A 68,869-nucleotide genomic window follows, 5' to 3' on the forward strand; every position below is an offset into this window, starting at 1 on the left:
CGGTTGCACCCGATTCAAGAGCCGAATGGCTCACAGGGCTCTACCTAATAAATTAAACATGAACTTGGCCTCCTCGCCACGCCGGTGTCGGTCTTCCGGGATGGGAGGGGTAGGGAGGGGGGATGTTCACCTACAACTTCAACCACGCCAGATGCTCCAATAGATGACACTGCACGGAAAAGAATCAAAGAATAGATTCGCTGACTGACCGCTGCGATTGTGTCGCGTGACATTTAATGGGAATCGCAAGGGGGGTGGAGCCAATCACGGTACACGTGTAGGGGGCGTGGTCTACTCGCTGTGTGGGCGGGGTTTAAACAAAGAGGGCGTGGTTTGGGCATTTAGGCACGCCTCCCTTCATTTTTTGTCCCCGACAGGAATATCAGAGCTTCGGGAGAGTTAAGAGTTTTCTTCTTGGTTCTTTCGGTAAAGTCACGTAGAAGGGAAGTAATAAAACACAAAAAATTAAATATTTTATTACTTCCCTTCTACGTGACTTTACCGAAAGAACCAAGAAGATGAATCCCTGTAGTCACGAAAGCTTTAAATCGAAAGTTAAGAGTTAATTGAAACAAGCGGGTTTAGGCAGGTGTCCATTGCGCTGTGATCCGTGATGTTTTTGTGCTGCTGCGGTGTGAACCTGAATCGTTTTTTTGTTAATAAAATACTTTTGGGGGGGGGAAACAACACGGGGGGGGGCTGTCGAATTAGATTTTCATTGAATGGCGTGGCCTGTGGCTACGTGGGCGTGGCTTGTGGCTACGTGGGCGTGGCCTGTGGCTACGTGGGCGTGGCATGTGGCTACGTGGGCGTGGTTTGTGGGGACGTGGCATGTGGCGACGTTGGCTTGGTCTGTTGCTACGTGGGCGTGGCTTGTGGCAACGTAGGCGTGGCCTGTGGCTACATGGGCGTGGTCTGTGGCTACGTGGGTGTGGCCTGTGGCTATGTGGGCGTGGCTTGTGGGGACGTGAACGTAGACGTGGTAATCGTGGGCGTGGTCTGCGGGGGTTTGAGGGGGGCGTGGCTCTGTGGGTTTAATTCGCCGTGGGCGTGCGAGGTGACGTCACCGCCAGCTGATCGGCGCCTGACGTCACCGCGTTTAGGTTGTTGTTGGGCAGCAAGATCTTCCCTTGGTTCGCTCTCACCTTTTGTGTCGCCTCTCACTTCACTTTCCCCCGCGCGTCTTTGTCTCTCTCTCTGCTTCACTGCCCTGTTCTCGCTCCCCTCCTCCTCCTCGCTCTCGTCTCGCCCGCTCGGATTAACGCGTCCCGCGATGTCGTCGCCGAGTCCCGGCAAGAGACGGATGGACACAGATGTGGTGAAGCTGTATCCATCCCAGTGATGGCATGCGAACCAGGGAGACTGCCTGTGTGTTTGTGTGTACCTGTGTGTGATTGTCTTTGTGTGTGCGAGGTAGTATGTGTGTCTGTGTAAGTTGTGTGTGCCCGTGTATTTGTGGTTGTGTATTTGTGAGTGGTTATGTGTGTATGCCTGTGTGGTTTTATATTTGTGTGCCTGTGTAGTTGTATATTTGTGTGTTTCTTCGTGGTTGTGTATGTTTGTGTCTGTGAGTGTGGTTTTGTGTGTTTTCAGTTGCCAGTATATGCGTCGGTGTGTGCCTTCGTGTGTATGACTTCTACACAGAATGTACAGCGCACCTTGGTATTTGTTGTGTACGTGTGACTTTGTGATTGTGTGCCTTTGTGTATGTGTGTAAGTGGGTTTGTGTCTGCGTGTGTGTATTTGTGTGTGTGTGGATAAGTGCGTGTCTTGTGTTTCTATTTATGTGCAAGTGTCTCTTGTGTGTGGATATAAATGGCTGACTGCCCTACGACCTCGGCGAGCCGAGTTCGATTCCCTGCCATCGATAAAGTGCTGAGCGATAACCTCGTCCGTCCTGGGCCTCCCTTAGGTCGACTCATCCTTCATACACAGTACATAACATGTATTGTGTAAATAACAGCAACGACACTGGGGAGACAAAGGCGGCCGGTTGTGGTGATGTACACATACACCACCCGAAACCGGCCTTAATAGGTGCTCGCTAACTAAATGTATCTTGACATGCTATGTAGACTGTACTGTAGTATTATCCGCGTCCGTCTTTGTCTCTAGAACTATGTCTGAGTCTGTCATGGCGCCCAGAGAATTACAAATTTTATTTCCCGGGCCGAGGCCTGGCTCCGCAGGCTTTTCCCGTCTTTCCTAGGTCACTTGGCCGCTGACAGCCCGGCCGGACTCGACCGGGTCGGGGGTTGCGATGCCTCGCCCTTCCGGGCCCACAGGTTCCGACGCGTTTGCTGGTTACTCGTGTGTGTTTATAACGACGTGGACGTGTGTACATTAAGGGTGAAGTATGGTGTAAGATGTAAATATGTTTGTGTGTGTGGGGGGTGGGAGGGGTAACATTTTTGGTTAGGGATTACGTAATGAGATTCGGGCTTGTTAAATTGTCAAGTAAGTAATGGTGTTCGAGCTTTGCGTGCCATCACTTGACCATCACTTTACCATCGCTTCACCATCACCGAGTGTCAATAACAGCAGCATCTCAACACTACCATCACGTTGTGTCAAACACTTCCATCAGCACCATCAAAACCGTCAATAACTGTCACCAACCATCATCGTGATCACCGTCAAACCATCGGACTTGCACAAACATCACTTTCACAATATCGCCACTATCTCCGAGTGTCAATACCATCATCGGCAGGGTCTCGACATCACCATCACTCTTGTGTCGACCTTCATCACACCACGGGACCTACAGACATCACCAGTACTTATCCCATCACTGTCATCGTTACGGCTTCACCATTTTAACGTTTATCATCAACATCATCCTCAAGCTACCGGCCTTAAACACCATCGTTACTGTTTCGCCATCACCGTCATCACTTCACCATCGCACGATCGTGCCTGTTGGTCATCATCATCACCAACGGGGCGATAAAAAAACATCACCACCAGCAGCATTATACCATCAACATTACCATCGCAACATCACCATCACGGCATCACACTGCCTCGACACGGCCATCATCAATCATCATCACCATACGGTGGACATCAATCATTTGGTGATATCACATTTAGACCATCGTCGTCATCATCACCATCGTAGTGGGTGTAGCTGTGGCATCAAAATGAACAACAACAACCACCACACGAACAACGCCGCTTGTAATCGCACCCACGGTAGCAACTGGAACAACAACATGTAGCAACACAACAATATAACATAACAGAAAAGAACACATTGTCTAGAGACGACCGTAAGAACACGGTGATAATAGACTCAATCATCCCGACAACAACACGAGCAACAACTACACAGAACAGCGGAATAGAGACGGCAACAACACAGACAACTTAAACAACAATGGCAGTATCAAACAACAACAACAGTAACATGTACAACAACAGAGAGAGAACACGGGCAACACAGAACAGAATATGGACAATAGCACAAACAACAACAGCAACACAGACAACAAGACCAATGCGGACCACACAACAGGGCACTAACAACCATCGAGAGAATGGCGTAAACAACAATCTGATAACGCAACTAAGACAGCAACATAGACAGACACGGTCAATAGCAAGGCAACAACAGAGACACCAATACAGGCAACAGACAAACAGTTGACAACCAGAGGGACAGCCGCACAGATGGCCACACAACCACATCACTATCAACACGAATGTCTCGCTGAGTTGTACAGAGTCATGGCTGTCGTGCCCTCTGTATGACCACAACCACAACACATTCGCAATAAGGACAGAAACCACCATGGGCGACGGCTAAAACGACACGGACATAAATCCCCATCGATAGCCACAACAACCACATAGGCAGCATCACAAGAAACTCGGCACCAACACAACAACAATACATAACCCACCAGGACAAGAACCCCATAGACAACAACATAGCAACGCAAATAACAGACAACCAAACAGACATAGACACAGACATCTTTACAAGCAACAACCAAATATACAACATCATGTGTAACAACACACATACATTCACATAACAACGTATGCAGCTATATCACACAGAACAACATTACCCAAACCATGCACACGCAGTCATTATAAGTGCCGAGCCAAGGCTGGGTGTTAGGTTCACGGGACAGGACCAGGCCCCTTGGCTTCTTGGCTCAAGCAGCAAACTCTTAACAGAGTGCGGAGGATATGGGGACACGAGACAGACACACACACGCGGATACCACACCAAACACACGGATTCCACACACAGATACCACACCGCACACAGACAAATACAGAGACACCATGGGGACCTAGGGAAACTACACACACCACACTATACCACACGGCAGACACTGCACTGCAGATACCACAATACACACAGATACCGCTCCACACACTGCATGATAAGAGAAACCACGGTGACCCAGAAAGACGACACGGTTGGCTACGTACGGTGCGAAAGAAGTTATACATACAGAGACCACACCACACGGCAGCACCCCCACACGACTCACACTGCCCCATTCACATCACATAGACACCAGACACTGTACCGCACCACTGCACCACAGAAATCATATACACCAACACGTGGCGGCCACCGCAGACCCCACACCACACACCCCACACTACAACCGCACCACAGATAATGCCCTAGTTAGACACACCGCACCACACACACCGCAGCGTTCACCACACATTACACAGCAACATATACCGCATATATCGGTTACCACATAGAGACACGATATCACACACCACCCACAACTGTCACCAAACACACAGGCACCACACCACAAACATCACACACACACATACAGACACCGCACACACACATACAGACACCGCACACACAGCACAGACACACGGTGCGACCGAGTGAGGTTAGGCGACACAGCCCTCCCTCTGTCTCGCTCAAATTTGCTTTGTCAGCAAAACGCGGAGCGTGGAGCCCTGGGGGGCAGGGAGTGTGGGGGGGGGGGTTGAATGGGGGGGGGGACTTATCGGGTACAGTGTGTACAGTGCCTGGCTTCACTGGCACAGTGTGTACAGTACACGTGCTATGTGGTGTTGCCCTTTGAGCTTTTATCCCGTGACCCCAACAAGTGTAACCTTTGTCCTGTGACTCGCAAACCCTGAATCCTTATGACATTGGGCCTCCAGTGAACTCTGAACCATTGCTCTCGTGTGACCTGATGACCCTTGACCATGAAACCCATCACAGCATTGAGAGCAAACACGAGGTCACCATCCTGGGAGGACTCAACGAGTTCGTGGTGAAGTTCTATGGCCCGGCCGGCAGTAAGTGATCACCGCATGCCACACTGCACACCAAAGACAAAGATCCCCTGTATAACCTGCACAGACTGTTGGGGCAAGGGCTGTTGGTGAGCACTTGTGAAGGCCGGCGCTGCACACGAGGGGGTGGGTGGCCAACACCACACCCGACCGCCTTGTCTCTCCAGTGGTGATGTTTGCACATCACACCAGGTACTCATTTTAGGCTCAGTCGACCTCAGGGAGGCCCAGAACCGATTCGGATAATCGTCATTGGTGTTAGCCGTGAGCGGGAATCAAACTCGGGTCGCCGGGTTTAATAATCAAACTCGGGTCCGCCGGGTTTAATAATGGTGATTCGAAAATATATGGTTAATCTAAATTGTCTTATGGTTGTTATTGTTGACTTGCACCACATTGGGATTTTTGCACACAGCGTTTTAATACGGTTTTTTTTAGTATTTGCTGGTTTATTCCAGGATGTTTCAGTTACGCGTCGTCGCTTTCAGATGTTCTGTGTTCACATTTTGTTTGTTGCGGTTGCACCCGACTTAAGAGCCGCATGGCTCACAGGGCAATACCAAATAAATGAAACTTGAATAGCGCAGCGCGATAACCGATACATTGCACACCACACACTGCGCACCACACACACACACCACAAACGGACATAGGCATGACACACAAAACATAAATATGCACTGCTTAACTCCAAAGACAACATGGCACATACACGGTACAGCCATTGCCACCCAACCCTACAGACATCACACCACTTATCACACGTTAATTGCATACAACACAAAAGCACCACACTTGAGACACCACAGCAACCACACCAGACAACACCACAGGCATCGCCACAGGTAGTGAGGGTCGTGGTGAGTATTGTGCGATTGTTATCGTGGCTCACCCTTTCCTCTCTCTCTCCCCCTCCTCCCGTCTCGCCCAGCGCCGTATGAGAATGGGGTGTGGAAGGTGCGGGTCGACCTGCCGGAGAAATATCCCTTCAAGTCTCCCTCCATAGGCACGGCAACGCACAGACACACGCACAGACACACGCACAGACACGCACAGACACACGCACAGACACACGCACAGACACACGCACAGACACACGCACAGACACACGCACAGACACACGCACAGACACACGCACAGACACACGCACAGACACACGCACAGACACACGCACAGACACACGCACAGACACACGCACAGACACACGCACAGACACACGCACAGACACACGCACAGACACACGCACAGACACACGCACAGACACACGCACAGACACACGCACAGACACACGCACAGACACACGCACAGACACACGCACAGACACACGCACAGACACTACAACAACAACAGCTGTCCTTCGCCAACAAGTGGTGGTGACATCACCACAGCGCCTGTGCCAGGCTACGTGCACTTTGAGGCTATCGCGTGAAGTGTGGAAGGCTCGCTGCTGGCAGGTCACGGGACAGATCCAGGCGTTGTGGGTTGACTGATGTGCCAGACTAGGTGCAGGAGGTTTACAGGACACCCAGGTGCTACCGATTGACTGAGATGATTGACATGCACAGTCTGTGCTCCCCACCGCACCACTTAACTGCGTTTTAGCTGCCTGGCACTCCACTTGTTATTGCGAGGGTTGCTCCTGCACCCTCTAACTGCCCAGTAGCGTACTTGACAAGCCTCCTCCTCCTCACTCATACACATGTATATCGTGTACGTGCTCCTTGCACTCGTAACAGTTTCCTTCCCTCCCCTCTCGTTCACAGGATTTATGAACAAGATTTTCCACCCGAACATCGACGAAGCGTGCGTTACTGCCCACAGCGCACCGCAGCTCCCCTCCCTCCCTCTCCATCTATCTCTCACCCTACCTGCCCCCCCATCCCTCTACCTCTCCATCTATCTCTCACCCTACCTGCCCCCCCATCCCTCTACCTCTCCATATATCTCTCACCCTACCTGCCCACCCATCCCTCTACCTCTCCATCTATCTCTCACCCTACCTGCCCCCCCCATCCTTCTACCTCTCCATCTATCTCTCACCCTACCTGCCCCCCCATCCCTCTACCTCTCCATATATCTCTCACCATACCTGCCCCCCATCCCTCTTCCTCTCTATCTTCCCCCCCCCCCACTTTCTACATCTCCCACCCCATCTCGTGTCTGCTGCTGCGTCTCCACCATGTCATGCGTCTCGTTTGTGTCGCACAGCTCAGGGACCGTGTGTCTGGACGTGATCAACCAGACGTGGACGGCGCTGTACGGTAAGGGTCTTCCCACACGCCCCCCCCCCCACCAGCTCATTATCGTCACCCCGGGTTTGTGACCCATGACCTCACGTGACCTCACACATGACCTTAGAAGGGGGTTGGGGGAACCTGCGCCCCTTGGGCGGGGTATGGCCCCAAGGCTTCATTTTCACACGGCCTGCGGCCACATGAGGCCTACCACTCTGAAAAGGCCCACAAGCCACCTGTATCCACCACTACAAGCGTCTTCACTGGTAACGTTGCGTGTCTTGTTGCCATGCTCAGTCGCTGTAGGATGGCCCCGAGTAATAGTCGTTTATTTCTAGATTTGAAGCTTTCGTGACTGCAAGGATTCATATTCTTAGGTTTTTTTCGGTAAAGTCACCGAAGCTTGTGTTGCCTCCGAAACGTCGTGATTTTTATTTTATTTTACTTTTATTAATTTTAATTTGTATTTTTTTACCTACGTGACTTTACCGAAAAAACCTAAGAATATAATAGTCGTTTGTCGATGAGTTGATCTCATGGACCTATCGCCCCCGCCATCGTTCTGTGACCCGAATCGCCTTCTGACCTCTTTGCCCTTCTCATTCCATTGACCCGTGACCCCACAGACCTGTCGAATATCTTTGAGTCGTTCCTGCCACAGCTGCTCGCCTACCCCAACCCGATCGACCCGCTCAATGGCGACGCCGCCGCCATGTACCTGCACAAGCCCGAGGAGTACAAGCAGAAGATCCGAGGTGCACTGCTGTCCCTTTTCCTATGCTTCCCTGTGCTATTTCCCAACATGTTGCAGTGTCCGTTCACGTGCTTCTCTGCGCTGCCTCTTGCTTCCTTGCGCCACCCTGCACGTCGTTGTGGTTGGGGCTGACGCCAAATCCCAACGCTTCCCCGTTGCTTCCTTCACAGAGTACATCCAGAAGTACGCGACAGAGGAAGCGCTTCGGGAGCAGGAGGGAGCGGCGGCCGACTCGTCGTCCGAGAGCTCCATGTCCGACTTCTCCGAGGATGAGACGCAAGACATGGAGCTATAGCCGCACTGGCACCGCACCGGCACTAGCACGACACTAACGCGACATCGACAAAACATGGGCACTTGCACTAATTTCGAACCGATATTAGTGCTGACTCCACACTTCACCAACAAGGCATTGACACGGCACTAGCACCGCACTGACACAGCCCTGAAGTACACCGATCTTCAATTAGCACTGCACAGGCACTGCAGTGATACCACACTGGCAGCACGCTGATGCCAACACTGCAACTATGCTGATGCTACACGAAGACTGCATTGACACCACAATGGCCACGGTAGTGACACCATACCAGTATAGCACTGGCACGGAACGTGGCACACTTATCTGATACAGTATAGTACATACATTTAGGGCTCTCGCTTGGCACGGTATCGCGTAACACACGCGCCCAGTGATGGTAACACACCCACGCAGAGCTGCTAACACCGGCGCAGCGCTCTTAACATTCTCATACAGCACGCGCATAACGCACTCGGTGCGCCCGCACTCATAGTGCGCGCACACTCGCCCATCGGTCACTAGCGGCCGGAGCTAAACGGCGCAGTTTGTAGCAAGCTGCTGTTGCGCGGTGTTAACAGAGGCTCTAACGCTGTGTAAATAAAGTCGCAATCTACGCTGCAACTCAGAGCAACTTTGTTGCAGCAGCCCGTGACAGTTTCCGCCACTGCACGAGAAATAAGCGATTTGATTGGATAGACGCGGGTCACGCGGTCGTCATTGTGACCTGCTGGCTATTTCCAACATGGCGGATTTTTAATGCATTTTTAATGCATGTGCAGAGTTTGATAAGAAAACTACATTAATCTGTATTTAGTAAGATAATGAATACACTTACCAGTACTATTTTTATTAATATTTTATAATTTTCATATTATTTACATTTCCGAAATGCCTGGATAGGTTATTTTATTCGTAGGCCACGCAGGCACCTTTCCTTGCCTAAATCCTGTACTGGGCTTTCTGGGCCAATTCGCCCAGGTGATAGGGGAGGGCGGGCGTCATGCCTAGACCTCCACTACACACAAGGGTGGGCTCCAGTTGTGTTTAATGGCTGGATAGCACGCAACCTTGTTGCACAAGAGAAGCAACGAAAAGTTTCAGTGTTGAATGTGAGATGTTGTGCAACAGTTGAACAGCAACCAAGTTTTGTGTAATAAAATTGCGCCATTTAGCTTCAGCTTAATGCTACGTGCTCACATAGGACTATACGGTTCGCATGAACACAAAAGCACGCATATAGACAAACACAACGCAAATGCACAAGATGGACAAACAACACTAACACAGCAAACACATACAGAGTCACATACAGGGTCACATACACATGGACACACAGGCACATATAAATGTATGTAGGCACACACGGGCAAGTACGTGCGCGCATGTGTGCAAATGAACACGGACACAAGTGTGCAAACGCGCGCACAGACGTGTGCGCAGCAATGCATACAGGCACAGATGCTTACGGGCATATTTATGCTCACACATGCACACACATTCAGGCATTCATACAGGCGCATAGACACACGTGCTCACGTGTACACACCCACTTTTCCCTGACCCTGCTGTACACACTCTTATCCCTTCCACTGCTGCCCCCCACCCTGTCCAGGCTCCCCCCACCCCACACCCCAAGATATATTTAACACGTTAACGTTATTGTTACCGACGCGCTTTCATTATTTTGTTTTTTTAGAAAAAGGAAAAAATAAAACCACCAGTTTTTCGTTTTGGTTGTTTATCATCAACATTATTATTACCATTACTGTGTTATTAATATTATACTCTTACAAACTCCTACTATTATCGTTATCATCATCATCGTCGTCATTATATCATTGATCGCAAATTTGTTAGGCTCTTGTCGGCTCCTGCCAACTGCCCTCTCGCGCACTCTCTCTCCCTGCCGCCTGCACGTGTAGACGGGTCGGCAGGTCGGCAGACAGGCGGGTAGGGCAGGTAGAGACGGACAGACAGGTAGACAGGTAAGATACACAGACAGGTAGACTCACAGGTAGACGGACAGACAGAGTTGTCATCTGCCTGTCGTTGTACAGCCGGGCGAGGCAGCCCTTTACCCGTGAGTCATCAGCTGGGTTCGTCTTGCGTTTAAAAACAAAAAGCTTTGGAGATCGTGCAATGGCTGTTGCAGAATTGCTGCGCTTGCCTCGGTTCTACTGTGTTGCACCGTTTTTTTTTCTCATACTTTTTTCCTTTTTCTTGTTTTTCGTGTGGTTTTCTTTTTTTAACCAAAGTTTTAGAGGCACCTGATCTTCCCTGCCTGCCTGCCTCCCCTCCTTCCCTCCCTCCCCTCCTTCCCTCCCTCCCCTCCCTCTCCATGTCTGCTGTTCCTACCCTGGTTCTTCCCAGCCCAGCGGACACGCGCGCGCACGCACGGAAACCTTGGTCCTGTGTCCCCGTGGCTTCCGTCCCGACGAGTCTCGCCGATTCTCTGTCCCTCTGTGCTTGCGAGCTACCTCCCGATGTCTCGAGCATTCTCTTATCTGTTGCCAGTGCTCTCCGTTTCTCTCTGTACTCCGGGTCATTGAAGCGAGGGCACGAGTGCGCGATCCAGACATGTCACTGCCCCCTGCGATGCGAAGAATGGGAAAATGCGTTTGCCGAGATGGGAGCGTAGTTGCAAGTTTTTTTGCGTAGGCGAGCGTGCAGCATAAAGGAGTTAGGCGGCAGAGCCAATGTTCGCGGTGCATGCGGGATCGATATTGGGGAGAGAGCTCCTCGCCGAGTTATATTCGAGTGCAGTGAGTGCGAGTGTGCGGGCGAGAGGGAAGACTTCTGCCGCTAGGTTCTGTAACCTCACCGCATTCTTGCCGTCTCATCCCTCTCAGTGTCCCTCATCCTCGCCCTGTTACCTCACCCCGTCTCCTTGCCGTGTATCCTGCATCCTTACCCTGTCTCTCACCACCTCACCCTGTCTCCCACCTCCTCCCCACCCTGTTCATTCCTCACCCGCTCTCTCACCTCACCCTATCTCTCTCATCCCCACCGTGTCTCCTTAACCCTGTGTCCCACCACCTCACCATGTCGACCTCCCATTATCTCCCACTAATCCCCCCCCAATTCTTGCCTCACCTCACCCCATCTTCCACCTTTCTCCCACCTCCCTCTTGATTTTCATTTTCTTGCCGACTTTGATCTTCTCAACTCGTGCAACTTGTGGTTTGGTAAAAAAAAAACGAAAAAAAGTAGGTAGGAGTTACGTTAAAAAAAAATCTGTAAAAATAATAAAAAGTTATAAAACTGCGCTTGTGGCGAGAGTGCTTGTTGCGTGTGTGTGTGGGCGAGGGAGGTCCACCAGCCCTCGGTGCCTGGGCTCGAATCTGGAACCTGCCACCTCGGGTCTCGCTCACAACTCCGCTTCACAATCATGGTCACGGTGGCGAGTTGCGTTTGACGGAGTCACCCTCCTTCACACCGGGCGTTCTGGAGCGCTTCACGTGGGATCAGCGGCTTTCAATCGCATCTCTCATCTCAACGCGTTTGAAAGGGGTGCCCCCAATGGCAGTTTGGGGCCGTCCATAAATGACGTCACGCGATTTTGGACGATTTTTGACCCCCCCCCTCGTCACACGACGTCACAAAAAGTCAGACCCCCCCTCAAATATGACATGACATAAAGCTTTGCCCCCCCCCCCCCCCCCAAAATAAAACATGCTTCAAATCGCTTTAAACTAATTTCATTGGAGTGCGTATTTATGATGTGACGTCACATTTCTCAAGCCCCCCCCCCTCGTCACACATCGTCACAAATGTCTGACCCCCCCGAGGTGCGTGACGTCATATATGGACGGCCCCTTTCCCATGTGCGGCACACGGTGACTGTACCTGGCGTGCGAATGGGCGTTTGTCTACCGGCCAATGGATGAGACTGGAGACTGGATAGCAAAGGAGCGGGAGGGTGGCTGACCGAGGAGACGGAGCGATGGAATTGGCTTCGAGTGCAGGAGTGAGACAGATTGTGGCACTGCAGTTTCAGTTTTCAGTTTCATTTATTCGGTATAGCCCTGTGAGCCATTCGGCTCTTGAATCGGGTGCAACCGCAACAAAAACATTAACAAGAAACATTTGAGGACAACGGAGACATCGCTCCAATGGAGCGCTGTCTTTCAGACAGCTCTGTCTTCACCTGAGGACAGCTGCTTGTGTTGTGGCTGAAACGTCGTGAGAATTCTATTTTATTATGTTTTATTTTTATTATTTTATTATCTCCCTTCTACGTGACTTTACCAAAAGAACCAAGAAGATGAATCCCTGCAGTCACGAAAGCTTTAAATCGAAAAAAAATACAACCATAACCACAATCATATAAACAGAAATCTATTTTATAGCAATATATTGGGACATTTTGAGCATAAATGAATATTGGGGGTGTGTGTGTCCCAATATTTACATTATAATGACGACCTTGGCTCTACTTCACCAGAGCTGATGAGCAGTCGCCCGGCCACGTGGCTCAGTGGGAGAGCGATCGCCTCGCAGAACTTTGGGGCCGTCGATAAATGACGTCACGCACCTGGCGGGGGGGGGGTTAGACATTTGTGACGATGTGTGACGAGGGGGGGGTTGAGAAATGTGACGTCACATCAAAATGCGCAACTTTAAATAAATATAGACAACACGTTCTACTTAATTAAATATACTTTTTAATAAATGTTTTCTACAACATTAGAGTTGCAGCGCCACATTAAATACGCGTTAGAATGACAATAGTTTAAAGCGATTTTAAGCATGGTTTTTTTTTGTGGGGGGGGGGGGCAGAGCTTTGTGACGTCATATTTGAGGGGGGGTCTGACTTTTTGTGACGCCGTGTGACGAAGCGGGGGGGGGGGGTCAAAAATCGTCCAAAATCGCGTGACGTCATTTATCGACGGCCCCTTTGAAGGTCACGAGTTCAAATCGTAGCTGAGTGGGGGGAGTTGACCCAGTCAATCATTCCTACCTCCAGGGTTCACAGAGTGAGTACCATACTACTTTGCGGAGAAGTCAATGGTGGTTGTCCTCTGGATATTCTCGCCCCCGCCAAAGGAATGTGGAATTCCCTTCCCTGGCTCAGGGTTATAAACAGAATAGCGCTGCCTCAATGGCCAACTAAGTGCAAAATCACTTTGACTTGACGCTAGAATCGAGCCCGTTTAATCAGTGGACGGCTGGAATCTGGATTGGAATCCAGAATCTCACTGGTGCTTGATCAGCGCCTTTTACCCGTGAACCCCTCCACCACCCGACCCCTCCACACTCAACACATTTCTCCAGCACACTGTGGCAATAACAAGAAACATTTCACATGCGACGGTTGGGCCAATGGTCTTTCTTCATAGCGCACCAATCCCCAGAAGCACCGAATCATTTGTCCTGGGTTCTCACGCGGTTACACCAAAGTAACTTGAACTTTTTCGATTTAAAGCTTTCGTGACTGCAGGGATTCATCTTCTTGGTTCTTTCGGTAAAGTCACGTAGAAGGGAAATAATAAAATAATAAAAATAAAACATAATAAAATAATTCTCACGACGTTTCGGCCACAACGTAAGCAGCCGTCCTCAGGTGAAAACCAGGTCTGTCGGGGAGACAGCGTCCTCTGGATATTTCAGACGCTGTCTCCCCGACAGACCTGGTCTTCACCTGAGGATGGCTGCTTGCGTTGTGGCCGAAACGTCGTGAAATTTTTTATTATGTAAAATTTGTATTATTTCCCTTCTACGTGACTTTACCGAAAGAACCAAGAAGATGAACTTGAACTTTGGCATCCAAGTGGGTTTGAATTTTGCGGCAAATGCGTGTGACGTCACAACGCAAAGCGCGTCGACCGCCTGCGTCATCACGCACGGCCAAGGCTCTGTGACGTCATCACGCCAATCTGTCGCAACCTTGAGCGCCTTCAAGCTGTCAGCCGTCCATCTGACATAAGGGGCCGTCCATAAATGACGTCACGCGATTTATGGACGATTTTTGACCCCCCCCCTCCCCTAGTCACACGGCGTCACAAAAAGTCAGACCCCCCCTCAAATATGACGTCACAAAGCTCTGCCCCCCCCCTCCCAAAAAAAATAAAACATGCTTCAAATCGCTTTAAACTATTGTCATTTTAGTGCGTATTTAATGTAGCGCTGCATTCTGATGTTGTAGGAGGAAACATTTATTAAAAGTATATTTTATTAAGTAGAACGTGTTGTCCGTATTTATTTAAAGTTGCGCATTTTGACGTGACGTCACATTTTTCACCCCTCCCCCCTCGTCACACATCATCACAAATGTCTGACCCCCCCCCCCCCCCCTAGGTGCGTGACGTCATTTATGGACGGCCCCTAATATACTCTTACATAAAACACTTTATGAAGCTAAAACTAAGTATTCTTAAACTCCTAACGCAGATTATCCGTATATGTTTTAACGCGTCCCACCCCCATCATATCAATATAGGAATCGGGAGATGAAGCAGGTCTATTGCCCGAAACGTCGCCTATAACATGTTTTTTGCCTGTTAAGGCGACACACACACACGGTGTGGTATTGACGAATGTGAATCAATCTTACGACCGAGGATTCTGAATATACTCTTAGGTTCTTTCGGTAAAGTCACGTAGGTAAAAAAATAATAACTATAAAATAATAAATGGAAATAACTCATTTAATTTATTAATCTTTTATTTTATTATTATTATTTACCTAAGAGTATGAATCCTTGCAGTTACGAAAGCTTCAAATCTAGGATTCTAAATATGCAGGAATCTTTAAAATAATCGATGGAATTTAAATAAAATCTGGAAACCTTAAACGAATGTTTTTAGTCAAGCCGCTGCTGGGTTTGGTGGCTGTGGTGCATAACTCAACACACAACTAACACACAACTCACCACACAACTCGAGGAATCGATTTTTAAATATCGGGAATTACGCGAATGCAAAGGTGTTAGAATCGACATTTCTGAAATCGAATTGCACCGGAATCGGAGGAATCGAAAGGGTCGGCGACATAACCTCTTCGGTAACAGAATCGACGTATCCGATTCCACGCCCTCGCGCCGGCCCGAGCCAATCAGCGGCGCCCTCACTTGGCGGCTCGGCCAATGGGAGACAGCGATGCTGGCCGCACCCTCCCCACCCACCCCCCCACCGTCGTCCCCCACCGCGCTGGAGGTCACCACCAGCAGCAGCAGCAAGAGGCGATGGCGGCAGCGGTGAAGACTGCGACGCGGGGCCTTCGCGCTCTGGGCATCTCGGCGGGGATCGCGGCGCGGAGGGGCGCCCCCTCGCCCCTCGCGCGAGGTTTCCACGCCACCCGGGCAGCCGCCGTGCAGGTGCCGCAGTCCGCTTCACACGCAGTCAGTCAGCCACCCAGCCAGCCAGCCAGTCAGCCACCCAGCCAGTCAGTCAGCCAGTCAGCCACCCAGTCACCAAGCCAGCCACCAAGCCAGCCACCCACCCAGTCACCCACCCAGTCACCCACCAAGCCAGCCACCCAGCCAGTCAGCCAGCCACCCAGTCAGCCAGTCATCCAGCCACCCACCAAGCCAGTCACCCAGCCAGCCACACAGTCAGCCAGTCAGTCACCCAGCCAACCAGCCAGCCAGTCAGCCAGCCACCCAGTCAGCCAGCCAGTCATCCAGCCACCCACCAAGCCAGTCACCCAGCCAGCCACACAGTCAGCCAGTCAGTCACTCAGCCAACCAGCCAGCCAGTCAACCAGCCACACAGTCACCCAGCCAGTCACCCAGCCACTCACCCAGTCAGCCACTCACCCAGTCAGTCAGCCACCCAGTCAGCCAGCCACACAGTCAGTCGCTCAGCTGTGACATGGGCCCTATTTAGCATGCAACTCAACACATTATTCACGAACACTGTGGGCTTAAAATAAAATTAATGGTTCGACGTTTCGGGAAATGGTCCTTCATTGCACATAACATCACTGCGGGGCTACGTTGTTTGCAGCTGCAGACAGTGGACTGCATTCCTAATGCCTCTGCCTCCCGCCTGCAGAAAACCACACGGATCAGCGTGGAGGATGGTCAAATGATCCCCGTGATGATCTGCAAAGTGTGATGCAATGGGAGGGCGGTAATGATGCGCTTCAGATTAACTGCAAAGGATTTTTCTTGGCTTGAGAGTCTCGCTGGACAGCAGGGGGACACGCGGGGAGGAAACATTTCAAATTTACTTTGACGTCACTTTGATGACGTATTGATGAGTTCAGTGGTCTCGTCATAGTAACGTGGAAATTCCAATAGCGCTGTCCCGTGATCGTTTAGTTACAGAGACTGTGGGTGTCATGTAAATCGATGAAAAATCGCCTTGTGTACTCTGACGCCACGCGCAAGCGAATCGCGATTGCAAGATTTTGGTGTGCGCTGCGAACCTGAGAAGCGATATGAATTGGCTCGTCACACGACTTTCTCTTCCGTGGGTCATGGTGGAGGTCAGGGTTGAGGTCAGGGTGAAGGTCAGGGTTGAGGTCAGAGAAGTGGTCAGGGTTGGAGGTCAAGATTGAAGTTGGCCCCCCCCGCTGCGTGTGTTCTAGATGACGGTGCGGGATGCGCTGAACCAGGCGATGGAGGAGGAGATGGAGCGGGATGAGCGAGTGATGCTGCTGGGCGAGGAGGTGGGGCAGTACGACGGAGCCTACAAGGTGCGGAGCTCACATCATCTCTCAACGCACAGCAACATCGTCACTCATGACATTGTCACTCGTCTCACTGACCGTCTCAGTGTCACCACTGTCAGAATCATCATCATCATCGTTAAAATCATCATCTCACAGCCAGTGTGAATGTCACCACTCAACATCATCAACATCGTCATGAACTCTATTGACTGGCATCATCAACATCACTGGACTAATCGCCAGTTTCCCAGGTCACTCTTGAAAATAAGACTCTATCCTGGTCTCTTGGGTTCTCAACTGATTAAACAAATCAACTTGAACGAGTATAATTATTGAACACATAATAGGTTTGCACAGCAAATATGATTCATAATACATTTTTAGCTTCTACCACGCGATGATTTGGCCATAATTTGTGTCGAAAGACCCTCCACCACCCGAAACAGCCGATCGTTACATTGTCACGCAGTGTACAAATGTTTAATAGTTGCACCAGTTATTGATTCAGCTCACTCACTGGAAAGTTGGAAGGACAATTCTCACATTCCCAGATTTCGCATCCATTAGATATGCGACGTTTCATTTGGAACTGCATCAAGCGTCATCAGGGCACGATTCAAGAAGTCAGGATCAATCCTGGAAGTCATAATATGAAACACTTGTCCATGTGACAGTTTAATTTGTTTGCCTGTGTATCAGGTGGTGGAGGGTCTTATGGCAGAAATTTGGTTAGACCATTACGTGGCCTAAGCCAAAAATCAATGATGAATCGGCATCATCACTCTCATCACATCGTAATCATCGTCTTCATCATCGTTCTGCATTGACACCGCTGTCACGACCGGCATCATCATCATCATTGCTGAGCCCGTGGTCTCCGTGTCGTTGCTGCGGTGGCCACTCGGCTGTGAGTAGGTGAGCCGGGGGCTGCTGAAGAAGTTTGGGGAGAAGAGAATCATCGACACGCCCATCACTGAGATGGGATTCGCCGGCATTGCCGTGGGGGCCGCCATGGTGAGAGAGACGCCTCCTCTTCCCTGCCTCCCTCCTCCCTCCTCCACCCTTTACCCCCTCCGCTCCTTTGCTCCCTCCCTCTCTCCTCTCCAATTTCCCGTCGTGTGTCCCTGTTGGTGACTCCGTGTGTGCATGACCGCGTGTGGGGGTGCGTATGTACGTGTTGCTTGTGTGTACGTGTGTGTCTGTAGGAGCTCGTGTGTCCGTACGAGTGTGTGTACATGTGTGGGCAAGTGTGTGTACGAGCGTGTCCACATGTGCGTGTCCACATGTGTGGACACGCGCATGTGTTTCTTAGTGTTTGTGTTTACATGTGTATGTGTGTACCAGTATGTGAGTACAGTTGTGCCACTATGTGTTTTGTACAGGCCGGTCTGCGCCCCATTTGCGAGTTCATGACCTTCAACTTCTCCATGCAAGCCATCGACCAGGTGCGTGTGCGTGCTTGCGAGCAGCTCCACGCACTCGGCTCCATGTGGAGGGGCTCCGCTCTATGGCCGAGAGGCTCTGAGCTCCACACGCAGAGGCTCCTGTGCTGTGAAGTCGAGCTCCTCTCTGGGCTGGGGATGCGGGGCTACAAGACACAGGCTCTCAGTAGCCTCTAGACTCTATGGATTCATATTTGGGTTCAAACTAGTATTGTTTTATTTATTCAGAACGATAGAGTACCGTATCATCTCGAGCAGACCAGGAGATAGGCTGATGCATGCGGGTTGACTGCCGAACGCCGCATGCCACTGCGTGCAGCTAGAGTACCGCGCGGTCAATGTTTCTCTTCTATAATAAACAAAGTGCTTTTGTGTTTTATTTTCTGGTAAGCTCTCTGGCTTGTCAACTGCGTTGAGCCTGGCTTAGGGAGGTTTTCACTTTTCATCAATGGTAAATGGTTTATCCAGGTTAGATTAAAATAACATGTCCCCATGTGTCCCCGCGCATCCTTGCGTGTCCCCATCTTTCTGCGTGTGCCTCCGCGTGTCTGTCCACGTGTCCCCGCCCGCATGTCCGCAGGTCATAAACTCTGCGGCCAAGACATGTTACATGTCGGCGGGCGCGGTGTCGGTGCCCATTGTGTTCCGCGGGCCCAACGGCGCGGCGATGGGCGTGGCGGCTCAGCACTCGCAGTGCTTCGCTGCCTGGTACAGCCACTGCCCCGGCCTCAAGGTCCTCTCCCCCTGGAGCTCTGAGGATGCCAAGGGCCTCCTCAAGGCGGCCATCCGCGACGAGAACCCAGGTCCTGCGGTGTGGCAAGAGCGCACGTCTGTGTGTGTGCGTCCGTGCGCTTGTGTCGTCCGTTGTGTCTGCATGTATGTATGATTTATTTTGCACCGTACGTAGCCAACCGTGCTAATCGGAGGTGCGGAGGAAGGACAACAAACTAAATACAAAAAGCACTTCTAAAGAAATGAGTTTTCAGTAGAACTGATCTTTGTCTTTCGTTTGTTTACCTTCCCCCGCACATCCGATGAGCACTGTTGGCTACGTTTGGTGTGGTAGTGTTCAGTGGTCAGTACTGCACTCCGCTACAAACCCCGTAAACAAGAGTTCGACTCCAGCTCACAGCCAACAACGGTGAAGAATATCTTAACCGGTCCTGGGCCTTCCCTACATTGACTCAGCCTTAAATGAGTACCTGGTGCAGCGTGTAAACATCAGCAATGGGGAGACAATTGTGGCCAGGTGTGGTGCTGGCCACACCACCCCCTCGTGTGCCATGCCGGCCACACCACCCCCTTGTGTGCCATGCCGGTCACTTGGTTTACATTGTTGTTACAGCAGGTGCACAGGCAGAAGTTATGGCTTGCACGGGTTGTACAACTCAGCCCTGAATAAGGACCGGGCGTCCGCTTACAGGAATTGCCCCCTCAGACTGTAAGATTACACGGAGGGGTGGGCTGGGGGGGGGGGGGATCTCTCTATTTTTACCGCATCCCAACCTCGAGCTTTTGCATTAACTCTGTCCGCCTGCCTCTCCGTAAAGGATCAGCGCAATAGCTCTCGCAGGCATTATCCAAACTAATATCAAGTTGCATTGCTACTCGGCACATTAATCAAAGCGTTATTGGCCAAAATTTGTCGTTCAAAAAATCAGCACTAAAAGTCCCCACCTCGGCGTCAGAGGTTGCAAACGGGTTTTGATTCCTTACCCGTACCCGGCCGCACCAGGGTCGCAAACGGCTACCCGTACCCGGCCGGGTACGGGTAGCCGGGTATCGGGTAGGGTACGGGTTTCGGGTACCCGATTGCGACCTCTGCTCGGCGTCCAGGCCCTACCGGCCTCGGTGCATTCTCCCGGGCAGTGCCGGCTATGCGAATTCCCTGCTCTCACCAGTCTACTGCAGTGTGAGTGCCACGCTGCTGTTGCCGATTGAGTACTGAATGCGTGCGTGGTGTTCGCTGCGCTTGTCCGTGTGCGTGCGTTGTTCCCTGCGTGTCCGCGTGTCCTTGTGCGTGCGTGCAGTGGTGTTCCTGGAGAACGAGCTGCTCTATGGAGTCGCCTTTGAGATGTCCCAGGAGGCGCAGTCCAAGGACTTCGTCATCCCCATCGGCAAGGCCAAGATTGAGCGGCCCGGTGAGGACGTGACCCTATTTTGACCCTTACCTTGACCTTGGCCCCACCAGGTCTGTGGAGGCGTGACGTCATGGCGTGTCTGGCCGTGACGCCGTGATCGTGTGGTGTGCCGGTATATCAGGCGGTTGTGTGGTGGTGTGGGTGTCACCTGTCACAGTGTAACTTTTGATTGGAGTGTGGTGGTGTGCATGGCCGTGGCACAAAACTGTGTAGTTGTGGTATGACGTTGCGTGGTTGTGGCGTGACACTGCTGTCTGCGGTGTGCTCTGTATGGTTGTGGTGACGTGTGTTATGACACTGTGTGGATGTGCGATGCTGTGAGTGGTTGTGTCGCGCTGTGTGTGGTTGTATGACGGCGTGTGCAGTTGTGTGATGCATTTGGTTGTGGTGTGCCGCTGTTCTCCGCGTTGTTGTGCCACACAGGGAAGCACATAACCATCGTGTCGTTTTCGCGCACCGTTGGTCACTCTCTGGAGGCGGCCACCGCCCTTGCCAAGGAGGGCATCGAGTGCGAGGTGAGGAGTCAGCCTCAACACAGACAACCTGGCCTCAACCCGGACACGCACAACATACACCGGCCTCCACACAGACACGCACACCAGCCTCAGCATGCACGCACACCGACCTCTACAAGCACGCCAGCTTGAGCACACGCACAATGCGTAACTCCTTGGGGAATTCTGACAAATTTCCCACCTGCCCCCTCCCCACCATGCCCCCCCACAGGTGATAAACCTACGCACAGTCCGGCCACTGGATGAGGAGGCGATTGAGAAGAGCGTCATGAAGACGAACCACCTGGTGACAGTGGAGGGCGGCTGGCCGCAGAGTGGAGTCGGATCCGAGATCTGCGCTCGCATCATGGAGGGTCAGCCACCTCTCCCGCTCCACCTCTTGCCCTTGACCTTGCCTCTTGGCCACCCGTGACCTTGCGCTCCAACCTTTGACCCTTCGCCCATGCTTGGCAGCGGCATCGAATTTCGATTCGGCTGGTCACGTGACCCTCGACTTTCCCCCCCTCCCCACTGTCCCCGCATTCCCATTGTCCCACCCTGTCCCCACGTCTCCTTTTTCCATGTCAACCTCGTCTCTCCCTTGTCTTATGCGTCCCCCATCACCCCTCGTTTCTCTATCTGCATCTCCTCGTTATCTCCATCCGTATCTCCAATTGTCCTCCATCACCTTCCCACCCCCCCACCTTCCGCAGGCCCTGCGTTCAATCACCTGGATGCGCCGGTGGCTCGCGTCACCGGAGTGGACGTGCCCATGCCGTACGCGCGCAACCTCGAGGAGGCGGCCAACGTGCAGGTCAAGGACATCGTGGCCACGGTGCGGCGCGTGCTCAACCTGGGGGAGGCGCGCACACAGGCCACAGGGCAGCAGTAGGCCCAGACCGTGGGCAGCAGCTGCGGGGCAGCAGCAGAAGCAAAAGCGAGCGCAACGCGGCACCGGCTTTGAGCTAACGCCAGCACTCTTGCCGCACGGGAACGCACAATCTCTAAGTTTGCCGGGTTCCCCCCCCCACACTCCACCTTGGTGTTCCCCGAGGCCCCCACTCAACCCCGGGTTCCCTTGGGTCCCCCCTTCCGCTCGCTCCAAACCCTTGTCCCCTGTACTTTGACTTGAATGTAGAACATGGAGCGCACTGTGGGGGTGGCGGGGGCGGGCAGCTTCTACTGTGCCCCCCTCTCAAACACCCACCCCCCTCCCACTTTAACCCCCCTCCCACTTTAACCCCCCACTTCACTCCTGTGCCCCCTCCCCCCGCCCCACTGCCCCCCGCCCATGATGAGCTCCATGTTCCGCTGCTGGTTGGGCGTGAGCACCTGGGTGTGGTGTGACCGCCCCCTCTTCCCCCTCCCCGTGTGTCCCCTCGGGTCGGGGCGGTGTTCTCCTGTAGGGTTCGACCTCGGTGTGACCCCCGCGCTTGTATTAAACGACCATGTCCCGCGATCGCTGTGTGCCTCTTGCTGCCGTTACCGCCAGCGTCGCCGCATCCACGCTCGCTGAGCCACGGGCACCGTAGACTTCTTTATTAATCATCATCATCATCACAGTCGTCTTCATCACAGTAATTTACATGGGCAGGCCTGCTGGACCACCAGCGTCGGGCCTGGCGTGGCCGCCCGCGCAGTCGATCTGCTCACGGCGCCAGCTACCGCCCGGGACCACCGGGGCACCGGCTGCCGCCGAGGAAAAGTGTTGACGGCGGCGGCGGCAGCAGCGGGTGGCGGTGGTGGTACGGTGCTGCAAGGCGGGTGAATTAGTGGGGCACTGTGGGATCGTGGTGTCGCATTGCAAAGGCAGGCGCGTGCGGCAGGATTATGGCACAACGTGCTGTGAACAGTACAGTGAGGTTAGTGAGTGGGGGGAGGTGTGTGTTGCATATAATGAGTGCGTATCTCGTGTAGCGAGTTTGAGGGGTGGCTGCATCGTGTGCAGTATGTGTGCGCTGTGTATTGGTGAGTGCGGTGGTGATGGTAGTGTCGCGAGTATGCCTTGGTGCAGTGTAGACGAGCGAGCGGTGCTCGGTTTGTGTTCGACGTCACACTTTGGCCGAGTTGCGATCGCTGATCGACACCGACTTGAGGCCACCCTTGCTGAAGCTGCGGATGGAGCCCAGCAGGGCCCCTCGTCCCACGTCCCTCCCAGCCCCAGGGGGGCTCAGTGAGGGGGCGGGAAGGCCCGACAGCGCGGGCGGGGCAGGTGGTGCGGGGCCTGGCGGCGGCGGCGGCAGTGGCGGTGCTGGCGGCGCCCCAATCCCTAAACGCAAAGACGTAGCGAGTCACAGGCAGCCTCCACGTACCGTCCTCCCAAACCGGGGCCGACGCTCCGCAGCCTCGAGGACAAAGAGCAGCGAGCGTGCGAGGAGGTGGACGTAGGAGGGAGAGGAGCGAGCGAGCGGCCGGGGTTAGTGCGGTAGCAGTAGCGACACCAGGAAAGCTTCCCCTGGAAGCGACCACAGACGCCCTGTTATCCAGGCAACGGTTACCACGGGAACCGCTGTCATAGCAACTGCAGCATCCACGAGCCTGCAGTGAGTGTTAGAGCCACATCTGTTGATTCTGCTGCTCGTGTTGGAGCTGTGTGGTGTGAGGGCCCGGCGCTAATTGGGGGGGGGGTTATTTGTAATCGATTGCTTACGTGGCACGCGGTCAAGGCTGCGAGTCTGCAGCGTGGACAGAGATAGAGGGGGGGGGAAACAGAGTTACCGCCCACAGTCAGCCCAGAACGGCACTTTGCGCACCATACTTAGAACACCGTGCTCTCACGCCACACACAGTAGCACACTGCATGCACAGAATACTGGCATCACGCACACAGCACACTTGGGACAAACTTCACACTCGCCCAGGGCACAAACATACCTCGCACACACACGGTATATACTCGACGTACTTGCGCACGCACTCGCATCATTCACACCGCGCAACACTTCACACGCCGCAGAGTGCACCACTCGTACCGCACACAGCACGTGTTGCCAAGTGTATCCCGTGTGTATAAAAGTCTAATTTTGTCTCTCCACGTGTCTCTGTGTGACCCCGTTTGTCTCTATGCTACTCGATGTCACCGTGCATAACACCGTGACCCCGTCTGCCCGTGCGTGACCCCGTGCGTGACCATACCCGTGGGAGTTGGCGTGGACGGAGTGGTGGGGGGCGAACTCGTACAGGAACCTGGATGGGGGGATGGGGGGTGGTAGACATGGTCAAAGTTGCGACTGGATTCATGTAAAACAGCAAACCTGCGACCGGGTCTTCACCGCTTCGTTCATCGCGATACAATACGAGTCGTGCAGAGTAAGCAATGATACTCGGTTCCCCGTAACGGTGGGGACTACGGGCGGGGCTTGCCACATTCCCAAATGAAAGCCAGGACCAGGGCCGCACTCGTTTCGTTACCTTTGTTCCCCTTCATCTCGTTCGGGGGCCCCCCCCGTTACGGGGGTGTCAATGGTGGTGGGGAGGTGGGGGGGCGTACCTGTGGAGGTGCCGTTTGTGGGGGGCTCCTCCGTTTCGTCCGTCGTGAGCTGCCGCGATTTCTATGGTGGGGGGGGGATAGCGGATGCAGGTGAGGGACGGCGCTGTCGGTGAGGTCAGGTGATGGACACGGTCAAAGTTACGTCTGGATTAGCGATTGGTTTATCACTGACCAGGACTGCGATGAGGGTTAGTGCAACGAGTATTAACAGCCCCCCAAAATTCACAGCAAAACAAAGCAGAGGGGAGGGGAGGTGGGGTGGGGGGCACACAAAACATTACCTTTGCTCTCTGAAGCAGGGGGCAGGGAATGGGGCCAGAGATTGGAGTTCAGAGGTTAATAGTGATGAGGATTTGTCTTTATAGTTTCTGCCTTAATAGGTGCTCACTGACAGCACTTGAGCCCAACGGTGCGTGTGGCTCCCCGGCCCTCACCTTGCGAGCGAGCATTTTCCGTTTCTTCTTCTCCTCCTCGGAGCCGTGGTAAGACTGCGCGCGCGACAGCTTTCGGAACTGATGTAACTGCAAAGACAAAGATCTCCCGCTGAGTATTTACAGGACTGTTGGGTCAAGTGCTGTTACGAGTATCACCTATGAAGGCCGGAATGCCACACGAGGGGGTGGTGTGGCCAATACCACGCCCGGCCGCCTTCTTCTCCCGAGTGGAGATGTTTACGCACTGCACCAGGTAATGATTTGAGGCTTCATCGATCTAGGGGAGGCCCAGGACCGATTCAGATAATCATCACTGGTGTTGGCTGTGAGCGAGAATTGAACTTGGGTCACTGGGTTCGTAGTGGAGTGTGCTAACCGCGACAAGGTATAACTGCATGCACGTGCATACACGTGTACGCACGCGCAACCATCTACGCCTCGGCAGAATGTGGGCACTGGTACAACGTGGTCTACGTGATTTTGATGACGATCATCACACATACGTGGTGGTGGTGGTGGTGATGGGGTGAGGGCCATACCGTGCGCTGGTCTTCATGGAGCCGATTCTCCACTGCCTCCCGTGCCACCTTCAGTGCCTCTCGCAGTCGGCTGGGGATCTGGCGGGCCCAGGTAAAACAGGAGCGCACAGGTGTAAACACAGGGGTGCGTGTGTAATTAACTGGGTCTGAGGGGGTGTACTCAAAGTACACAAAGTAACGCGTGCGTGCCCTCGCACACGTGCCCATTCACCAGGTGTGAGTGAGAGCTCGTGTGAGTGGACACGTGTATAAAACCCGTGCTAGGTCACCTTAAACTGTGGTTTCTCTCCGCCGTTGGGCAGCGTCACATCCCGGAAGAGCCTGTGGGGCACACAAAGAGAGTCTCGCATTCACCGTGCGCAAGGCGGCAACACACGATGGCATCTTCGCTCCGCTGAGTGGCGAATGACATCTGAACCGGTCCCGAGCCTTGCTTCATCAACCAACACGGACCAGTGTGGTAAAGTATGGTGAAACAATCACCAATAAGGTAGTGGATTGTCCAAAGTACCGTAAATTATAATTGATTCAGTAGGCATTGGGGTGGCTGGCTGTGGTGTTGGCCACTCACCCGCTCGTGTGCCATGCCGACCTTCATCGGTGCTCGCTAACAGCACTCGCCCCAACAGTCTGTTAAAGGCTACGGGGGGGGGGGGGGGGGGATTATTATCTGTGTGTGCGTGTGTTCTTACGGTGTAGCGAGCAGCTGCTGCAGCGTGGGCAACCCTGAGCGGAGCGCGTCGGCCGAGAGGATTGACTCCAGCACCGTCGCTGGAAACACAGAAGATGGACGCACGGAGCAGACTCATTACATGCCATCCCCCGGGGCACTGTGCCATGCAACGATGAGACCGAGCGTAAGCGAGGTGGGAAGCCGGTGCGAGTTTGTGCGTCGTTACCGATGTAGGGCGATGACGAGGGGCCGAGTGAGGGGGCGTCGATGGGGATGGCGGAGGGCGGCGCCCCGTACGCCATCTCGTGCAACAGCAGTCCGAACGAGAAAACGTCCACCGCGTCGAGCGTCTGCACCCCAATCGCACACGCAGCACATGGCGCACGTTGCGTGTGTGTACTCGCTGATCAGCGTGGTTGGGTACGTACGGTGCGAAAGAAGTTCAACATACGTACATGTGTATATGTTTAACATGTCGGCTTTCGCGACCAATATCATCCATGAGAGGTTTTTTTGGGTTAGATCGCGTAAATATATAAATGTGTCGTTAAAACCCGCCACCACCCGAAACAGCCAACTAGTTAGGGTTGTCGGATTGTAAATTTTGTGGCTTGGCTCTCCAACACACCGGTGTGCTTTACTAGTGACACACAGCACATTGTCGGCGTGTACTCTGCATTGTATGCGTGTGCTCTGCGAGTGTGCAAGCATAGTCACGTTGATCTTGCGGTACTGTGCTGTGATCCCGCGCATGGCACTGGGCAGCCCGAGCAACGTGTTCTCCAGGTCGAGCAGACGGCACGCCTCCCCCTCCACGCTCACGTTTCCCGCATGCACGTGTCCGTACGGGAACCCGCGCTCCTGCAGGAACCGCAGTGCCTGTATGCGCACATGCAGAGATAAACATCCCGATGTAGCCTTTATAGGCTGCGAGGCCAAGTGCTCTAAAGAGAGCCCGTGTGCAGGCTGGCACGGCGCATGAGGAGGTGGTTTGATCAGTGTCAGGTCTGGCAGCCTTGTCTTCCAAGTGCTGATGTTTACATACAGCACTAGTTAAGGCCTAGGACCAGATAACATATTCGTAACCGTGCACAGGAATCAAACTCAGTTCGCTGGGTTCGTCGCACAGCGAGTTAACCAATGTGCCACCACTTCCCACCATAAACACAAAGATCCCCTGTATAACCTTAACAGACTGTTGGGGCAAGTGCTGTTAGCAAGTTCCTATGAAGCCCGGCACGGCATACGAGGGGGTGGGTGGCCAGCACCACGCCCGGCCGCCTTTGTCTCCCCAATGGCAATGTTTACACACCACACCAGGTACTCATTTGAAGCCGAGTCGACCTAGGGGAGGCCCAGGACCAGTTAAGATAAGAAATAATTGTCACTGGTGTTGGTGGCCATGAGTGGGAATCGAACTCCGGCTGTCGCCTGATGAGCCTGGTTGTAATTACCGGCGAAACGTAATACTCAAATTGTTAATGTTGTGGGTATACTTTCCAATACGCCGGAGTGCTAAACTAGTAACCATTTGACAAAAACATACGAATTGGCTGTGTCGGGTGGTGGCGGGTTTAACGACACATTTATATTTACATGATCTAACCCATACACCTGTATTATGGGAGGTCCTCTTTGCCCGGCACTTAACCTGGTCTCGGGCTCTAGATCACTCTCCGCACCTCGTCGGCAAATAGCACATCACTCACAGTGGGTGGGCTACTTACTCGAATATCAGGCTCCGCAGTCCAGCAGAGTAAACCCCATTTTGCCCCATAATGCTCTTTCATGGGGAAACATATTACAAACACACATATACACGCATACATATGTAGTGACATCAGGGATGTCACTGTATGGTGCCGGCCCGGGAGGGTCGTGGCGTGCGATGTTCCTATGTTGCGGATAGCACTGGGTGGGTTGCTGTGATCCGGAGTGTCCACAGAGAGGGCCCCAAGTGGGTGGGGGGGGGCTAGGGGGTGATCACGTGTCCGGGGAAAGCTCTCGAGAGGGATCGAGAGGGAGCTAGAACACTCGAGAAGGCAGGCGGGGCCTGGGCGGAGCCGGCCCCGACCCGGGAGGATATAAGGTGGGTCCCTGAGAGGGACGGGGTCGCTTCGTCCTACAAGCTGGAAGCTCTACGTCCTACAAGGCATCAACACGTGGCCGGGACCCAAGTGAGGGTCCGAACCTTCGTAGCTGTAACTCCTCCGTATGGTGTAGTTAGCTGGGTGGTCACCACCCTAGGCTGTATCTGGTGAAGGGGCAGTTACCCCTTTGTATATACGTGTTATAATAAATGTGTTGCCTCTAAAGAATAACATCTGCGAGTCAGTTGGACTCACTACACATATACACACGGGAATACACACACGGACTTATACGTGCACATACAAGGACATAGTGTAACTCTAGCCACCCGGTCCCCGTCACCTCGAGGATTTGGCGTCCGTAGAGGCGCACGTGAGCGATATCCAGCGGCGCACTCCTCCGCGGGCTACAGTACTTGTGCAGGAAGTGGTCACGTGGCTTCGTCTGCAGATGTACAGACACACAGAGACGCACGAGGATACACGGGGACACACGGGGAGACTTGACACGCCATTCATATGGCACTAACATTAACACCATAGAGACAACACCATGAACATAACACCTCCAATTCAGCTGATGGTTTAACCACTCCCCTTACCATAGCTTTCAAAATAAATTCAACTGCACATGTGGTACGGCATAATCGAACGGCACGCACAACGACCCCGCACAGTCGCAACCCCACACCCCCCCCAATTCTCTCTCCAGACCCCCAGCCCCCTACACACCTTGTGGATGAGGTCCTTGAGCGTGCCCTTGTCATTTATGGTGCGCACCACTAACCCCGACGACTCGCTCGCCTCCGCAAAGGCGGTCGGCGCCACGTATGGGTGCTGGAAAAGGGAGAAACGGGGTGGTAACACAGGGTTTGGTACGCAAGGTGTAGTACACACGACCCGGTAGGCACGGTGTGGTACGGACAGTGTGATATGTGCAGTGTTACGCACTGTGAAGTACACCGAATTCAGTAGGCATGCCGGTGACATTCACTGTGCGGTACGGACGATGTGATAGTCTCAATATACACCGTGTTGTACGCACGATGTGGCGTGCATAGTATGATACGTATGGTATGGTATGCACAGAGTGGTGCCCACGACGAATTATGCATGCTGCGGTACGTATGGTATGTTCGGCACAGAACGTGTAACACACGTGTTTAACACAGTGTGGTATGCTTGAGATGGTTCATATCCTACTTACGTGTGCCATGTATGTTTACGTATGTGTTACGTATGTGTTATGTATGTGTTACGTGTGTGTTACGTATGTGTTACATGTGTGTTTATGTTCGCTTGAGTTACATGTGTAGTATGTGCGTTGTGTGTTACATGTATGTGTTACGTGTTTGTATGTAATGTGGTACATGTGTGTTGTGTGTGTTACATGTGTACATGTGTGTGTTGTCTCACGCCTCTCACAGAAATGTTGGGCAGGAGCTTCATGGCTGCCTGCAGGTCCTTGGTGGACAGGAACTGATCCGGTCCGAAGTCAGCCTGGTCCAGAATGGGATGGTCAAAGATAACGACAAAAGGTGAGTCGGTGGTTGGGTGAGCGGATGGAGGACTGCGCGGGATGAATGATTTCGCAGGTCATTGATTGGGCGAGGGAGTAGGTAGGTGAGCGGGCAAGTGGTTGGGTGAGCGGGTGGTTTATCGAGTTAGTGAGCTTATTGATGGCATTGGGAATGGGTGGGCGAGTGAGTGGGTGAGTAAGTGGGCAAACGGGTGGGTTGGTGCCTGTACGAGTGAGCGGGTGGGTTGGTAGATGGGCGAGCAGGTAAGGGTGAATGCTCACCCAGCTCAGAAGCTGCCTGGTCTTGGGCTCCTCCTTGGGTTTGATGAGGAAGTAGCGTTTCCTTATCCTCCACCCTGCGGGCGCCATGGTGTCACATCCAGCACCGTTATTTCTCAATGAGCGGGCACGCTAACCATGGTGCGTGTGGACATGTGCGTACGTACGTGCAGCACACTCTCGCAGTGGTGACATAGTGCTCATCCCTTACAAAGACCCCCCATATAGCCTTAACAGAACTTAGTAGCAAGCGCTGTTCGTGAGCTCCTATGAAGACTGGCACAGCACACGAGGTGGGTAGCCAGCACTGTGTACGGCCTGTCTCCCTAGTGGCAATGTTTACACACAGTAGCACACTCATTTGAGGCCGAGTCGACCTAGAGGAGGCCCAGGACCAGTGCAAATAATTGTCACTGGTGTTGACCATGAGCGGGAATCTAACACATCCCCATACATTCACCCTCACACATGCACACCCCTACCCATGTCACGTAGTGGCTCCACCACCTCCCATCGCGGCTCTGAGCGGAAGAACATGGACACTTGCTGTAGCGCGAGCTCTGGGCACCGGCGGGAATGGGCGGGGGAGGAGACACACGTACGAAAGTGAACGTGTCACGTGCAATAACACACAATAGCGGTTGTTGCAGTGATTGTTACTATTATGCGCGGTTGTTGTGTGGCTGTAACAATTGCAGCAGGGTAGTGTTTGTCGCTCCCCCGTTGTTGTGTGGTTGTTCCGGTAATGCTATGTTGTGGTTGTTGCTGTGGTATGTTTGTCACTGTTCGTGTGGTATGTGTATTACCCCGGGTGTTACTGTAGTTGTCGCTGCTATGTGGTTGTTGCAGCGGCATGGTTTTTAGTTTACACAGTTACTGAGCACAGGCTCAAAAAGGCACAAACCGTCAAGCGGGCAGAAACAAGAACACTATCAAAGTTGTGATAGATAAAAGTTCACACATTTCCGAATTGAGCAAGGTTACTTATTATAAAAGCTTGGGAAAATAGACGATGGGAAGGAATTCCAGAGTGGAGAAGTGTGAGGGAAGAAGCAGAAAGATAAGTGAGGTGACCTGCAGTTTGGTGAGTGGGTGAGTGAGTGAGTGAGATGTTGTGACCTGCAGAGTGGTGGTTGCACACAGTGTGGAAGAGATGAAACAGCCGGCCTGGTGGAGTCCTCGACATGATACTGCGGCTGTAGTGCAGTAGTTGCAGTAGTGTGTTGATGCTGCCATTGCAGTAGCGTATTTGTCACTACAGTTGCGGTGTGGTCGCGCCGGTGGGCTCTCTCTCGCCTGCCACACACCGGTGTAGTTTGCCGGGTAGGAGTCGGGGTCGAGAAAGAGGCGGACGGCGGTGCACGTGGCCAGCACAGGGTGCGCCGTGAGCACGTCCAGGTAGAGCTGCAGCCCGCGCTGACGCTCGGCCACAAACTCCCGCTCCAGCTTCCCCAGCAGCCTCTTGGGGGGCAGAGCCAGCGGTACGCCCGACACCTGGAGCGCACGAGCCACCGCCACGATATTATCACTACAGACCACAGCATCTGATTATTGTGTGCTCTTTATGACCTGGCGAGGGATACACAGACACCAATATCCCCCCATGTAGCCTTTGACGCACTGTTGGGGCAAGTGCTGCGAGTGAGAATCTAACACACAAAGTTTCCCTATGCAGCCTACATAACCTGTTGGAGAGACGGAGCTAAAAACTTGTCTGCAGGGTGGGAGGGAGCCTGTACAGGTTTTATATTAATTTAAAACAATGCATTTCCTCTGATGGAGGTTGTATTGTTCATTATTCTAGCACAAGCTTATTTTGGTGTTTCTGCCGTGGTGCTTGGCAGAGTGGAGCGCCGGGCAGCTAAAATGCTGCAAGTTGGCACAGTAGGGGGTACAGCTGGTGCATCTACCAGTCATCTCAGTCAGCCAACCCCATGACACCTGGGTCTGTCCCGAGACCTCCTGTCAGCGAGCCTTCGACACCTCACGTGGCCTCAAAGTGCACCTGGCCAGGCACAGGCGCCGTGATGATGTCACCATCACTTAGTGGCGAATGGCAGGTGTTGGTGTTGGTTGGTATTGTTATGGTAAATGTGGTTGGTAGTAGTGGTGGTGGTGGTGATGGTAGTGGCAGTGAGTGTTGGTAGTGGTCATCGTGATGGCAGTGGTTGTTGTGGCACATGTTTACATCTCACCTGAAGGCTCGTGTTGAGAGCGTCAAAGTCGCTATATCTCTTTTTGACCTGGCGAGGGATACACACACAAAGCGATCCAACATAAAGCCATAACAGACTCATAATAAAGATTTTTGGGTTAGATCACGTAAGTATAAATGTGTCGTAACCCTCCACCACCCGACGCAGCCATTTAGTAAGGGATTTGTCCTGTAAACAAAACGCCAATTAGTTACTACTGCAGCCCACCAGTGTGTTGGAGAGTAAATCCACAACATTTACAATTTGATTACGACGTTTCGCTAGTAATGACATCCAGCATCATCGGGCGATTTGTCACGTAAAAGTTTTGTTTACTAATTGGCTGTGTCGGGTGGTGGAGGGTTTACAACACATTTATACTTACGCGATCTCACCCAAAAACCTTTATGATGAATATCGGTTGCGAAAGTCTACTTGTTAAACCATAACAGACTGTTGGGCCCTGTGCTGTTAGCAACCACCTATAAAGCGCGGCACGGCGGCACATGATGGGTGGCCAACACCACACCCGGCTGCCTTTTCCTCTACACAAACACGCACAGGGATGCCGATGGTGGTGATGATGACGATGATGATGATGACGATGGTTCTCTGTACCTGCCAGCTGTTTTCGGGATTGGGTCCCCGTTGCACTCGCACGACGTATTCCTGCAACACGCACACACGAGGTAGAGGGTGGGGGGGGCAAACGGTGGAGTGTGACGGTGTGAACACGGAGACGGCCCAAAGCAACCTCACAACGAGCCCCGAGAGAGCTTCAGGGTGACTAGGGGGGGGGGACTTGAAGGCGTTAAAACTCGTGGGGTAACTGGAGGGTGGATCGAAGGTGACTGGGGAAGGCCGAGGAGGACTCGAGGCGGTGCTCATCACCTTTAAAGCCCTGAGCCAGTGATGGAAACTCCACATTCCTATGGTGGGGCGAGTCTATCCACATTAAACCCACTGTTGACTTCCGCACAACGTGGTATTTATTTGTATCGAACCCAGAAGCAGGAATGATGGGATCAATTACCCCACAACCAGGCTTTGAACTCACAACCTTCCGATTTGGAGCGTTACCGCTGGGCCACCCGGCTACGTTTTCAAGCACGACTCATCGGTGGCTGAAGGGTGAGTGTGCGGGGTGAGTGCGGGGTGAGTGTGCGGGGTGAGTGTGCGGGGTGAGTGTGGGGTGAGTGTGGGGGGTGAGTGTGGGGTGAGTGTGGGGTGAGTGTGGGGTGAGTGTGGGGGGGTGAGTGTGCGGGGTGAGTGTGCGGGGTGAGTGTGCGGGGTGAGTGTGGGGTGAGTGTGCGGGGTGAGTGTGCGGGGTGAGTGTGCGGGGTGAGTGTGCGGGGTGAGTGTGCGGGGTGAGTGTGCGGGGTGAGTGTGGGGGGTGAGTGTGCGGGGTGAGTGTGCGGGGTGAGTATGGGGGGGGTGAGTGTGCGGGGTGAGTGTGCGGGGTGAGTGTACGGGGTGAGTGTGCGGGGTGAGTGTGCGGGGTGAGTGTGCGGGGTGAGTGTGCGGGGTGAGTGTGCGGGGTGAGTGTGGGGGGGGTGAGTGTGCGGGGGGTGAGTGTGCGGGGGGTGAGTGTGCGGGGTGAGTGTGGGGGGTGAGTGTGGGGTGAGTGTGGGGGGTGAGTGTGGGGGGTGAGTGTGGGGGGTGAGTGTGCGGGGTGAGTGTGCGGGGTGAGTGTGCGGGGTGAGTGTGGGGGTGAGTGTGGGGGTGAGTGTGGGGTGAGTGTGCGGGGTGAGTGTGGGAGGGGTGATTGTGTGGGGTGAGTGTGTGGGGTGAGTGTGGGGGGTGAGTGTGTGGGGTGAGTGTGGGGGGTGTGAGTGTGGGGGGTGAGAGTGTGGAGAGTGCGGGGTGAGTGTGCGGGGTGAGTGTGCGGGGTGAGTGTGCGGGGTAAGTGTGGGGTCAGTGTGTGGGGTGAGTGCGGGGTGAGTGTGAGTGTGCGGGGTGAGTGTGCGGGGTGTGTGGGGTGAGTGTGCGGGGTGAGTGTGTGGTGAGTGCGGGGTGAGTGTGTGGGGGGTGAGTGTGCGGGGTGAGTGTGGGTGGTGAGTGTGTGGGGTGAGTGTGGGGTGTCAGTGTGGGGTGTCAGTGTGTGGGGTGAGTGTGAGGGGTGAGTGTGCGGGGTGAGTGTGCGGGGTGAGTGTGCGGGGTGAATGTGTGGGGGTGAATGTGGGGTGAGTGTGGGGTGAGTGTGGGGTGAGTGTGTGGGGCGAGTGTGGGGGGTGAGTGTGTGGGGGGTGAGTGTGCGGGGTGAGTGTGGGTGGTGAGTGTGTGGGGTGAGTGTGGGGTGTCAGTGTGGGGTGTCAGTGTGTGGGGTGAGTGTGAGGGGTGAGTGTGCGGGGTGAGTGTGCGGGGTGAGTGTGCGGGGTGAGTGTGCGGGGTGAATGTGTGGGGGTGAATGTGGGGTGAGTGTGGGGTGAGTGTGGGGTGAGTGTGGGGGGTGAGTGTGCGGGGTGAATGTGCGGGGTGAATGTGCGGGGTGAGTGCGGGGTGAGTGCGTGGTGAGTGTGGAGGGTGAGTGTGCGGGGTGAGTGTGCGGGGTGAGTGTGCGGGGTGAGTGTGCGGGGTGAGTGTGCGGGGTGAGTGTGCGGGGTGAGTGTGCGGGGTGAGTGTGCGGGGTGAGTGTGGGGGGTGAGTATGGGGGGTGAGTGTGGGGTGAGTGCGGGAGTGTGTGGGGTGAGTGTGTGGGGTGAGTGTGGGGGGTGAGTGTGGGGTGAGTGTGGGGTGAGTGTGGGATGAGTGTGGGGGGGGTGAGTGTGCGGGGTGAGTGTGCGGGGTGAGTGTGCGGGGTGAGTGTGCGGGGTGAGTGTGCGGGGTGAGTGTGCGGGGTGAGTGTGGGGGGTGAGTGTGGGGGGTGAGTGTGGGGTGAGTGTGCGGGGTGAGTGTGCGGGGTGAGTGTGCGGGGTGAGTGTGGGGTGAGTGTGCGGGGTGAGTGTGGGGGGGGTGATTGTGTGGGGTGAGTGATTGTGTGGGGTGAGTGTGTGGGGGGTGAGTGTGTGGGGTGAGTGTGTGGGGTGAGTGTGGGGGGTGAGTGTGTGGGGTGAGTGTGGGGGGTGTGAGTGTGGGGGGTGAGAGTGTGGAGAGTGCGGGGTGAGTGTGCGGGGTGAGTGTGCGGGGTGAGTGTGCGGGGTGAGTGTGCGGGGTGAGTGTGCGGGGTGAGTGTGCGGGGTAAGTGTGGGGTGAGTGTGCGGGGTGAGTGTGCGGGGTGTGTGGGGTGAGTGTGCGGGGTGAGTGTGTGGTGAGTGTGCGGGGTGAGTGTGCGGGGTGAGTGTGCGGGGTAAGTGTGGGGTCAGTGTGTGGGGTGAGTGCGGGGTGAGTGTGCGGGGTGAGTGTGCGGGGTGTGTGGGGTGAGTGTGCGGGGTGAGTGTGTGGTGAGTGCGGGGTGAGTGTGCGGGGTGAGTGTGCGGGGTGAGTGTGCGGGATGAGTGTGGGGCGAGTGTGTGGGGCGAGTGTGGGGGGTGAGTGTTTGGGGGGTGAGTGTGCGGGGTGAGTGTGGGTGGTGAGTGTGTGGGGTGAGTGTGGGGTGTCAGTGTGGGGTGTCAGTGTGTGGGGTGAGTGTGAGGGGTGAGTGTGCGGGGTGAGTGTGCGGGGTGAGTGTGCGGGGTGAGTGTGTGGGGGTGAGTGTGGGGTGAGTGTGTGGGGTGAGTGTGCGGGGTGAATGTGCGGGGTGAGTGCGTGGTGAGTGCGTGGTGAGTGTGTGGGGTGAGTGTGTGGGGTGAGTGTGGGGGGTGAGTGTGGGGGGTGAGTGTGGGGGGTGAGTGTGGGGGGTGAGTGTGGGGGGTGAGTGTGGGGGGTGAGTGTGCGGGGTGAGTGTGCGGGGTGAGTGTGCGGGGTGAGTGTGCGGGGTGAGTGTGGGGGGTGAGTGTGGGGTGAGTGTGGGGTGAGTGCGGGAGTGTGTGGGGTGAGTGTGGGGGGTGAGTGTGGGGTGAGTGTGGGATGAGTGTGCGGGGTGAGTGTGTGGGGTGAGTGTGAGGGGTGAGTGTGAGGGGTGAGTGTGTGGGGTGAGTGTGGGGGGTGAGTGAGGGTGAGTGTGTGGGGTGAGTGTGTGGGGTGAGTGTGTGGGGTGAGTGTGTGGGGTGAGTGTGTGGGGTGAGTGTGTGGGGTGAGTGTGAGGGGTGAGTGTGGGGGGTGAGTGTGTGGGGTGAGTGTGCTCCCTCACCGTGTGCGTGTGCACGTTGTGCGCCGCCTCGATGAAGCAGGCGAGCGGGGCCGTGTCGTCCACCAGCACCTTGCTGGGGGCGCGCTTCTCCAGCAGAGACATCGCTGGGGAGCGGAGCAGGATGCACCTGAGCCTGGGGCCCCCCACCACCAATGAGAACCCCTATCCCCTGAAATAATTAGTCCAAGAAATCTCTACCCGCTGGGACCCCCAAACCTAAGACCCTACCCCTAACAGTCCAAACCTTAGAACCCCTTCCACAGAACCCCCCCCCCCACCCCGACTCGTCGGGATCCCTACCCCGGGGACCGGCGCCGAGGCGCTCAAATGACCTCTCCCCTAAGACCCCCTGGCCCTGACAGCCCCTACTCCGAGAACCACGACCAGCTGAGACCCCTTCCCAGGAGGAGACACCTCAACCCCGGGGACCTCGCGCGGGCCACGGCGCTAGTCGAGTCCCGGTGCCGCGAGGGTGCCCAGCGCGCTGGAGGCCCAGGCGAGACGAGGCGAGAGACGAGGCAGTGGGAAGGGGGGGGACCTCGACTCGCTGCCTGATTTCCCCCTGCTTAAAAGAGGCCTCGCGTTGCTAGGCGACACCTTAATGAGGTTGCCGATGGTGATGGTGGTTGGTGATGGTGGTGGCTGTGATGAGGTGGGGGGGGGGGCTCCGTTGCCCCGGCAACCGCAGCTCCGGTCCCTCGTGAGCGGGGGAGGGGGGGGAAGCGGAGTCACGTGTCACGTGCCGCGGCGTCACGTGACATTGTTCTCGGCGAATCGATGGGAGAGCCCAGCCGCTTTAGCCCCCCCCCCTCTGTTCATCCCCCACGGCCCCCACCCCTCTCACCCGAGAGCAGGAAGTGACGTCCGTTGTCGCGTTGCTCGCTCATTGGTCGGATTTAGCGGTTTCCCACGGTCCGGGTCGTTGAGGCCCCGCCCTCCTCCGGCCACGTGATATGCAAATGAGTGTCAAGTGCCGGTCACGTCCGCGCCCCGTGATCGCTTGTGTCGGATTCCACGTTCCCAGGGCGGGGCCCGGGTTGCTTCACGACGGCCACTTGTTCACTGTTGATTCCCCAAGTTAGTGGTGCCGATTTAATAATAATAATAATTACATGTGTATAGCGCTTGTCATCAAGGATCTCAAAGCGCTGTACAGGACACAGCAGCACTCAGCATAAAAGTAATATAAATACATATTCTTGGTTCTTTCGGTAAAGTCACGTAGAAGGGAAATAATACAAATATAAAAAAATATAAATTATATTTATATTATTTTATTATTTCCCTTCTACGTGACTTTACCGAAAGAACCAAGAATATGAATCCCTGCAGTCACGAAAGCTTTACATCAAAATAATATAAATACAATTATGTAAATTATAATTTACTTTAAAAAAAACCGGTATTGTGCTGACCCTTATTTCGTAAACTGGACTATTGATCGTGCTGACTGAGCACCGTGTTGGTTTGATCTACAATGGAACGTGGCAAATCTATTGTGGAGGCCGGTAGTGGCCAGTGCAGCAAAATCCAACCTGCTCCCCCCCACCTTCAACCAAGTGTAGGGAGACATCCCCCACGACCCACGGGACGCTGGAAGCCCCTCGTCCAGCAGGGGTCGTAAATTGGGGCATATTTGCTCGTGCCGTAACTTGCTTGGATTGGCTCTGTGATGTGGTGGAAGGCTATAGTAAAATAACTAATATTTTTAAAAAAACTTTTAAAAATACGCTTTAATGAAATGTACCGTACTAGCAATGGAAGAACTCCACGACTCCAGGAAGTGGCCCGAAGCTTTCCATAACGTAAGGGGACCGTGGCCAATTAAGCCAACGTCAGTTGACCGTGGACAATTAGACCCAAGCCGAAACATAACAAATACATTTTCTTGCTGTGGATTTCACACCTAATGACGATTGCTTGTGTTGCAGTCGAAACTTCGTGAGAATTTTTATTGTTTTATGTTTGTATTATTTTATTATTACCCTTCTACGTGACTTTACCGAAAGAACCAAGAATATATAAAAAAGATGGCTTTAAAATATATTTATTTTTTTATAATCTATATATATAAAATCGCAAATCTGTCTGTCTGTCTGTGTGTCGCCGGACCATACGCAGTTTCATTGGACGGCGGTTGCCCCTGGCAACGGGTAGCGACGCATTCGCTGCGGGGTGGACGCCATTTTTAATTCCCGTTAAAAATATGCGCACGCATTAACACGCGACTCTGAGGTAAATTCATCAAAGTTCCACGTCCTCTTCACTCCCCCCCCCCACCACAATGTGTGCAATTACTATTATAGGGTCGGTAGATTATAAAATTATAGCGATTAGACAGTATTATTGTAGCGCGGGGGGGGGGGGGTAACGGCCCCGGTACCCAGCCTCAGCCGGGTGGGCAATCTAGGCGAGGCCGGAGGCTCTGCACGGTACTAGGCCTCGACACCCCACCACACTATAGGCCGTACATATTACTGCACAGCGGCCGAGGAGATCGTGCCTGGGGGGGGGGGGGCAGGGGTAGCAGCCCATCTGTGTATATATGTAAGGTTATTAAGAAATATATTTTTCACCCGGGCAACGCCGGGTACTTATGCTAGTAGAATATAGTATTGTCATCAGTATGACATAAGTATACCAAGTTTGCAGTCGATATCACATTGGGAAGTGGGTAAAAATTGAGTTATAAAATTTGAGGATACAACAGACAGTGAGTTAATAAAAAGCGTTTAAAAACACACAAAACGATCTTACCCAAAATAACCTAATTACGGATCATAGCGTCTTATTGTTGTTTTCTGTCTTGCAGAAATGTTTAAGTTCGTTTAGGGTACAACATGCGTTTAGAGTACAGTATTTGTCTGCTATACATTTCCACGTAAGCCACTTCGTTGAGCTATCATTTGTGGCCAGTACTCTTCTGAAAAAGAGCTTTTTATCGCTCAGTGGGCCGTACATGGTAAAATAAAACTAGAGCAGTTTAGTCCGTGCAATTTTATTGAGGAACTGTGTTGTCTTGGTTCGGTCTGGGACTGTTGTTGTTTTGCTGCCTTGCCAAAGCTTGCATTTAGTGTTGAAAAATCGACAGCAGTTTATGTACATTATCAATTTGTACTTAAAACATACTCCATATTTATTTATACTGGTAGGAACCTCCTGGTTACATCAGCCCACAGGGGATTATTGTGTCCGTCCGTCCGTCGTGCATCCAAAAATGGGAGGGGTGGGGCTGGGTGGAGAGGGGAGGGTGGGGAGGGGCTGGGTGGGGAGGGACTGGGTGGGGAGGGGAGGGTGGGGAGGGGCTGGGTGGGGAGGGTGTGGAGGGGCTGGGTGGGGAGAGGAGGGTGGGGAGGGTGGGGGTGGGGAGGGGAGGGTGGGGAGGGGCTGGGTGGGGAGGGTGGGGAGGGGCTGGGTCAGGGGTGGGAGGGGTGGGGCTGGGTGGGGAGGGGCTGGTCACCCCATGGTGCCCTTTTAAAACTCAACGTTTAACCTACTCACGCCGGCTTGTGCCCGCCCTCACAGTCGGGCATATTTACGCAATACACCACGCCGTAGTTCACCCTGGCCATTGACTGAGCAACCCAATGTTCCTACCAGCTCCCTCCGCAGGAATGTGTTTGTTGAAAAATCAACGGGAGTTTGCGTACCTAAGCAATTTGTACTAAAAAAAAAATATTTATTTATTTCCATGACTTGCATACCTTTTCTCTATTTTGCACTCCTATTGCATACCTGTCAACTCCTTATCAGTGCCCTACCTTATTACAGACCAATTCAGACCTTATTGCTCACCCCGTGCCCTTATAAATCTCAACGTTCATCCTGAAAAGTCCCATCACAAGGGAGAAACACAAATAGACGAAACAATGTTGCCTATATTGAAACGGCTGTACTCCGTATGGACCTGAAAACTCAAGTTCAAGTTCATTTATTTGGTATAGCCCTGTGAGCCATTCGGCTCTTGAATCGGGTGCAACCGCAACAAACCAAAAACCAGAAACATGAACAAAAAAACATCTTAAAGTGACTATGTGACTAAGTGCAAGCAGAAAATCCCAGAAAAGACAGCAAAATATTGCAGAAAAAGCACCGTACACCAACGCTGTGTACAAAAATTCCAGTGGGATGCAAGTCAAACAACAACAACAACCACAAGACAACTTAGATTAAGGCCATCAGTCTAACTCCGTACTACAACAAACAAACATGGCCAAACCAAAAAACTTTTCGAAATCACCAAAATAAAGCCATGAAAGCAATGTAACAGTGATCATAGGAACTGTGACCGAATTTTCACAATAAACGACATAAACAACATGTACTACCAAACCCTGCAGCCATAGCTGGCTGCATGAGTCACTCCACAACAGCAGGAGCATCAGTCGGAGTATCAACATTTTCCAATGCACCTCCAAGATCAGCACACTAAATAAAAACACAGGTCATACTTTGCAGCGATCATCCGGAGCGAAACATTTTATTTTAGGCCACTGAATTTCAGTGGCAGCTAGGGGTGTACAACTCCTCTAGAGCAGTTTTGAGTGAAGATCTCACAGGTAGTGACACAAGTTGCAGTTTATTGGCAATAGCATTCCAGACCCTGGGGGCATCAATAGCAAAGGCCCTTCCTCCAGTATTTGTACGGCAATAGGGAATGTGAAGCTGGTAAATGAGCGTAGACCTTAGGTCAAATTTGTTCTTTGAAACAGAGAGGAGATCCAGTAGGTAATCTGCGGATTTTTTGTAAGTACATCAATTTTCCTGTACAAGAATACGGATAAACCGTATAGGTTTACAGCTCTGCTATTGTTTGTTGGAATTTGCTGACACGCCCCTACCGGACATCCGTAAAAAAAGAACTACAAAGCTCATCGGATTCCTCCATCCGGTCTATATAAAGATTCTTGACACAGCAGCCCCCTCGGTTTATCGGGACTACGCAATTCAAAACGGTTGCGTAACCGTGCTAAAGAATTAAAATCGTTTCCGTCAGCCAATGAGATCTCTCCGCGCCGTGACGTCACAAACTGTTGTTTTTTTCCTCTCACGCCGAGTCACGTGCGGCGAGGAGTCACGTGGGTCTCGCGGCGGGGGGGAGGAGGGCTCAGAGGGGGGGGGTGTGTCACGTGACCGGGGTAGATCAGCTGATCGGGTCCCGCGTGCAACAGAGGAACGGTCGGGGCGTTGCTGCTGCTGCTGCTGGTGGTGGTCGTGGTGCCGACAGGAGACGCACACACAGTGAGTGAGTGGGGCTACGGTGGCTAGGAGACGTTAAATACCTCGCCTGGTACACAAGGAGGTCGTGGGTTCGTTGACGATCCTGACGCCTGTTGCTGTGTATTTGGAGTTTGCGTGTTTTCCCCGTGGTCGCGCAGATTTTTCTCCGGGGTTTTCATCCACTTTTAGTTAGAATCGTGCGTTTAGAGTATTTGGCTGCTATACATTTCCACACGATAAGCCACTTTGTTGAGATATCGTCTGTGGCCAGGTCGCTTTTGAAAAATATCTATATAGCCCAGTGGGCCTTACCTGGTAAAATACAAATCTCAAAGAAAAAAAAAACCTGTATTGTGTAAAATAAAATTTGTTTATAGTTTGTTTTATTGGGTGGCCCTATCTCAGAGAGTCTGCGGACGGGGCTCGTGAATGTCGCGACCTCCAGCAATAAAAGAGGGAAGAGGAGCGACGCTCACAACAACGGGCATATCGCCGGGTGGATAAAACGCAGAAAGTTAACACAGTGGCGGAGCACAATTGGTGGCATCTACCAGCCATTTCTAAGTCGGTGAGCCCATGCGAATCTTCACGTGGCCTCAAAGTGCACATCCACTTGTACACCTCGATTGAAAACTCGTTTCTTTCGAACGGATTTTTGCGTTTTCGTTTCGTGTCTTTCCCCCTCCCACCTCCGATTAGCACGGTTGGCGACGTACGGTGCGAAAGAAGTTCAACATTTATACATATCCTGACGTCACCGCCACTTAGTGGTGAACGGCGGCTGTTGTTGTTGTGTCTGCGAGTGTAAACATCATCACGGGGGAGACGAAGGCGGTCGGGTCGTGGTCCTGGTCACACCACCCCCTCGTCCTGTGCCGTTCCTTGCCGGACTTAATAGGTTCTCGCTAACAAACACTTGCTCCGACAGTTGAAGGCTATAGGGGGAATCTTTGTCTTTATGTATATAAGGTTTATGTGTGTATGTATAATTCATGCGTACTGTATGTAATATGTACTTTATACTGGTAGGAACCTCCTGGTTACACCAGCCCACAGGGGATTATTGTATCCGTCCGTCGTGCATCAAAAAATTGGAGGGGTGGGGCTGGGTGGAGAGGGGCTGGGTGGGAAGGGTGGGGGCTGGGTGGGGAGGGTGAGGGTGGGGGCTGGGTGGGGAGGGGCTGGTCACCCCGTGGTGCCCTTATAAAACTCAACGTTTAACCTACTCACGCCGGCTTGTGCCCGCCCTCACAGTCGGGCATATTTGCGGAATACACCACGCCGCCGTTGACCCTGGCCATTGACCGAGCAACCCAACGTTCCTACCAGCTCCCTCCGCAGGAATGTGTTATTCATTAGCTGCGGAGCACAGGCTCAATGAGGTGTAAAGCGGCCCGCAACAAACGGCACACACCAAAGTTGCAGTGGGTAAAGGGGCCGTCCATAAATGACGTCACGCACCTAGGGGGGGGGTCAGACATTTGTGACAATGTGCAACTTTAAATAAATATAGACAACACGTTCTACTTAATTAAATAGACGTTTTAATAAATGTTTTCTCCTACAACATCAGAGTGCAGTGCCACATTAAATACGCACTTTACAATGACAATAGTTTAAAGCGATTTGAAGCATGTTTTATTTTGGAGGGGTGGGGGGGGCAGAGCTTTGTGACGTCATATTTGAGGGGGGGGGGTCTGACTTTTTGTGACGCCGTGTGACGAAGGGCGGAGGGGGGGTCAAAATCGTTCAAAATCGCGTGACGTCATTTATGGACGGCCCCAAAGAGTTGACAAGGTGCGTTGAATTGAGCGAGGTAATCACTTTTATAAGAGCGCTTGGGAGAGGGATTGATGCCACAGTGGGGCAGTGCGAGATGGAGTCTCCTGGGGGGGGGGGGGGTTGTTTGACCATACTTCACCACGCTGGTCAGTGCGGGTTGGTAAATAGGGTGGGGGGGGGCTGTGGTTGGTGGTGGAGAGACCCAGGGCCAGTTGAGATGTTCGCAAATGATGTTAGCCGTGCCTGGGATTTGAACTGGGCTGGCGAGTTTCGATTTGAAGCTTTCGTGACTGCAGGGATTCATCTTCTTGGTTCTTTCGGTAAAGTCACGTAGAATGGAAATAATAAAATCATAAAAATAAAACATAATAAAATAATTCTCACGACGTTTCGGCCACAACGCAAGCAGCCGTCCTCAGGTGAAGAACAGGTCTGTCGAGAAGACAGCGTCTGAATGACACACCCCAGGCTTGGAGATGGGCTGGCGAGGTTAATAGTGCGTGGTAATAATCTCGACGCAGCTGCTGCATTTAGCTTCAGCGCTTCTCCAGTTAATGGTTAACGCGAACATCTGTGCTCCGCTCAAACCACCTGTTAATTCAGCCTGCACTTAGAGGATTTCAAGTTTCATTTATTAGGTATAGTCCTGTGAGCCATGCGGCTCTTGAGTCGGGTGCAACCGCAACAAACAAAATATGAACGGAGAACATTTTAAAGCGACGACGCGCAACAGAAACATCCTGGATAAACCAGCAAATCTTCCAAAAAAAACCGCTGTGTGCAAAAATCCCAGTGTGATGCAAGTCAAACAATATCAACCAGAATACAACTTAGATTACCCATATGTTTTCGAAATCAAAATAACGCTATAAGAACAATGTAACAACAGTAATCATAGGAACTGTGATTTAAATTTTACAATAAACGATATATATAAAATGTACGACCAAACTTTGCAGCCAGGATGAATGTACACAGCCGCTGTTCCATTTTACTGCTGGATGGATGAGAAAGGCCCCAAGCACGCCGTGTTGGTCATGGGGGCGGGGGGGAGGGGGGTTTATTGACCATACTTCACCATGTTGGTCAATGCTCGTATTGTTTAAGTGTGTTCGTTTGCTTAGAACTCGGGGCGCTGTTCAGATGTCACTCGCCGCTGATGTTCGCCGGGGTCGGGAATTCTAATTTTAAAATTTGTTAGGTTCGAAGCGCAATGCGCTATCCACTGCGCCACCACTCCACCGCCGTGATTTTATTCTATCGTAGTGTACATTATTTGGTGACGCTCTTGCGTTGCTAGTGGTGCATAAGGGACAATAAAACTCAACACATTCGTTAATAACACTGCGTGCCCTTAAAATCATAGAAATATGTGAAGTTTCGGGAAATGGCACTTTTTTGCGTTTTACCATGAAACGTCGCCCATCATATATTTTTCTCTTAGGGCCACGCAGTGTTATTGGCACGTGTGCTGGTTTGCTTGTATAATGACACACGTGTTTCTGTATTCCCTGTGGACTTGTCGGGATTGTTTGGCCTGGGGGGGGGGTTGGGGGGGTTGCACACAGGGGAGGCCTTCGCGTCCCACGCTTTGCAGCGAGCGTCGGGTCTGCATTCGGCTCCCCGGACTCGGTGCGACATGAGTTGGACTCCACTTGAAGGGGCTCAGGGTGACCGGTGCCCACTCCCTGCTCTCAGCCTCGTTTGTGTTTTGCCCGTCTCAGCTGGCACGTCCTCGTTTTGTTCGTCACGCGTGTAGTAGCTTCGTGTGTGCGCTCCGTTTGTTTTGATCACCTTGTTGGGACCGTATATATTATTATACTTGCTGTCCCAGGAAAGCCTCACCTAGTCTCAAAACTTCTTCAGGAGGGTCGTGAAGTTTTTTCGCAGTAGCCAGGGGGGGAGGGGCAATGTGGCTGCTGTGTGTGATTCGAATTCAGTGATTTGCAGGTAATATGCTCCGCATTGGGATGTATCATACCGGTTACACTCTGTGTGTGTCGTGTATTTAGCTGTGGAAGGAAACCAGAGAACCCGGAGGAAACCCATGTAGAATGGAGAGAGAGAGATGGCGTACAAACTCCACGTAGAAAGGCACCGAGTCGGGAATGAAACCCAGACCCTCCTTGATGTGAGGCACGAGTGTCACCACCACACCACCAACCCTGCCGCCCGCTACGTGTCGCTGGTATTGAAATCTGTAAACGGCGACAGGGCACCCACCATCGCAACAGAGTAATAGTGCGGGCCCAGGAACCATGCACGCCACTCGGTCTCTGAAATGCACAACTTCAGGAACTGCTGATGGTTTTGGCTCGATGCATAGAGACCGCGTGCTTTTTACACGTTTTTATTGTTAGGCTCGTGTTATGTATACCTTTTTTACGCCATGTCTGGTTTATACTGCCTCGTTCGTTACGAACGGTCGTATTTACAGTCGTAGTGTACGTAGCCAACTGTGCTCATCTGAGATGCGGGGGAAGGACCCCCCCCCCTCTCTATCTCTCCCCTCTTGCTCCTCCCCCTTTCTTACCTATATAGCCTCTTGTTACAGCAGCCCTTTTGCCCACTTCAGCAACTGTTTCTTGCTGTGGTTGTCCCACCTGATGACGGACGCTTGTGTTGCGCCCGGAACGTCGTGATTTAATTTATTTTATACCTACGTGACTTTTTCCGAAAGAACCAAAGAGTATGGAAGGACAACACCTAAAGGGAGCGATTCCACGAGGTTCACAAGCAGCTGAAGCACCGTTATCCCCCGCCCCCCCCACCAGCGCGTGTCACACTACCCAGGGTGATGGCGACCAAGCGGCTGCCTGAGTTGCTGACCCGGGTTCGGACCGAGCTCGACCACGTTATGGCGTTCTGGCTGCGGCACTCACATGACCAGGAGCACGGGTATGGCGCAGAGGGGGGCGGCACCCACGTCCATACCTCCTGGCCTGACCTCTTGACCCCCTGACCTCAGACCACACACCTCGGGGATGAAAAAGGCTCCGCAGTCGTCGTTATCATTGTCACCTATGATAACTTTGCTGTCAGTATTGTCATAATAATCATCAGCAGCAGCATCATTGTATCATCATAGTCATTGTGATCATAATCCACAAACGCATAATCATTGTCATCATTATTACCATCATTCTCAGCATTATTATCATCAGCGTCATCATTGATATCAACGCTGCACGATAATCTTAATTTTCATCATCATTGTCTTTACATATTATCATCACAATCATCGTGGTCGTCATTGCCATCGTTTTTAGCTATGTAATCAAATTATCGTCATTACTACTGACGGGACTGACCTCCCAATCTCCCCCCCCACCCCAAATCTCACCGCAGCTTCCTCATCATGACCATTGTTTATCATCACCATTGTTGTTGTTGTTGCTGCCGATGAGACGGCCCGCACTGTGGTCCCCCACCCCCCCCACTGCCCACCTCGCGGCTTGCGATCAGAGGCTTCTTCACGTGCCTGGGCCGCGAGGGTGCCGTCTACGATGAGCTCAAGTATGTGTGGCTGCAGGGACGGCAGGTCAGTGACGCTACCTTCAGCCGTCTCCCCTCAGCCCTCATCTCTCATTCCCTCACCCCCCAGTGTCTCACCTGTACAGCGGTGGATCCAAAGGTGGGCGACGGAGGTGATCGCTCCCCCCCCCAGAAACCTCAAATCTGATTTTGACTAGTAGATTTTCTTTAATAATTAATTGTCTGTGACAAAAAATAAGGCACGATGTGAATACAACAACACCAGAGACAATGCTTGCCATGTTTTGTAATCCACGTGGGGGACTGTACCACACCGCATCTCACCGTACTCGACCACGCCGTGGGGAAGCATCATTGGAGATGGGGGACCGTCGCAAGTCGGCGTAGGTTGCACACGTTGCCTGGCGTCTCACCAGGCACCCGACGGGTGTGGGCGCCACGACTCGACCTACTGAGTGTTGGAGGCTCACGATGATGATTCACCAACTCGCAAGCACTGCCGTGTGTGCCGCGTGCGTGTGTGCTGCGTGTGTGTGTGTGTGCTGCGTGTGTAGGTGTGGATGTACTGCCGTCTGTACCGCGAGCTGCCCAGGTTCCGCACGCCACAGATCCTTGAGGCGGCCAAAAAAGGTCCGCACCCAACTCATCACTTGGCGCTCGCTACTCACCGCTCACCACTCGAGGCTTACCGCTCACCACTCGCTGCTTACCGCTCGTCGCTCAACACTCGCCGGTCACCATTCGCAACTCACCACATCTCCAACAACAATGCTCACACAGTGCCTATCGTGTTCGCCGCACGGTGCCCCATACACTGCTTACTTGTGTTACTCACACCACACCATGCACGCTCTGCTGCTTTCACGCCTCCAACCGCCAGCCTCGTCCTAACCAGATCACCTGTAGAGCTTGGACTGTACCACTGTGCGCCCCATCCCTGTGCCCCCCTCCTCACCTGCCCCCCCCCCCCATGCGGTGGTGCCTGTCGGACCGTGCTACTGTGCTCTGCCAGGGGGGGAGTTCCTGCTGCGCCATGCGCGCGTCTCCGCAGACTCGCCCAAGTGCGCCTTTGTGCTGACACGTGACGGCCGTCCCGTCAAGGTTCAGAGGACCATCTTCAGCGAGTGCTTCTATGTGCTGGCCATGAGCGAGCTGGGCCGTGCTACCGGCGACGCCAAGTACACGGTGAGTGGGCTATGGGGGGGTGGGGGGGGGCACGGCGGGTGGCGGGGAAGAGGGGTCCACGGGAGATGGGGGGCGCAGCAGGGGGGGGTCACGGAATTAGGGGGGACGGCGCGGGGCGTGCTATGAAACAGCCGAATTCGATTCGTGCTCACGGCCAACATCGGTGACAAATGTTTGAACCACGAGGTCGACTCAGCATTAAATGATACTGCTGGCCACCCACTCCATAATATGCCATGCCAGCATTAATAAGGTGCTCGCTAACTGTGCTTGCTTTAGAGTCGCAGTCATTGGTGAAATAATGTGCCCATTACAAATTGCATTATTATTGATAGCCGGTTAAAAGCTGCATGGGGCATCATTGTCGTTGTGCAGGAGTTTGTTTGCGTGCACGTGTGCATGTCTACGCATGTGACTGTATGTGCCCGTGCCTCTCCTTGCACGTGCGTGCGTGTGCCATGTGCGTGCCCGTGCATGCATTTCCATCTCAGGTGGCCGCCAAGGAGATGATGTCACAGATCGTGCGCTGGGTGCGCGAGGACCCCTCCGGCCTCGGGCGTCCGCAGCTCTCCGGCGCGACACCCGACAGTTCGCTCGCCGTGCCCATGATGTTGCTGTGCCTGCTGGAGCAGATGGAGGAGGCCAGCGAGGAGGGGGAGGGGGCGGCGGGCGGGGACGATGGCAATGCGGAGCTGGGCCGCTGGTGCGTCGACCGGATCCTCAAACACCTGCAGGTGCGAGCGCCTGGCTGCGCTCCTCGCACGAGCGATGGTCGGGAGAGCCGGCCGCACGCCGGGCAGCGTGGGAGACCGCAAACATTGTCCCGGTTAAACCCCTCTTATCGCGGTTACCACCACCGCCATCATCACCGCCACCATCGCCACTCGGCCATCTCGGGGCTCGCTGTCACCCACCTCCCCCACCCCCGCCGCAAGCAATGGGGTGCCTCGCATAGTAGCCACGCTGCCCTCACCTCCTCCACAAGCGGGAACATAGAGAATCGGCCAAACACAGCGACAAACAGTGGAACACGCCGTGACTCTGCGGGTCATCGTGTGAGTCCGTGGATCCCCGTGTGAGGATATGTGTGCATGTGTGTGTATCCATGTGTGTATGTGCGTGTCCGTGTGTGTCTGTATCCGTGTGGCCGTGTGTATCCGTGTCTGTATCCGTGTGTGTCTGTATCCGTGTGTGTCTGTATCCGTGTGTGCGTGCGTGTCCGTGTGTGTGCGCGTGTCCGTGTGTGTCTGTATCCGTGTGTGCGTTTGTGACAGAGGGGTGGCTCCGTCGTGCTGGAGACGGTCACTCCCGATGGTGAGGAGCTCCCGGGCAGCGCCGGGCGCCTGCAGAACCCGGGTAACCAACAGAGCGGTGCTGCCCATACCGATAACACTGCTGCTACTGTCAGTGGTGATGCTGGTTGTATTGGTGATGCTGGTTGTATTGGTGATGCTGGTTGTATTGGTGATGCTGGTTGTATTGGTGATGCTGATTGTATTGGTGATGCTGATTGTATTGGTGATGCTGGTTGTATTGGTGATGCTGATTGTATTGGTGATGCTGGTTGTATTGGTGATGCTGGTTGTATTGGTGATGCTGGTTGTATTGGTGATGCTGGTTGTATTGGTGATGCTGGTTGTATTGGTGATGCTGGTTGTATTGGTGATGCTGGTTGTATTGGTGATGCTGGTTGTATTGGTGATGCTGGTTGTATTGGTGATGCTGGTTGTATTGGTGATGCTGGTTGTATTGGTGATGCTGGTTGTATTGGTGATGCTGGTTGTATTGGTGATGCTGGTTGTATTGGTGATGCTGGTTGTATTGGTGATGCTGGTTGTATTGGTGATGCTGGTTGTATTGGTGATGCTGGTTGTATTGGTGATGCTGGTTGTATTGGTGATGCTGGTTGTATTGGTGATGCTGGTTGTATTGGTGATGCTGGTTGTATTGGTGATGCTGGTTGTATTGGTGATGCTGGTTGTATTGGTGATGCTGGTTGTATTGGTGATGCTGGTTGTATTGGTGATGCTGGTTGTATTGGTGATGCTAGTCCTACTGATAGTGCTGCTGGCGGTGGTGATGCTGTCTGTGCTATTGTTTATGATGCAATTGTCATGCTGATAGTGGTGTTGGCTGTTCTACGGCTGCTGGTTCTAGTTGTGCTGTGGTGGTGACAGAGTTGCTGGTGGCGCTGCTGTTTGTGGCAATACTGGTCCTGGTTGTGGTGAGATTGTCCGTGGTCCTGGTAATGGTGCTGATAGACGTTATGGTTGTGGTGGTGGAGCTGTTGCTGTCTGTGCTGGTGCTAATAGTCGTGTTGGTTGTGTTGTATGTATGTTGAACTTTGTTCGCACTCTATGTAGCCAACCAGACTAATCGGAGGTACAGGGGAAGGACAACAAACTAAGCACAATAAGCAGTTCCAAATAAATGAGTTTTCAATCTAGATTTAAAATTGCATAGCTCCAGTGACTTCCTAATATCAGAAGGAAGAGTGTTCCAGACCGCTACAGAAGCGCATCTGAAAGCATGCGATGCGGTGACCGTCTTTGTTCAGTGGTCAGCCAAAAGCCACTGCTGCGAGGATGGCCGCAGTTCGCGTGATGGTTTATGCTCCTTGACGAGATCAGCAAGGTACTGTGGTTCATCTTCTTGGTTCTTTCGGTAAAGTCACGTAGAAGGGAAATAATAAAATAATACAAATAAAACATAATAAAATATGCTTTATATTATTTTATTATGTTTTATTTTATTATTAGAAGGGAAATAATAAAATAATAAAATGTACGCATAATAAAATAATTATTATATGTTGGCTATCAACAACAAGGCAACTCCTATGACTAATTGGGAATGGGACGCAAGCGTAGGATTGATCACCCTGTCGCTGGCCGCCTTTGGGGAGGGTGTATAGTGTGAAAGGCCGAAACACCCTAGGAACCAAAGGGTCACTACTGACGATGCGCTCCCCAAATTTCACCAGGCTCACTGTTCATGAACTCTTGGAAGTGCTTGCACAAAGGATAGTAACATCTCATCCTGTGTTCTTGGAATCTTTATTATGTATTATTTCCTTTCTACGTGACTTTACCAAAAGAACCAAGAAGATGAATCCCTGCAGTCACGAAAGCTTTAAATCGAAATTTATTGTGGTTCATTAGTGGCAAGCACTTTTGTGTACAATTCGTGTGGCCCCTGCTGACACTGTTGTGGTGGTGGTGGCTGCTCCCGGGGTGTTCCAGGCCACGCCATCGAGGCCGGCTGGTTCTTGCTACAGCGCGCGTCGCGCCTTGGAGACGCGGCACTGGCACGCACGGCGCTCGCCAGCTTCGTGGATGCCCCCTTCAGTGCCGGCTGGGACCCCCAGCACGGGGGGCTCCTCTACTTCCTGGATGCCGACGGGCTGCCCCCCACACAGGCACGGGCAACCATGGCCACACACACACACACGGCATTCTCGTCATCATCGTCGTTATCGTTGTCATCGTCGTCATCGTCGTCGTCATCGTTTTGATCGTCGTCATGATTGTCGTCATCATCATCGTCAGCCACATTGGCAGATCCTGGGGGAGGGAGCGATTTGTGCGATGCCCCCCCCCCCCCCCAAGACCTTGAGAACCCACTTTTTTTATTGACATTTACTCGAGAAAATACGCGGCCTGTTTTTTAATGTTCGGCCCTATTTAAAAGTATTACATCTTGGGACTTGCCCCCCTTTGGGAAGTTTCTAGATCCACCCCTGATCAGCCATGATCTATCCACTGCTGCGGTGAAGCCTTCCCGAGCCGTGTCCATCTCTCGTGGTGCCGCGACGTAACAGCACGCGTTGCTCCGTCTCCGCAGTGGACGTGCTCTTGGGCACTGCCGCTCCGTCGCTCATCTCGACCACTGGCACATCTATGCACCCTGCGGGTGCAGATGTACACTTGTGCATGTGTCCACGTACGCGTGGACTTGGTCGTGTGTGTGATATTGTGGACGTGTATCTGATTGTGTGTATACTTGCGATTGTGTGTGTGTCCCTCCTGCGGGGTGTGTGCAGTTGGAATGGTCCATGAAGCTGTGGTGGCCACACTGTGAGGCGCTCATCGCCTTCCTCATGGCGTTCCGCGAGACCCGCGAGGCCCGCCACCTCGACTCCTTTACCCGCGTCTTGGACTACTCCATCTCTAATGTGCGTACCGCCATGGAGCTCCCACCAGCTTCACCACCAACTCCACCGACACGTCTACCACCAACATGACCAACAACAACATCATCACTTCCACCACCAAGATGACCAACACCACCAACTTCGTCGTCATCGCCACCTCCACGATTAACACAAACAATAACGCCACCACCACCTCCACTACCAAGAACAACACCATCACTTTCACCACCACCACCATCACCACCTCTACTTCCAACACGACCAACACCACCATCCTGGGAGCGATGACACTTGTGCTGATGTGCGGGAGCGAGATGGATTGTTCCACGACAGGACTGTGAGCGATGGCGACGGCCTTCATCCCGCGGTGGATAGACCATGGCTGATGATGACGGTGATGTTGTCCGTGTTTCTCTTCGTCCATAGTTCTCGGATGCCGATCACGGAGAATGGTACGGGTACCTGGACCGCCAAGGCAGCGTCACGCACACGTTCAAGGGCGGCCCCTTCAAAGGTAGCGTGGTCACGTGGTCAACCGGCAGACGTGTACACACGCGCGTGTGTGTGATGGGCTAGTGGGGAGCGGCAGTGTAGTAGTTAGCGCGCCGTGCTACGAACCCAGCGACCCGAGTTAGATTCCCGCTCACGGCCAACACCAGTGACGATTATCACTGGTGTTGGCCGTGGTGCTGGCCACCCACCCCCTTGTGTGCCGTGCCGGCCTTCAAAGGTGATCGCTAACAGCACTTTCCCCAACAGTCTGTTACGGCTATACAGGGCTCTTTATCTTTTGATGAGCTACTGTGTGAACACCACCGCCATCATTATAGATAGGTGTACCTTGGACTCAGAATCAGCATCTTTATTTAGACTGGAGGAATCCGATGAGCTATGAAGCTCTTTTTCAGAGACGTCCAGTGCTTTCCGCCGATAATCTCTATTCCAAGCCAAGCCTAGCAGCAGCTGGACACATATAGAGTGAGAAATGAAGCCCCGTTGTGTCCATAATCTCCAAATTATTAGTCGCCACCACCACCGTGAACACATCAGTCAATAATTGGCTGAAAACAACTTGAAATAAAAACCCAATGCAGAAGCCTCGCGAAAAAGAGTCATATGACTCGGTGGTGAGGCTCTCCTGTGTAGACCAGTTGTGCTTATTCTTGTTACATCATTAAGCGTTGTTTCACGCCCTGCCAGATGAGCATGCAAGATGGGAAGTATCGTTGTGCAGATAATAGGTAAATCAGCGCAATGATTTTGGGTGTGGATATTAGGAAGAGTGGATAATAGGAGGCATTTCAGTACATTCTCAGAGAGCGCCTAGCTTCACGCAAGTTCTGTGGTGACTTTGCCACTGCATTCTGGCAAATGGCAGCTGTGCCAGAGGTCGCAAACGGGTTTTGATTCCTTACCCGTACCCGGCCGCACCAGGGTCGCAAACGGGTACCCGTACCCTACCCGATACCCGGCCGGGTACGGGTAGCCCGGTATCGGGTAGGGTACGGGTATCGGGTACCCGATTGCGACCTCTGAGCTGCGCTCTGTGAATGGTGTCCCATGGGAGTTTTTTTTAAGAGCTGTCCTCGAAGTTTGGCTGGCGACCTGACAATACCCTTCAGATCTATCAAGAGAGAAGGAAACTGTGACGTGTAGTGGCATGGACAGCATTGTCTGCGATGACTTTTTGACCTTGACCTCTGTTCTCGGTCTATCTTCGCTGTGCACATGTGCCCCAGGTTGCTTCCATGTACCCCGCGCCCTCTACATGTGTGAGAAGATGCTGGCCGACCTGACGGACGCCTCCAAGGCCTCGGGGTAGGCCTCGGGGTAGGCCTCGGGGTAGGCCAGGGTGTCCAACCCTCGGGCCTCTCACGGCTGCCAACCAAGCCCAGACCCCACGAAAAAATTCAACCACTGGAAAAAGGGACGGTGATTGCACTTACCAGCAGAGGCGCAGTGGGTGAATGTGAGCCCAATCAAAATGCTTTTGTGCTGATTGGTGTGCGATGATTTAATGAACTGACATGGAGGGGTGTTTTGATTGAATTGCAGAATCTATTCCTTTTGGTCTCATTTTCACGGTGTGTGCTGTTTGTCAGTACTGGTCTTATTTGAACTGCCTCTCATTAGTACTGCCACTACTGTCTGAATAATACTGGTCGTGAAAAGCTACGTATTAAACTTGCGCTGTATTGTTTGTAATGTCTCGTTTGTACAGTGACAACATGTCCATCTCCATTGTATTTTCTTGTGGCTCATTGTTTATAGTTCACCACTATCGCTTGTCCCATCTGCCATCTCATCTATGCTGATTTGCGCAGCCTGCAATTTTTCTCATTTGTACCGTCCGTACTGTGTCGTTTTTTACGTCTCCTTCATTATGAACGTTGACTATAAAGGGAAACATTTGTGCATTGCAAGCAATCGATTCTCACGCACAGCGCGAACCATGTATCGCGCCGTATATATGAATCGACTTGAACTGACGAATCGTTACGTGCCTACTTTGCGGGGTAGCGGGTTGGGTGCACGAGGTGTGGTGAGAGGTGGGTGGGAGTTGCACACCCCCTCTGCTGCTCATCTTAATGCACTCAGCTTGCAGTTCCACTTGATTATCATTTCAATTTTTATTGATTGTTGAAACCAAAAAATGAATACAATCATAGTAAATGTCTTAAAGCTTTTGTAACGTTTTGTGAACTAATCAATAAAATATGCAATCTGCTGTAAGCTGTAACAAATCAAGTTTTTTTTTATCATCCAGCAGCCTGTAATTTCTTGGGAAAACTTTGGCACCAAAGAGCTGCACTCGTATACTAATTCTAATCTTTATTTTACATTAATAAAAATATAATGAAGGCGATCACAGTGTGAGTGCTGTAGATTTTACATTTGTGCAAATTTGAGGTGCTACACGTTTTGATTAAATTCACTTCCGACTCATCGCAAACTCCAGTGATTCCCCGACAATTAATACTGCCTTCTGTGTTGCCACCCTGGGCGTGCCACACTTCCTCTCGCGAGGTTGGGAATCAATTTTAATCGGTGGGCCGTTACTTCGTTACAGGCCCCGCAGCTTCTGATCCCTGAGAGGGCCGGGGCGTAGCTGCCACCGCCACTGTTGTCGTTGTTGCCGGCAGCCTGTGCTGGACCTGGTGGTGCCGTGTCTCATCCGACCACACCAGGCAGTCGGCCACGCCAAGCGGGCGCGGGGATGGTGCGGCGGAGGCGCCACGTGTGCCAGGCCGGCCGTGGTGGTGTAGCGGGCCCCACGGTTCTCCGGGAGGCATAGCGTTGTGAAGCGCGAGCTGCGTGCGGTCGATTGGCCGGCCGTGGGCAGCCCTGCGCAAACAAAACACCTCCTTAAATTTCGATTTAAAGCTTTCGTGACTGCAGGGATTCATCTTCTTGGTTCTTTCAGACTCTGTCTCCTCGACAGGACGGCTACTTGCGTTGTGGCCGAAACGTCGTGAGAATTATTTTTATTATGTTTTATTTAAATGTTATTTTTATTATTTTATTATTTCAATTCTACGTGACTTTACCGAAAGAACCAAGAAGAAAAAACACCTCCTGTTCAGCATTACACTCTTGTGCAGTTGGCGAGTGCCTATTCAGGCTGATATATGGAGCACTGCGGACCCTGTGTAGTCTTCAGACTTGTTACAAGGGGATGGTTTGACCAGCACCATTCGTAACCATCTTTGTCTCCCAGTGCTAATGTTTACACACCACACTAGGCACTCATTTAACTTAGCAGAGGCCCAGATGGGTTTAGATATTACTCGCCACTGATGTTAGCCGTTGCTGGGAAACAAACTCAGGTCGCCAGATGGCTCTTTGCTCGTGTGCGTATATGCCTGAGGTCAATAATGAGTTTCTTGATGCACTGAAACCAGAACCCCCAGTGTGGGTGGACGCGGAGCTTCCGAGGATTTCTCTCCACTCGCCTGTAAGTGGTGGAGCCGGAGCTGGCATCCCCGCCGCCATCGTCAGGCCATGAGCTGCCCCGCGCACTGGTGAGGGCCGCCCTGGGCGCGATAAGCTGGGGCAGCAGCAGAAACGGCGATGACGACGAGGTGAAGGCAGGGGGCAGTGAGGCCGGGCGTGGGGGCCGTGCCCCCGGGAAATCCAGGCGGTAGGTCGATGCAAGGGGCCGCTCCTCGTGCCCCGCGCTGCCCGCCCATGCCACCAACTCGCCATTGTACACGCCGGCGCTCAGAGCCAGCGGAGTCCTCACGCGCTTGCGGCCCAGACCCTGAGCTCACGTGGAGAGTGGTGGGGTGAGGGGGCAGGCATACAGTATGTGCATCGTGTTAAGATTGGCCATCACACGTAGAAGAGGCTCCAGATTGGAATGTGCGAGCACAGGTCGTGCGTCTGCCAGTCAAATCGGTCCATTAACCGATGACACCTGGGATTGTCATCAACGTACCATCATACGAGCACCTAGCCTGGCACATGATTCCATGATGATGTCGCCATCGCTTAGTCAGGAATGGCAGTTGAATCAGCAGTGTTGTGTTCGAAGGGCAGGCGCAAGATGGTTACATTGGCCGTGCATCTCTGCCACCCCACCACACCGTACCGCACCATGCCATGCGCACTCATGCCAGCTGTGCCCGCTTACCGTCTGAAAGTATCCCACGCTGCCGAGGCCGGCGTGGCGGTTGTCGTGGCAGGAGAAGGGGTGTGTGTGTGCCCCATTCTGTAAGGGAGGAGAAACGCAATTCCCAGCCACAACGCAATCTAATTATGTAGTCGGCAAGCATTAAGCGCGTTGGTAAAAGGTGCTTCATGAATACAAAATATAATAGAATTCACAACGCAATCTCATCCAAAACACAGTCCCAGGCACAACGCTTTCCAAGCCACAGTCGTGTTGCCGGTTTGGAGTTTTTGTCGTTCGATCAAGTGACCTTTTGGGTTCCCCGAGCAACAAAATGTTGTCAAAGTAACGAGTGGCAAATCTAGCAACTTTCTGAGATGAGTATGATGCAGATGTAGGAGCGATTCCATGGCGGTTTTTCGGGTGCTGCGTTTAGGATTCTGTGTTGGTTGAACACTGAATGAGACAAGACAGTCTGGTAAACCGAGTCATCGAAATATGGTGGAGACATGAACGAGTGAAGTTCACAGGAATATTAACAATGGTGGTAGCGCTAGCAGAGTGACAAGGAGGTGACTGACCGTCCAGCAAGCGAAATCGAGTGCAGGGATTGGCACGCAGAGAGAGATACTTGTGCACAAACACAGCAGCAGGTATACAGCAGGTGACAAACACATTATGCCTTTAATAATTATTATAAAATATGTGATGGAATAAACTGCGTCCCTTCAGTGTCGTCGTCGTCGTCCCCCCCCTTTATTCTTCAACAATTTAGTTTACAGACATTTAATAGCGACCCATTCTCTGCCACGTTTAATACATTATCTTTACGTTAAATTATGTTTTAAAATGTACGCGTTTTTTTATTGACTACACGCAAGGGGTGGAAGCCAAATATGATTCGCATGCGGCTTCGGAGCCGAAGGTTGCCGACCCCTGATCGAGTTGACCTTCAGTTTCATTTCGGTGGCTCTCGGTTTCAAAGCAGCTGGCGGCAACAGGCGCGGCCAGGCCGCCCGCAGCCCGGGGCTCACCCGCGGGTGTTGCAGGCGGCGCGCGAACGCCAAAGGCGGCGTGGGCCGGGCAGCAAGCCGGAACGTCTGATCCATGTCGTTGCGGGAGCGGCTCCTGAAGTGTCCATGGAATCCGGTTGGGAACTGGACGAAAGACGCGGGCACGGAGTGGGGTGGGGGGTGTGCTTGACAAAACAGTGCGGCCAGGTCATTTGCTCTCCACTGGGACACTTTTGTTATTTTAGCTTGTAAGGGCCATCGAGACGAACAGCTCTTTTACGACGGCGACCGCAGTCCGAGACCGTCGGCCGAGACCGTCGGCAGGGCCGCAGTTAAAGAACACTGCAGGGTGAGGCAGATGTGATAGCTGCCTCTCTTGGTGCTTTTTCATTGCAGTTTCATGACGAGACCAGTGAGCCTAAATATCTTTTTACACATACGTGAAATAAGTTACATGGAGTATGGAAGGCGAGGACATGAAATGAAGGGGTCTACAAACATTACATTGGTGACATACTGAGATAGTAACAAGGAGCGAAGACAATTATCTACACATAAAACTCACGGCAGAACTTACAGCAAACAGGATAAAAACAAGTGCCGTAAAAATAATGATCCTGTCACTGGTGTGTGTAAATACTGTAAACCATATATACAGCCTCAGCCAATAACGTAGCTCGGGGAAGAGGTCATCCTGCAGCGTGACCTTAACGCACATGGATAAAGTGGTACATTTGGAATACGGTATTAAAATGACGTAGCCCAACCCGAATATCAATTATGAATCTCAATATTGACTGAAAAAAAACGACTTGAGACCAGCATATTCGTGTGCACGGATGCAAGCCACTGCTGGATGAGGGCCGTCGAGTCGTGTCCATGTGGGTCTTAGGGGTTGTTTGAACATACTTCACCACGGTGGTCATGCGCGGGTTGGAAAAGTGGCAGGCCCAGGACCTATTAATACATCACTCGCCATCGTTAATTCATTACGCGGCGCGCTAACCACTGCGCCACCACTCCACCCCACCAATAGAGACCCCTCGTGTATTGAGGGCGTGCCCACAGTTCCGCACAGATGGATTCAATCCACTTGCCGTCCTGCCATCTATCTACCAGCAATGGCCAGCGTGGTGAAGTATGGTCAACTAACCCGCCCCACGACCCGCAACTTGCGTGGGGAGGCCCTCATCCAGCAGTGGACTGGCCCAACACGACTGTTGCAGCACCGTGGCAGAATAGTTGAGATCCAGTGAGGCTTTGCCGGGTAAATAATTGACGTTATCATTGCCGAGTCATTATTATAATTAACCACGACCGCGGTTAGTGACTTCATGGTCTGGAATGCACCCCGCGTTGTGTCAAGCTAAGCAGGCGTGAGCCTGGATATTGCTCGAATGGGCCACGGTGCATAAGCAGGTGTTGTAGGCTGCTCCATGGCTAAGGTGTGGGCAGTAGAACAAGTCCATTGCTGCCCATTGATATCTGTCTGCTTATATGTCTGTCTATATGTCTCTGGTGCTGTGTTTCATCTCTCTCTCTCAAATTTAGCATTCTCAGGAAGAACGTAATCAACCAGGTAGGGTGTTGACTGTTATGTATACTAGATTTGTGTTTCTATTTAATTTATACCTGATATTGATTGCTTGTGTTGCAATCGAAACGTCGTATGCTAGTATTTTATTTATTATTTTATCTTTACACGTGACTTCACCGAGAGAACCAAAGAGTAATTCCTGCAGTCACGAAAGCTCCAACTTAAGTTTTCCATTGCTGTACTCTGTGCCTTGATGCCTCCACGCCTTCACAGTGACCAGCGTGGTGAAGTATGGTCAAATACCCCCCCCCACCACCACCACCACGGCTCGCACGGCGTGCCGAGGCCCTAACCCGGCAAAGGGGAATTAATTGACTAATAAACATGTACACACACATTAACATCACTGTTACTACTGTTAGTATTGTCATTATTAGTTACAGTGCAATACGCGGCGTGCGTCTCTCACCCAAGAGCCGGTCGTGTCGCTCGCCATTGCAGAGCAGCAGCGCCTCTCCCCCCTTCGTCTTTATGACGAATCGTAGTTTGTGTTTAACTTTGTTAAGTTGTTGTCTTTGTTACGATGGCTCTAATAAATGTAATCCCCCTCCCTCCCTCGTTCCCTTTAAAAAAGAACCTCAAAGGAGGCCGCTTTCCCAAGAGCGCCGCGCAGGCCGCGTTGCCATGGTACACGCCACGAGTTGTTATTGTTCATTAGCTATGCTAATATATGCGAGGCCAAGGGAAAACATTGAATATATTATGTTAATTATATAGGTTGAAGTCGTGGCTTGATACTTTTACATATCTGAGGGTTGGAGCGCCTTAAAAACGTATTTATGTTAAATTTTGATTTAAAGCTTTCGTGACTGCAGGGATTCATATTCTTGGTTCTTGACGTAGAAGGGAAATAATAAAATAATATAAATATAAAACTATAAAAATTATCACGACGTTTCGACTGCAACACAAGCATCAGGTGTAAAATCCACAGCAAGAAATGTTTGTTTAATATTCATATTATTTTATTATTTCCCTTCTACGTGACTTTACCGAAAGAACCAAGAATATGTATTTATGTTAATCAGAATGTTGGGTGGGCTCGTGCAATATAAAGGCGGGGCCCAAACTACACTTTTGAATATATTATGTTAATTTTACAGGGAGAGGAAGGCAGTCGCAATATGAATGCTGCTGTTAAGTGGGATCTCCAACCGTTATCATTGCTAAATCTTGACTTAAAGCTTTCGTGACTGCAGGAATTCATAGGTAATTTTTTTTTTAAACTACGACGTTTCGATCACAACACAACCGATCGTCATCAGGAGGAAAAAAGAGGGGGAAAGCTGCTGAGGCAGGCTATTTTTAAAAGTTAAAAATGGGTGTAGCCCAAGGGTCATAAACGAAGTGGGCGGGGCCAGTGATGTTAATGTCAGAAATTAGCATGTTAATGTGAGAGATTAGCATGTTAATGTGAGATGATTATGTTAATGTATGATCGGACAGCGACCTGCACGACGAGTGTGCGGAGGTGGCTATGTTAATGTGAGAGATTAGCATGTTAATGTGAGAAATTAGCATGTTAATGTGAGAGATTAGCATGTTAATGTGAGATCGGAGAGCGACCTGCACGACGAGCGTGCGGAGATGGCTGTGTTAATGTGAGAGATTAGCATGTTAATGTGAGATCGGAGAGCAACCTCCACGACGAGTGTGCGGAGGTGGCTATGTTAATGTGAGAGATTAGCATGTTAATGTGAGATGATTATGTTAATGTATGATCGGACAGCGACCTGCACGACGAGTGTGCGGAGGTGGCTATGTTAATGTGAGAGATTAGCATGTTAATGTGAGAGATTAGCATGTTAATGTGAGATCGGAGAGCGACCTGCACGACGAGCGTGCGGAGGTGGCTGTGTTAATGTGAGAGATTAGCATGTTAATGTGAGAGATTAGCATGTTAATGTATGATCGGAGAGCGACCTCCACGACGAGTGTGCGGAGGTGGCTGTGTTAATGTGAGAGATGATTATGTTAATGTGAGAGATTAGCATGTTAATGTGAGAGATTAGCATGTTAATGTGAGAGATTAGCATGTTAATGTGAGATCGGAGAGCGACCTCCACGACGAGTGTGCGGAGGTGGCTATGTTAATGTGAGAGATTAGCATGTTAATGTGAGAGATGATTATGTTAATGTGAGAAATTAGCATGTTAATGTGAGAGATTAGCATGTTAATGTGAGAGATTAGCATGTTAATGTGAGAGATTAGCATGTTAATGTAAGATCGCAGAGCCGCCGCCACGTCGAGGTCGGCGCGCGGAGGTGGCTGTGTTGGTGTGAGAAATTAAACCTGTTAATGCAAAATCGGAGAGCCGCAACAGGACCCTGCGGGGTGGGCTGGTAGGAATAATACTTAGTACCGGTACAGGGATATCGACTGGGTATAGAGGAGTTAAAGAAAAAATTACTGTATTCTAGTGTTTAAAGTTTCGCCGTGAGGCGCCGGAAGCGACGGCCATCTTGTTTATTTCACAGATCGCAGGGGGAGCGGGCGGCCATCTTGTCGGACAGGGTCATGCCAAGTGTTTGCAGTAGGGGGCGATGTTGATACACGGACGGACGGACGGACGATATAATCTATTGGTGGTCTGGTCCGCTTCGTTCCTACCAGTAAAAGAATACCTTATCATAGCTGTCAGTCCGTACGGTTTACCCGTATTTTTGTACAGGGAAATTGAGTTTTCAAGTCCATACGGCGTACAGCCGCTTCAATACGGGCAAAAAACATTGTTTGTGTTTCTCCCTTGTGATGGGACTTTGTCGGAGGAACGTTGAGATTTATAAGAGCACGGGGTGACCAATAAGGTCTGAATTGGTCTGTAATAAGGTAGGCACTGATAAGGGGTTGACAGGTATGTCTTATTAACTCGGCGCGATGAAGGGCCATTGCCCGAAACGTCGCCTGTTATATATATTGTATTCGTTTAATGTCAGAGTTATTGACGAATGTGTTCATTTTTTTTCAAACTGTTCATTTAAGGTTGATAACCGGCAAACTAATAACTGGCTAACCGGTTGCAAAAAGTCAGTAAGTGGTAATCAATTCCAGTGCATGTTTAGTGACGGGGGCACTGCTGTGTTCACGCGTAAATGGGCGCGTTTGTTTGGCTGTGTCGGGTGGAGGAGGGTGCACGACACACATTGGCACTTTGCTTACGCGCGGCGAGGCAATCTCACTCGTAAATCAATTACGAGAATGTTGCTCGGTAAAAACAATTTGAATATCCAATATTAAGTGGTGAAACTTTTGCATCAACTCAAAGAGACCAAGCTTGAGATTATGTGACTTTATTATTGCAGTAACCTTGATACACGTCAACAGTATTTGCAGTATAAATTACACAACAAAGCGTGAGTCGCCGTGGGTGGTTGCCAAGTAACACCGCCAGTGTTAATCTCTTTCAACAAAATTAGTGACAGAGATATTCAAGGGGGTCTTTTTTTTGTTGAGCCTACGACTGAGACGATACGAAATTAACGAGTTTGAGTGAAAACACAAAAGCTAATTTTGTAACGTTATTAAGATTTTTTTTAAAAATCTAGCTCAGTGCAGTTCGTGTTACAAAGACACCAATACAGTTAGAGACTGCAGCGCCCAGAGAACGATTGCTTACGGGCGCTTTTTACATTTTCATTATTATTCAGTGCACTGAAGGAGGTGAAAATGGAAATTGGCTAGAAACGTATAGAATTTAAAAACATTGACCGTGTTCACCGATTGGCTGAGCTGATACTGGGAGGAAATAATTGAGCGGCCCTCATACTTTGGGAGCAACTGTTTAGACTGCTTTCGTAGCCCCGACTGAATGACTCTGAAATCATCCGTAGATTGCCGTTGACCAGACTTGGAACGAAAATAGAAATGCTGACTCAACACTGTACGCCACATGCCACTGTGTTGGCGTCAGCAAGTATTTTCTCAGCCAACGCGCTCCAATCACTGGACGAAATCAGTGACGTGCGGTGAGGTCAATGTCTGGTGAGGCAACGGCTCGTGTCAGATCCAGATTCACACACTGAGGGGGGCGTGGTCTCACAGGGGAGGCAGATGTGATAGCTGCCTCCCCTGGTGCTTTTTCATTGCAGTTTCATGACGAGACCAGCGAGCCTAAATATCTTTATACACGTACGTGAAATAAGTTACCTGGAGTATGGATGGCAAGGACATGAAATTAAGGGGTCTACAAACATTACATTGGTGACATACTGAGATAGTAACAGGCACGCGCTTATTGCCCGCGCTCCATCCAGTTACTGAGGGGTTGCGCAATCAGAGGGGAGGCTGAGCTCGTCGCTGCCTCACCTCTCGTCTCCCTGTATTTGCAGCAGAGCTCCGCAAATTTGGCGATTTTGACTATAAAAATGATTGGAATCATAGAGAAATGATATTTATAACACAGATCAGTGGAAAAATCTTAATATTTATTTTATTTGATTATTCTTTTTTTTTTACTTTTCATAACAGCTATTTTAATTGGAGTATGACAGGTGAGGCTCTGCCTCCCCTGCCTCCCCTGACCGCACGTCCCTGGACGAAATGCGTTTCGAGGAATCTCTTTAATATTTCGGCGAATTGTAGCGCCTCTAGTAGCTGCAGGTTTCATGGTAACCGATTACACACATCATCGTACATCTCTCAAAGACATGCGATGCAACAATCCACGGAGTCGACCCACGCACGAGCTTTCACCGCTCCTGCTCTGCGGTAGACGTATTCTCGTACGTGCTCCGTCCCTAAGCTGCCACTGTCATCAGGCTTGGCCATCGTCCTTTCTAGAAACGTGTTCTGACCCCAGCCCACCGACTATTTTGTTTCTTAACGGTCATTACGATGTCTCTAACTTGCGTTTGTTCCTGGAATCCAGTTGAAAGGTGCAAAAAGAAGCATGGGGAGGTGCATGCTTGGAATTATACGGAGACAGAATGAGGAACACATACAACAGAATTAAACAACATCTATCCTCACACACGCGATTCACAAATTTAAATAATATCGCAATCTTGAAAATCGATATATTACCCTATGCGTCGTTTCGCTAGGTTTCTCCTAAGCTGCGTATGCTTTATCGCAGTACATTACATTTCGTCCACTCAACCAATATATTGCAATGAGTAAGTGCAATAACCTACATTAGTGCTTATTGCTTCCAGTGTTTAAGAAAATTATGCGACCCAGGACACAATCCCACTTCTCAAAGTGCAATCCTGGCACCGCCAACTGCCTCTAAACTGACTATGTTCCCAACTGCCTTGAAAGTGACCCTCCAATATAAAAAAAATTCATCCCCCGATGTCGCTGACGTGTAATGGGTCAGCTGACTAGGCCCACGTGGGTAAGTTTGAGCCACAGATTTATGGTAAACAACGGACGTTTAACGATTCCAGCCAATCCAGATTACACACAATCGCGACGATTAAATACCGCGATTCGATTCAAGGACTGCCGGTTGTTTCTGTGGTGCGAGCAGCACCTCTAGTGGTTACAGCGGTCACGTGAACCAATTACACGCGACGCGTATACATTAAACAATTGAGTCAGATAAACGCTTTAATGCACGCGTCAACTTTGTAAGATTTAATTTAAAAAATCTCCTATCCCCGATTAATCCCAAAAGGTATCAATGTCAGGGCGTGTGACGAAGAATCCAGAGAACGGCCCGCAGAAGAGGATGACAAAGAGTTACCTCTGCAGCACTTACCCTGCCACTGCCACAGAAAGTAATGTTTCCCACATGACAGTTAAACTGATACTTGTAATTCTCACAAGGTGACATTTATTCAAATCAAGTGGGGAACCAACTATTTTCCCATTCTTTTTTTTGCATGCGTGTGTGCGTGCAATTCCTGGTATCTGAGTAAGTGTTGTGCTGAGACCATTAGCTCTTTACGCTTGAGAACCTGGTTTATTCACAGTGGTTGGGCAGCAAAATCCTCAATTCGAACTCAGGATTTCACCGGTGGCGGCTGAGTATCTCTGAGCCACCGGGCCACCCTCTGTTAGAATCGACTACTGATGGATCGATACACGCCGCCTCGTAAACTTCGTGGCCTCAAATGCCATGGGTTGGTCAGGTGTGAAAGGTGGCGGTGCGAGTGGGCGCTCAGTCGCGCTTGCCGGCACGGGGCTCCAAGTATGCACCGCCGCCGCCGCCACCGCCGCCGTTCGGGCCGTCGAAGTCAAGGCTGTGGCGGAACGCGGCGAGGAGGCTCGAGGCCTTGCGGGGCCGCTCCATCACCACCGAGTGGCCGCAGCGTTCGAGTAGGTCCACGCGGCACGACGGCAGCACGGCCTCCATCACGGTGGCGCCAGACACGTCCACCACCTGCAGGTGCGCTTTGTTTATACTTCATTTTTGTGCTAGGTTTTTATGTTTTTGCTTTTCTCAGTTTGATGACCCATATCACTCTGAAGAGACTCTAGCCTTGTCTCTTGAATTCTCACTGGGTTATACAAAACGAACCTGAACACTTGAATCTAATCATGACCCAGCATCCTCTGCACCATCAAACTGCTGGCACGTGTGGATGGTGAATCACTGCATGGCTGACAATCGCGCACAGAGAGACACGCATGCGTACACACACGTCTAAGTGAGCAATATCTTTCGGCTCATACGCGCACATGCGTACCTTGTCCTCCTGGCCCCATATGACCTGCGTGGGGGTTGTGATGAGTGGCAGGGCCTCCTGCAGGGCATGACGAGATGACTCACTGGTGATCGCCACAAACACTACACAGAGAAACACGCACAGCCAGTGCCAAACCACGTCAGTTCAACCGGACCACTCAAACTTCCTTTTTTTTTGTACGGCCTAAGAGAGCAACGATTAGAGGTTCACCTCTTCCAAGTGATTTAGCCATTTCATTGCTTTGTCTAAGAGTTGGTGAACTGCAGATACAACCACCCACCCACTCACCAAACTGCCCTGCCGCCCAAACCTCCACCTACATCCACCCACCCAAACCCTCGCCCATTCACCCAATTTCTCGCCTACCCGCGATGAGCCTGATGAGGCAGTCACCAGCGGTGTGGTGAGCTGTGTTGGTAGGTGGCGTGGTTACGTATGGGGGAGCTGTGGTAGTGTTGTGGCCGTCATCGTTTTGCAGGGTTCATACTGGTGAGAATGGCTAAATGAAAATGCTGTGCGGTGCTTGTAACATGAGCAGTGCAGTGTCGCGTCTCTCACGCTCTCTGTAAAAGTCGTTGTTCTGGCACCGCAAATTCACCAGGGCTTTCAGGATCTACAGAAGCAAATGTCAAAAAATTTAATACGTCACACGTACACAAGATTATAAATAACAACACATTATGGTAATAACATAATACTTGTGTATATGTTACCTGCTCTGAAATATAGATCAGAAACATTGACATTGACACAGAATATCGAACAAAAACTAAAAGTGCATAATGAAGCATAGAGAGGTGAACACTTGACATTACACTGAGGGACTGAAGGAGGAACACGTGGATTAGGAAACACGCGCAAGCTTGAGACGTCATCATTCTGCGCATTCGGAAAAGTGGGCTCAGGGAGGACGCGTCACACACGGTAAGGAATGAAGATAGCCGGCAGTCTCGAACAACGACGGAGCGGCATCCAAACGACAGGACACCCGCGAGACCTCGTCCGCCGTGGAGAGGGAGTGACGAATTTGGCTCACGTGCAGGAGCTGGAACGGCGACGGTACGGGGAGGCGTTCACCCAGCAGTGGCTCGACAACGTGGCTGTGAGTGCGTGTGAGCAGTCGCACCAACCTGCTTGTGCAGGTGGATGGGCGTGTAGGCGCACAGGTCGAGCATGCCGCGCATCTCGCTGGGCGTCTCCGGGATGAGGCTGATGCGGGCGTTGCGCATGTCCGTGCCCTCCAGGGCGCGCAGCTCGCGGATGAAGGGTGTATCGCACGGGTACTGTAGGCCTGCACAGCGACCACAAGAGGAGGGTGGCAGGGGGGTGTGGGGGGGGGAGGATGACGAAGTAGGATGAGCAGGTGGGTGGAGTAGGGGGGGGAGCGGCGAGGTAAGGGTACCACGGGATAAGCGTAAAGAGGTTACGTTTCGGGTTTTACAAACAAACTAACGAAACTATTATAATTTCTATGAAGTGTGTTGTTATGATTCGGAGCAGCGTAAGCGCGATGGGCAGCGCACTACGCTACACAACTGCCAACCCGGGCTTGATGCCCAGCCACCCACTCATTTGCCGTGTCGGCCTTTATGGGTGCTCACTAACAACACTTGCTCCAGCAAGCCGTTAAAAGTTGCAAGGGGATCTCTGCGTTGTGTGTTGGTGTGTGACACAATCACCTGCGGGGCAGATGAGGGTGATGGCGCACAGCTCCTTCGGGTGATGGGCAGCATAGACCCCTGCGATGCAGCCCCCCATGGAGGTGCCCACCAGGTGATACGGGCTTGAGTCGAGTCCCACGGCACCAACAAACTATGGTAGAGCCAAACAAGCACAAAGACAAACAAATATACAGATCCTCCAGAGCTTTAACAGACAGTTGGAGCAAGTACAGTTAGTGACCACCTATGAAGGTCAGTATGGCACAGGAGGGGATGGGTGGCCAGCATCACGTCCGGCCACCTTTCTCTCCCTAGTGGCAATGTTTACACATTTTTATTTGAGGCTAAGTCAACCTAAGGGAGGCCCAGGACTGGTTCAGATAATCATAACACGTGTTGGCCGTGAGCGGGAATCAGGTTCTTAGCACGGTAAACATGACACAACTGCTCCCCCCCACAAGCGTGCACACACACCTTAAACACAGTACACACACCACAAGCATTTTACACACACCACAAGCATTTTACACACACCACACAACAAATGGACGTGCTTCTTGGCTCGATGTGGCATCTCCTTTGCCCTCCGTCACTTGCAACTGTATCCAAGGTTACCTGGTGGATGCGTGCCACCTGCCCCTGGATACTGTAGTCTTCCCCGGCGATACGGCTGGTCCCCTCATGCCCCGGCATGTCCACGCTCACCACGCGGCACTCTAGGTCCAGGAACTGACAAGAGGGGAAACACAGGGAGAAGAGAAGGAAGGATGTCTTGAACTCGGACTTGAACCAGGGCAGGCAGCTGACAGCACGAATGGTTGGGGGTAAGAAGGTCCAGGCTACAGCGGCA

The 68,869-nt window shown here is 52.1% G+C and overlaps 6 protein-coding genes across 12 annotated transcripts in view; 3 read left to right on the forward strand and 3 right to left on the reverse strand.

Moving 5' to 3' along the window:
• The first annotated feature begins 1,076 nt into the window (after positions 1-1,076).
• Positions 1,077-11,852, forward strand: UBE2H (ubiquitin conjugating enzyme E2 H). Its single transcript, XM_078875029.1, has 7 exons — positions 1,077-1,326; positions 5,225-5,301; positions 6,230-6,304; positions 7,062-7,101; positions 7,507-7,559; positions 8,159-8,287; positions 8,457-11,852. Exons 1-7 carry the CDS (start codon positions 1,274-1,276, stop codon positions 8,579-8,581), a joined length of 552 nt encoding a protein of 183 aa, XP_078731155.1. The 5' UTR covers positions 1,077-1,273; the 3' UTR covers positions 8,582-11,852.
• Positions 11,853-15,725: 3,873 nt separating this feature from the next.
• PDHB (pyruvate dehydrogenase E1 subunit beta) lies at positions 15,726-22,738 on the forward strand. The gene is made up of 9 exons (XM_078875033.1): positions 15,726-15,903; positions 17,121-17,228; positions 18,120-18,218; positions 18,587-18,649; positions 19,227-19,449; positions 20,677-20,787; positions 21,211-21,302; positions 21,514-21,655; positions 21,995-22,738. The coding sequence occupies exons 1-9, from the start codon at positions 15,772-15,774 to the stop codon at positions 22,171-22,173; spliced, it is 1,149 nt and encodes a 382-aa protein (XP_078731159.1). The 5' UTR covers positions 15,726-15,771; the 3' UTR covers positions 22,174-22,738.
• Positions 22,739-22,805: 67 nt separating this feature from the next.
• PXK (PX domain containing serine/threonine kinase like) lies at positions 22,806-36,930 on the reverse strand. Of its 3 annotated transcripts, XM_078875032.1 has the most exons (19): positions 36,669-36,929; positions 33,119-33,169; positions 32,501-32,548; positions 31,613-31,799; positions 30,788-30,865; positions 30,309-30,382; positions 29,933-30,007; positions 29,240-29,344; positions 28,851-28,952; positions 27,135-27,296; positions 26,644-26,767; positions 26,437-26,515; positions 26,014-26,065; positions 25,745-25,822; positions 25,206-25,292; positions 24,772-24,832; positions 24,417-24,467; positions 23,932-23,956; positions 23,418-23,550 (listed from the first exon to the last, which is right to left on the reverse strand). In XM_078875032.1, exons 1-18 carry the CDS (start codon positions 36,768-36,770, stop codon positions 23,943-23,945), a joined length of 1,530 nt encoding a protein of 509 aa, XP_078731158.1. In that variant the 5' UTR covers positions 36,771-36,929; the 3' UTR covers positions 23,418-23,550; positions 23,932-23,942. The 3 variants fall into 3 exon arrangements, 2 of the variants coding, with proteins under 2 accessions (XP_078731156.1, XP_078731158.1); XM_078875030.1 differs by lacking the exon at positions 23,932-23,956 and having other exon boundaries at positions 22,806-23,550; positions 36,669-36,930; XR_013639788.1 differs by having other exon boundaries at positions 23,480-23,550; positions 23,932-24,467; positions 36,669-36,930.
• Positions 36,931-41,802: 4,872 nt separating this feature from the next.
• On the forward strand, positions 41,803-55,231 carry RENBP (renin binding protein). 2 transcript variants are annotated; one of them, XM_078875034.1, is made up of 11 exons: positions 41,803-41,913; positions 46,445-46,568; positions 47,136-47,211; positions 47,720-47,795; positions 48,178-48,350; positions 48,842-49,084; positions 49,625-49,706; positions 51,593-51,768; positions 52,393-52,524; positions 52,930-53,017; positions 54,243-55,231. In XM_078875034.1, exons 2-11 carry the CDS (start codon positions 46,468-46,470, stop codon positions 54,323-54,325), a joined length of 1,230 nt encoding a protein of 409 aa, XP_078731160.1. In that variant the 5' UTR covers positions 41,803-41,913; positions 46,445-46,467; the 3' UTR covers positions 54,326-55,231. The 2 variants fall into 2 exon arrangements, with proteins under 2 accessions (XP_078731160.1, XP_078731161.1); XM_078875035.1 differs by having other exon boundaries at positions 41,803-41,909.
• Positions 55,232-55,291: 60 nt separating this feature from the next.
• CIMIP7 (ciliary microtubule inner protein 7) lies at positions 55,292-60,341 on the reverse strand. The gene is made up of 5 exons (XM_078875036.1): positions 60,135-60,341; positions 58,150-58,272; positions 57,137-57,214; positions 56,457-56,764; positions 55,292-55,848 (listed from the first exon to the last, which is right to left on the reverse strand). The coding sequence occupies exons 1-5, from the start codon at positions 60,159-60,161 to the stop codon at positions 55,560-55,562; spliced, it is 825 nt and encodes a 274-aa protein (XP_078731162.1). The 5' UTR covers positions 60,162-60,341; the 3' UTR covers positions 55,292-55,559.
• A 2,659-nt stretch (positions 60,342-63,000) lies between these two features.
• Positions 63,001-68,869, reverse strand: part of ABHD6 (abhydrolase domain containing 6, acylglycerol lipase) — a 9,723-nt gene continuing 3,854 nt past the window's right edge. For 3 of the 4 annotated variants that reach the window (XM_078875039.1, XM_078875037.1, XM_078875038.1), the window contains 6 exons: positions 68,635-68,748; positions 68,038-68,170; positions 67,489-67,649; positions 66,917-66,971; positions 66,359-66,459; positions 63,001-66,051 (listed from right to left, as the gene is read on the reverse strand). In XM_078875039.1, coding sequence (XP_078731165.1) covers positions 65,830-66,051; positions 66,359-66,459; positions 66,917-66,971; positions 67,489-67,649; positions 68,038-68,170; positions 68,635-68,748 — 786 coding nt within the window. In that variant the 3' untranslated portion in view covers positions 63,001-65,829. Of the gene's footprint in view, positions 66,052-66,358; positions 66,460-66,916; positions 66,972-67,281; positions 67,404-67,488; positions 67,650-68,037; positions 68,171-68,634; positions 68,749-68,869 lie in introns of those variants that run through there. The other variant, XM_078875040.1, reaches the window with a different exon arrangement.

The sequence above is a fragment of the Lampetra fluviatilis genome, chromosome 40 (assembly GCF_964198595.1).
Source record: "Lampetra fluviatilis chromosome 40, kcLamFluv1.1, whole genome shotgun sequence".
NCBI classification, from domain to species: domain Eukaryota; kingdom Metazoa; phylum Chordata; class Hyperoartia; order Petromyzontiformes; family Petromyzontidae; genus Lampetra; species Lampetra fluviatilis.

Coding starts and splice junctions, on each gene's coding strand:
- UBE2H (XM_078875029.1), top strand. CDS start 1,274: ATGTCGTCGCCGAGTCCCGGCAAGAGACGGATGGACACAGATGTGGTG. Junction 7,102..7,506: donor CACCCGAACATCGACGAAGC/GTGCGTTACTGC, acceptor TGTGTCGCACAG/CTCAGGGACCGTGTGTCTGG. Junction 8,288..8,456: donor GTACAAGCAGAAGATCCGAG/GTGCACTGCTGT, acceptor CTTCCTTCACAG/AGTACATCCAGAAGTACGCG.
- PDHB (XM_078875033.1), top strand. CDS start 15,772: ATGGCGGCAGCGGTGAAGACTGCGACGCGGGGCCTTCGCGCTCTGGGC. Junction 18,219..18,586: donor TTGCCGTGGGGGCCGCCATG/GTGAGAGAGACG, acceptor TGTTTTGTACAG/GCCGGTCTGCGCCCCATTTG. Junction 19,450..20,676: donor CATCCGCGACGAGAACCCAG/GTCCTGCGGTGT, acceptor GCGTGCGTGCAG/TGGTGTTCCTGGAGAACGAG.
- PXK (XM_078875030.1), bottom strand. CDS start 36,770: ATGTCTCTGCTGGAGAAGCGCGCCCCCAGCAAGGTGCTGGTGGACGAC. Junction 32,549..33,118: donor ATCCCGAAAACAGCTGGCAG/GTACAGAGAACC, acceptor ATCCCTCGCCAG/GTCAAAAAGAGATATAGCGA. Junction 31,800..32,500: donor CTCTCAACACGAGCCTTCAG/GTGAGATGTAAA, acceptor CGTGCGCTCCAG/GTGTCGGGCGTACCGCTGGC.
- RENBP (XM_078875034.1), top strand. CDS start 46,468: ATGGCGACCAAGCGGCTGCCTGAGTTGCTGACCCGGGTTCGGACCGAG. Junction 48,351..48,841: donor CCGGCGACGCCAAGTACACG/GTGAGTGGGCTA, acceptor TTTCCATCTCAG/GTGGCCGCCAAGGAGATGAT. Junction 52,525..52,929: donor TGGACTACTCCATCTCTAAT/GTGCGTACCGCC, acceptor CTTCGTCCATAG/TTCTCGGATGCCGATCACGG.
- CIMIP7 (XM_078875036.1), bottom strand. CDS start 60,161: ATGGCGAGCGACACGACCGGCTCTTGG. Junction 57,215..58,149: donor GCCGCCTGCAACACCCGCGG/GTGAGCCCCGGG, acceptor CCTCCCTTACAG/AATGGGGCACACACACACCC. Junction 56,765..57,136: donor GCGTGGGATACTTTCAGACG/GTAAGCGGGCAC, acceptor ACGTGAGCTCAG/GGTCTGGGCCGCAAGCGCGT.